General features: G+C 34.0%; 1 long non-coding RNA gene across 1 annotated transcript; it reads left to right on the forward strand.

Annotated features, from left to right (window-relative positions):
* The first annotated feature begins 12,773 nt into the window (after nt 1–12,773).
* LOC106105276 lies at nt 12,774–39,905 on the forward strand. Its single transcript, XR_001225723.1, has 4 exons — nt 12,774–13,011; nt 31,264–31,526; nt 38,598–38,674; nt 38,998–39,905. It is a non-coding gene; the product is annotated as an uncharacterized LOC106105276 (long non-coding RNA).
* The last annotated feature ends 32,184 nt before the right edge of the window (nt 39,906–72,089 follow it).

Below are 72,089 nucleotides of genomic sequence, written 5' to 3' on the forward strand. Positions count from 1 at the left end.
TTTCAACCGCGACTCCATCTTGCGTGGATTAAAAAAACAAAAGTAAGTAGTATATGCAGTTGTTCCAGACTATGCTCTACATCTATGCCAAATGTTTCTTATAGGATTTTAAGAAGTTTGTGATACAGGATATTAGAGAATAGTATTCCTGGCTCTTATTTGTACATATTAGTTTACAAAATAAATATTAAACATTACTAGTTCCACGAAATAACGTATTCGCGATACAAGAAAGTGAAAATTGAATCTCGATATTGTTCCATACAATGCAAAAGTGTGCGTCCTTAGTGTGTAGCCACCTTTATAATTAAATGTTTCGGTTATGTTTGATATTTGATCTACTATAGTAGATATATAAGTTTTAATTAAGAGTTGTTTCTAAGTTGTAATGTTGATTTAATTTGTAATACTTATGGATGAAGGTAAATTTCGTCCATGGTTTAATCATTTTTTTTTGTTATTAGCCTAATATTGGCCATATTATTGTAAGAACATTTGATTAAATTTCTTGATGTTTGTTTTTATTGTTTTATTCCCAATTGCAAGAAATTCATTTACAAAGACCAGATTGAATAATGCGTATTTTGGCGAAAACCTATTTCTATAGGGATCCTTATATCTTTCGGATTTCAGATAAATAAAAAAGTTATCTCAATTATTTTAACATCGTAAGTGAAATTAAATTAACGTTTCTAACATATTCTGTTATAACAATTTTATTAAGTTCGTTGATTGCGACATGTTGCCTTCAATTTCAACATCAAAGCAGTTTTAATATGTTTAAAACTGCAATATCGGTCTAGACATGTGCGTTTAATTAAACGCTTGTTAGTAAATTGTCATCGACCTAGATTAAAATAAAATGTTTCGCCTTTGAATAAATTAAAACAGCCAAAAAAAAAAAATAATTTTGCAGAATTAAAGTCAAATTTACATTCCTTCTTCGATTTATATTTATGCTTGGAATTTCCTCTCAAAATGATAGATGGTATTGACTAAATAGTCGCACAAGTGTTTAGTCGCGCTTTGATTTATATGAACTTATATGGAGGTGCGCTCACTGTCGATTTTTAGCTGCGCAACTAAACAATTGGCTGCGAAATAATAGACAATCGCACAAGTTCTGCGATTTTGTTTTTATGTAATATATTCAATAAAAAAAAAAGTTTAGTCAAAGGTGTGCGGTGCACCCAGCGATCAATTTAAAATTATTTGCCCCAATAACACGGAATAGAGTTCCCTGGAGGCGTTTGTTTGACAGGAAGCAGGCTGATCATGCGTTCAGAACTATCTGAATAATACCAAGAAACTTTCGTATGAAAATGTGTAACAAAATGTATTATCGAAGTACATTGCTTCTTTATTTCTCAAGATTTCATTCTACTGTAGTAAACACGGCGATGGATCAATTTTACATAACTTAACGTTATAGTAAAGGGTTATAATATAGGGCGAAGAGATCTTGAGGTGCGGTGTCGTAATTTGAAGTCTGTGGGAAATTGTGTTAATTTAAATGGTTACTTGAAGATCAGACGTTTACTTTAATTTATTAACAGATAATGTAACTTTAAAATAATCCGTATTAATATGATGAAGAGGAATCATTTGTATTTTGGTATGTACTGAAATAACTCCAAAACTACTCGACCGATTTCAAAAATAAAATTACAATAAAATTCTACGTTGGCACCGAGTAACATAGGCTATGTTTTTTACTTTCTTTTCAATTTTAGGCATGCAAAATCGCGAACAACAGATAGTAACTGGTAAAATCAATCATGATAGATTTCATAATAAGCAGTAGATAAGGAAGATCAAGAAAATTTCACTAAAATTGCTTATCTTTACCTAAAGCCATTATTTACTTTATTTTACACCTTATATATCAAAACGATAGCCAATAAGTGTCCATATCAGGCACATAGATTGAAAGATATAAAAGATTTTTATCAGCGGTCTAATTATCACCAAAACTTTAACGCAAACATTAATTTCCCTCCAACGTATTTGAAAATGACTCTTAAAACGTAGCATTAAGCTCTAAAATAATTTATTCAATTGATAAAGTAAGTTTGTTGGTCTATACAAATATTCGTCACGGTCGCAGGCGAGCGGATGTTTAAAAAAAAAACGGAATCGATGAGCGCCCTGTGAGGGCTAATTAAGATATGTAACCGATATGAGACAACCCACTGTTGTTTCGATCGCTATTGTCCCTTTTGTGGTCCCGGGATCAAGCCATTTAGACGTGAGGTACAGAATAAGGACGCAGTTGTATTTCCAGATGAAATTTAAAACAGGTTCTAATTCTTCGTAAATAATTAAGCATACAATAGCAAATGGTATATACTGATTACAGCATAATTGTTAATGAAAAGTTTGAATAGCAAATAAAAATGATGTCACTGTCAGATAAGGGAACAAAATTCGATATTTCCGCCACATATTTTACACGTTGAATTGTTTTCAAACAATTAACAATTTAGTAAGAGAGACCATTAGATTGATATCGAATTAATTGAATCTCTTGCGCATTATTAATATAATTTTAAAATTGATGTGTCCGAGGTTTATAGGCTTATATCTCGTCCCACGAAATCCTCAAGCATTGGCAACTACCAGAAAAATTTCCGAACCGGGCATGGGCGGAGGCTATCGTATAAATATTTAGTTACTTTTTTCTCTAATTGAAAGTGTCGAACACCGTACGCGTGGGTTGACGATACGAATTATAGACCATTGTTACCAATTGGACGGGTTGTGTGGAATTCGTTTTTTGTTTTAATTTGACCGGCAAAGTAATGCGGATATTAATAATAATATCAAAATAAGTTTTATCTTAATTTATTATGAGTCCTCGAACCGTTGCATTCAATGTTAGTGATGCAAAGAAGTTACGAATATCGTAACTTCCTCCGTACCTTTAATATAGGAGTGTTCGGAACCGTTGAACATTTTTAAACAATGTCTCATTTCGTAACATTCGTCATCCGAAAGTTCCGAGTACAGTCAATAAGTTAATTTAAACATGTATTCAGCAAAGGCGAGCGATATGCGGGCTCGAGCAATAACATGCTTATTATTAAATCATGAAGAGTTTTTACAATATACCGACTAGGCGTGTGCCTGAGCGACTCCGTAAATACCGCATTTGCATCCCGGGCCGAGGCCGCCGCAGAAACCAACTCAATCGATCGCTAAAAAAAATTCATCGCATTATACTCGCCGCGTACCTACAAAGGTCACAATAGAAAACGTTCCAACTCCCTTAAAACCGCAAGGGAACATCAACTTTAACTTAAAGCGTTAAGGACCTATCTTGCGTTTGTTGTGTATCGTATAAGCTCTCATAAATTGTTAAGATGTGACTACAATAATACGTGCACTGGGCCGGCGCGCGCGCAGTCTGATCTGACCACTACTGTGCATTTCCCACGGGCTGCGTGCTCCTCTGTCTCTGTCTGTCGGCATAGCTGCGTCTCGCTCGCACTTGATGGACTGGCTCTTGCGTTAAACGAAGCACACCCACACACGGTGTGTTTGGATGGTCGCGGGCACACCGGCATAGATTAGGCACGTCGGCCGCCAGATCGCTTGTACCAACTTTGTTCTCGATGTTACGATAAAGTCATGAGCCAAATCCAACATGAACATTTGAATAGTGAACTGTGTTATGGATTTTCGCATAACATAAAGGCGTTTAAAAATATGAAAATACTTCTAAAAATATAGATTGGGAAACAAATTGACGTAGACGTTGATCTTAGCTTAGTATCGACCACAAGTAAAGGTTACATTCAAAGTAACGTATATAGATTTTTTCGAAATACTTCAACTTAAGGAAGCAATCGGGCGCAATATTCAAAGCATAGCGATCATAGAAATTTACATTCATAAGTGTAAATTATAAAGCCCGTAAAACTTTAATATTAACTGTACAGTGCGACTGTTCCGTTAAAACTGTTGCGTGTAGACTAAACTTCTGCAGTTTAATTAAGTTGGAAAACAAAATTCTTTATTCAGCCTAAAACTAAAGGGAAATTTCATTTGTAGATGCGCCGAACATACAAAAAAAAATTTTATCTGTTTGGGAACAATATGTTCATGAAACTATAGGTATCTAATTTGAACACTGATTTATTATTATCTAGTTGTGTCTCTGATTAATGTTTTAATGAACTGTTCTTTAGTGAAAGTGAAGTATTAATAAGAAATGATTGATGTATAAAAGTGGTTGCTTGTTTGAAGCTGGTTTAAATTGGCAGCCGCTTAATTAGATTAATGAATGTTTAACCGATCTTTACTAGACATGCTGCCGTTCGTTTAGTGTTCACTAAGGAGTGCCTTAGTTTAAATTTAATATGATAAATACTACACTACACTCTGCGAATGTTTATATCGCAAATGAACTGTTCTAAGTACGCCAGTCATTAGGTACAAATACTAATTAAGAGATTTGAAAAAATATTTTGCTGATAGAAACCTCTGATGACCTGGTAAAAGAATTTTGACGCGTTTGATAAACTATTTACTTGCATACGGCTTTGTAATATAAAATAAATATATACAGAAAAATTGGGTACATCCTTCTTTTGGAAAGTCGGTCAAAAATAACTTCACTACACATTTAATACAAGATCTGATTGTTAATCGGGTGCTAATGGATAAGGACATTTTGTGAAAATAATTGTATTTATATTTTGAATTGAATTTCTTGAAATATACAATGTTATTAAAAATACGTGTAGCATTATGATTATTCAATTTGTTACAAGTTATGAACGCCGAGTTCAGTACAGTACAAAACAACACAAACAATATCAATGGCACAGATGGTTATTTAAGAGTCATTCGATGTTACTTAATAAACACCTTAATTCAATTAGATAGGATTACACGGTTAACACAGCACTCTTATTACAATGAACTAGAGTCTATATTCGTGGTGTTAGTTTTTCAGGACGTGTTAGTCTAGCAATAAAGTTTAACGCGTGAGGAGCCCTGCGGAGTCCGTATAAACAAGGTGCCCCTGCGCATATCTTTATTTGCATAGTTATTCCTTTGTTTTATTGCAACAAAATTGCTCGGATGCCCGTCGAGTGGCGGACGAAACGATCATTTTTATTCACATATTTTTTATTGTGACATTCTTGTTTTTATAGACATTCGATTTATGACGAAATCTGAAAAAAAGATACTGTGAATAATCACAAAATAAATACAGGTGAAGTGAAACAACGAAGAATTATAGCATCTCTTTACTAACATATTTTTAAACAACTTATAAGTAATAATTGTTACTAGCGATATTAATTTAACATTGCACTAGAGAAGAGATCTAAGTCAGGAATGCGCGCGAATATTCCAATCCTTCTCATGACATTGACAGCTGTCAGCTAGGGACGTGACGTTTATGCCGACAATCTAGTGTTGCATCAATTCTAGAGCACGGTACTAATTTTCTTCTTAACACTATGAAATTCGTTGTTTACATGTTCGAAGTTCTCATTCTGTAAATAGAACAGCATTACCGAGACCTTGAGGCAGTGGAACCTGACGGTTATAGTACAAGTTAACATTGATTACTATTATTGGGACTACTATATCGCAAGAATTACCTACATGTGATCTTTGCAACATGACGCTTTTTACTCGTTTGTAACAGAAAGTTTGTAGATTTATTTATAAAAGTTGTTTCAAAATTTGTTATAACAATAAGTGGTCGAGCGCCTGTTTCCTACACTAGGCTCTAGGCCCGTTTTGTAGGAGCCAGGGTGCTTCTGTCTTAGTGCCAGTTGTTTAGGATATACAGTAATATAAATCTAAAATAGTTTACAATAAAAAAAGATAAGTTATAGATAAAGTTATATCATAAATCATTTTAAAAGTTTAGATGGATGAGTGTTTGAGTTTGTAGCTTAAGTGGCTGAACAGATCTCCATGAAATTTGACATAGACGTAGAGGATAGCCTAGAAGAACACATAGGCTACTCAATTTTTTAATCACACGCGGATGGAATCGCTGGCAACAGCTAGTACGTTATATTTTCGAATAAACCATTAACCAACCCGATACCAATTTTATTTGATAGTAACATTATTTAATACAAATTGGTATTGGTTACATTGCAGATCTTGCAGCTTAAATTTAAAGGTTCCAATTAGTGTGAGGCGAGGGGTACGGGGTGCGGACTTAGGGGACTGGTAGGGGGTGAGAGGGGAGGGGTAAGTTCCCACGTCGCGCAACGGCGCCCGCGGCTATAGCCTCGTGAGGTCTGAAACCACCGTCAGATCGCCTTAATGCCTTATTCGGCTCAATGGAGAGACAACTTTGGACAATTAATAATGTTTTAATTATCTATTTATATAGTGGAAATAAAAATATGAATGGTAGATACAGTGACTGACCGGTGATACACGATGTAACATAATGTTAACACATTATGTTACATCGTGTATCCACTGCTAGCATATCAGTAGGTAATGTTACGTTATGATTGTAGAGTTACACTCTTAAGTGAGAATTATAATTTATTAATTTAAAGAAACACTCAGCACAAGTACCGTTCTTCCGTACAGGTTGTTATTACATAAAAAAAACTTAGGTACTAAGTTAACTTAAATAATATTTTATTACTGAGTTTCATGAACATGATAGGATATGAATGTTTAATGAAAGATTACAGAACGAGGATCAATAAAACTTAAATGCAAACGTGTGTTTTCTTTAGGAAATGTCTAGTCTTTTTATAAATTTCCTAAGTTCATGACCAGTCGGTGACATAAAAAAAAGTTAAAGAACTTGTAGTAAATAGTTATTTCTCTGGTCCTTAGTGTTCGTAATTACAGGTAACTTACCAGCGCCATTTCGCTTTACATCAAAAGCTCGGTGAAATTTTATAGTTGTACTTAGTATGGGAATTATTAGTACTATGGGGGCATTACCCCTTAGTTTCTGAGGCATCGGCACCGCGAGATGAATGGCCATGGTTCTATACATGTTACGGCTTGTACAATACTCTGCCTGTCCTCCTATTGTGCCGGCGGCGGCTTTTATGCGCGTACGTCACACGATACGAGACGAAACTGCGCTGGGGTATCACTTGCGACTGTCTTTCCACAATCATTTTTATATCTCCTTTTTAAAAATCTTTTATTCGGAAGTTCCAAGGTTTGCATAGAAGCACAGAAATCACCAGCTAATGATATAAGCTAGATCTAGACGGGCAAATACCTTCATTATCATCATCAAGTTCAATGTTGAGGTGATTAGGCCATAGTAAATCACGCTGGCCCAGTGCAGGTTGGTTTACTTCACACATATCTATGAATTTCTCACCATATATGTGTAGTTTGCATCATGATGTTTTTCTTCACGGTTTCTACTATTATCATGGTCTTTGCCATAGCTTTTTGCATTACATTTTGAAGATTGCGATGTTATTTTTCTACACTTTGCATCATTAGTAAGTATTGTATTTGTAAAGAAGTCGCTAGTGTGTACAAGGACTACGGTTGGAATAAATGAGCGCGTTCGCGTCATGTATCGTCGGAGGCAAGAGATGACCAACGTCAATGGCGGCCGCTACGGCCCTATATTACAAGCGGCTCGCTGTTAGTTCGCTCGCGGTTTAATATTCATGGGCATATGTTAACTAGGATGACACATTTTTAATACACAATCATACGAATATTAAAGTTTTTAAAAGTATACCGCATTTACAAAATTTACCTACTGTGAAATAAAATCTGTTTTTCAAACAAAGTTAGGTTGCCAATAGTTATAAGGTAACTTAGCCTAAATTCCATTATGAGATAAAAATCTGAGTGAAATCTTTTTTACATTTATAAAATTAATAACTTATTTTGTATTTATTACAAACAACAGCTACAACAACAGTACGGATATTGTCTGTTAGTTTTTCGTCAACGAACTCTATCTAAAAGTAAGTTAATTATGAATGAATAAAAAGGAAAAATCTATAGCAAACACTATAGTAGTTACTAAAAACAATTAAACTGCTGTTAATTGAACAAAAACATCAAATTAACAAAAATTATTCAGCTTTAAACATAATTAATCCTAAAATTGAATATCATAAATAATTCAGTTTTATAAAAAAATATTTTACAATACTGATATATAGAACAGTTCCATTTTTAAACAGCTTATCTTACTATAATATTTTATGTAAATATCTGAATCTAGGCGTTATTTTATATTTCCTCGTGTGAATGAAAATCAAAATGCCAGTATTTAAATTAACCAATAATATTTTAACACATAAATTAACATTCATTTAAACATTTCCTTGTTAATTAAATCAAGTAAACATTGATTAGTTTTCATATTTGTTTCGATTTAATTTAAAAAAAAAAGCATAGAAAAGCTTGTAAATATTTATAAGTTGATCGGAAAAGATCAATCTATTTTAAAAGAAAAAAATTCCGAGAGCTAATTTTCTAACCTCAAAGTTTATTATGGTTGGGAAAATGTATTTTTGTTTACACTGATCGGCATTTGTTTGAAGGATTATTCACTTAAAATAGTGACGAAACAGGCCTCCCAAGGCGGTTAGCGAAGGCATCGCGGAGTCAAAGCACCGACCCTGTCGGCGGTCCGGGACCTCCGCAACATTATTTGCGACACGTCACCACCGACGACCACAATAACCGAACCCAATCCGTCCAACTACAATTAAAGCCAACCCATACACCTTTAAAACGTCCACATAAGGTTCACAAAATACAAAGTATTTGCAATTTAAATTCAGTCGGTTTTACTCTTTACGGTCATAAAGACACCCTATCGGTTTTCCGCAGTTCTAAGAATTTGTATTGATTGTTCGTATTTCGGTGACAGACGAACGGATATGTATCTGTACTCAAACGCTTCGTAACTACACAAATATAGACTTCCCGTGTCGCCGAGTCAATAGTCTTGCTCGAACATCCGTTGGCACGGAAAAACTTTGTTAGCAAATGGGAAAATTAAAAGTATGCCGTGACTAAGATTTGTTTTACTATACAAAGTTGTATGTGATATAACATCTAGTTACTAAGTGTAAATTTAAATTATGGATCTTATGTTCTTTTGTTTTACGCATATTTGAATTTGGAATTCGCATTAATTAGGATATGAAAATGGCAGTTATAGTAAATTTTTAAAAATAAATCTAGTTTTTTTTTTAAATTGGTGAATTGAAATAATCGCCACACCTGCACCTAAACATCTGTCTTTAAATAACATTTATTTACACTGGCAAAGCAATCAACAGGTCGTAAAAAAGCTTAGTGTTGCAGCCCAATTGTTGTCTAATAGCGTTGAAAATTAAGCGATCAATTTTGTATTTACGACTAGCTCACACTTCGACGTCGTAACATTTGTGTTTATGCATAATTTTATTAGATACCTACCACACGGTCGCCTGCAGTTTTATTTGCGCATATCGATATCTGATTTTTATGTTAAAATTCAGTTATTTTGCATTTTATATTTATAATATTGTTGCATTTTATCGACCATTCCGAATATAGAGGTGATTCATAATACGAGTAATGTGCATTAAATATTGTACAAAAACTTACTGTATAACAATAATTAAATATTATTAGATCAGTTTTTATTAATAGTTTACTCTTTACTTTACTCTACTTTCTTACGATCAACGACTACATACAATTCATAAAGGCCTTTCCACATTAATAGTAGAAAGTTGATTTCAAATACGTCTAAGAACTAAAAACAAATTAATATTAGAAATGTGTTCAAACAAGGTTTTATGTAGTAAAAATGTTAAACAAACATTTGATTATGTACTAAAATTAAGACAGAAATTAAACATTGGCTCTCTTTTTTAACTAGCTGTTCCCGGGCGACTTTATCCGCATAAAATTATAAAAATTCCATTTTATTGTTTACATTTGTCAAATGACCAATTGCAAATGTCAAAATGACATGACATATGACAAACCTTGGCAACCTAAGTATGTTGGCAGCTTATAGTTTATGGTCCCTTACCCACATGAAGGTTTTTTCCAATTTACTTATCCCTCAAGTTTAGTAGCGTAAAAACATATAGCTTAATGTAAGTCGTAACTGCAGGACTTTTTATTAAAGAACTAATTTTTCAAAAATATGCTGTAATTGCTGACGTCTTACGCCACAAAGTAGTGTGTGATTACGCTTTATTATATTAGTATATAGTATAGATAAATGGAAAATAAAATTGTTATCAAATCAGACATGAAGGTAATAATGTGATAAATGCTTAGACAAATCGGAGATATTTCCTCTAATATGAATGAAAACTTTTAAGAACGTTGTCAAGAATAATATAAGTTTAAATGTTAAAGAAATAACAATAAAATAGCTTTAGGTATCGATAATGATTGAATGCGTTTTGTTCGAATGTTGTAACATAATACAAGACACATTTACCTCTAATGGTGTTAAAAAGACGTGTTAAATACGATATTTATTGTCGATGAATATGAAAATACATCGTGAATTATGTGTTCTCAAGATAAAAGATAGTGGCCTCGAGTGTTTCGCACCGACCTTGCTAAAGTGTCAACGTATTTTAGGAGACAAAAGATTTATCCTTGTAATTATTATGATAACTTTCCGTACTTGGATCGATGTGAGAATGGAGATGTTAATATAAGATAAAAAAAAAAAACATTTTAGAAGAATCTTTAACATTTAGTGTTCACATAGTTGTTGGTTGTTAAGTGGTTTTTGAAATATGGAAACCTGTTACATAACAAAAAAAGAAAACTCATTACTTGTTTTATTAAGCACATGTAAGTAATGGAAATATCTTAATATTGACATAAAACAACTTAAACTTTTCCCCTCATTAAAACACTGAATGTTAATCTTAAAGTACTAAGTGTTAACTTAACTTATACTTAAAGGGCCTCACTTAAAGCGAAAGTTTAAATGGATGAATGTTTGTTAAAGTTTGTAGCTTAAACTGCTAAACGGATCTTGGTAAATTTAGCTTAGATGTGAACAATGAATTGCTTATACCGAACGCAGTGCAGTGATAGATATATCTAATGAAACATATAAAAACGTTGACGCCCACATTATAAATCAGAATGAAAACACGTATTTCACTAAACATTGTCTAACTAAATTATTTGGGATAACACAGAAAGTTACGAACCAGAGTTAAATAATTTAGTTCAGATTGACATTGAAATAATAATATAGAACTGGTTTACGAAGACGGTCAACTAAGATGTTGCCTTTTTACTTATTAATATGTCTATATGTGTGAATTAAGAAAAAAAATAACTCAGTTTCGACCTGATTCACGAATATTACACCTATCTCGCTTGGATAGATTTATTAATATCTAGAATTTAATCAATTTAAATCTGCATAAACTTATTAATATAACATGTAAATTGATTATTGAATTGTGACATATGAAGTTAATATTCGACAATAGAAAACATATGTTTGAAAACAAACAAGGAAGGAAATAACAAAAAAAAATGACATTAAATGATCCCAGTGACATTTTAGTTATAATTTATTTTGTATAAAAGAACTCGGTTACCTAAACCAATTATCTAATAAAATATCCAACACAAATATATCGAGTCATAAATTTTATGCTAATAAATAAATTAGCTTGCATCCGGGTTTTTATAAATATTTATTATGATTATTTGTATATTAAGCCACCTGTGTGTTAAGCCAATATTATAGACCTAAGAATAATTAAAATAAATGTAACAAACATAATGTAAAATTTTATCCACAACACGTTTGCTTTGATACTCTGTCTTATTAACCGAGGACTTTTATATGTATTAATATTGAAAAACCTTGAATATTTATATCCAAGGAGTAATTGAATATTTAATACAAAATGCACTAGTAGTATACATGTAAAATCACAAAAGAACAAACAATTTATATGACGTTAAATTACATAAGTTGTATTCATTATTTTTATAAGTACTGTTTAGTAACAAAATAACAAAACATTAATTTGAATCTACTGACCAAAGGTTGAGAAAAAGAGCTGCGAATTTTTTTTGATCGGGACACTTCAGTAACCGTAAGAAGAAAATTCTTTCGTAAATAAGTAAATTATATTTTACCTTTATCCCTCATAACTTCCTGCAAAGTAAACATTTAATAGGTTTATTATTTTATTGAGTCATGTGATATTTATCTTTTTGTAGATATCTTATCAATTGAATTGTATTACCTTCAATATATACCAATAGGAATAAAAGCAAAGTTTAGGTAGTGTTAATGATAACACGGCCCACCTTATTGTACCGTCTTATCAAACACTTAAGACGCTTTTATCGACCTTATCTACAGAACTATGTGAATTTAAAACAAATATTAACTCAAGGTGCAGAATACATGTCAAGTCGGTGGATTTTTCCTTCTTTTTATTCACTTATCTAAATTACAATACTTACAAATCAAGGTGCGGCGTACGTGGAAGCGGTAATGAGGCGGAACTTTAACGAATAGGTGTGTTTACCTTATAACGATTTAAGTAGCAAAAAATTGTGAATCCCCATCGAAAGGTTGCCATGTCGAGTGTTGTGCAGGCGCGATTGTTTTAAAACAGCAACGTAAATTATAACATAGTCGGGGCCGCCATTTGCATTTTTATTGTCCCCTGCATCACACCGAATGGATTAAGTCCGTAATATAACCGAGCGGTGGAGCGCAAAATTGAATTATTTATTATATCTTATAGTTTGTAAAGCGCAATTATTCGGCGGCCGTGTGGCCAAATGTCGATGTTTTTTTTTCGTATCAGTTTGATTCGGTGCGGTCCTGTAAAGTCGCACATTTGCGCTCGAAAAAATCCACTTTAATATTGTCACTATTTCCTTGTCAAACGGTCGTATCGGAGCATTTCTCGAATACGCTCCGACTTTAATAAAAGTTTTTATTATTTTCTTTAATTTCTTTTTCGGGCTAATTCAATTTTTTTTTTGTGAAAATGGTGCTCAACGGAATAGGTAAGTTTTTTTACGTTTTGTTTGTTTAAATATTTTTCTCGAATTATTTTTTAGATGTTTAGTGGGAATTTGATAAAATATAATTCGTCTTCGAATAAAATCGATGTTGATTTTAAAAGGGGTCGTTTGTGCATGATTTAATGGGGACTGTTGAAGGCTATACAAAGAATTCTCCGAGGAATCCGGTGGCAGATTGCAGATTAGTAGCATTAATCAAACGAGTTATTTGCATTGAAATTCCTTTTATGTATATTTTTTAATTGATTTTAATTCCTTTGGGATTTCATACGAAAAAGTTTTTAGACCTTTTTATATTAAATAATCGATAACTAAAATCGATAAATGAAACGCTGACAATGTTTTTTGTTTCGGTGAAATATATGCGTAGGCGAAAACCGCCGGCGGCGAGCGACGCGGCCTGGAGTGGTTTTCTTTTTAATTTAACAAGGGCGTAACGGTTAACTGATTAACTTTACTGAGGCATTGACTGGACTGTGACAGACACAGCGAATAGACATGTGATCTCGCTGCTATCTGCAGAGCGGAATACAATCGCCGTGGACGGGCACCGGGCAGCTACGGGCACGATCACTGACAGGCTTACGTGTAACAGACACAAAGAACACTCGTTCAATAGGCTAAAGAATTTAAGCTCCGCACTGCACGAAAGTTCTCACAGCATCATGAGAATGCTTTTTACAATCGATATTCAAAAAAAGAATAGCATCGATGTCTCCGTTGTCAACGGACAATTCTTTCGAAGATCGACTACTACGAAGAAAGGAATTCAAACTCTAATTTTTGTTTGGCAAGATTTACATTTGTTCGATGGGTTTTTAACATTTTATTGTTCCGTTTCAGTATTGCGTCACCGACTAAAAAGACAAAGCATGGAGCGATCGGCTCGCATTGTCCGACTAATGATGAGCCAAAACACTATTTTTAGATGTCTAGTTTTGCTGTATAAGGGCAACACTCGATCTTTGTAAAGATATTTGCTTTTATGGCGCCGGTAGCATACTAAGATTGTCGATACGAGTCTTACGGGTACATCCCTAGGGAATGTGTCGATATATCGATACTATTATCATTTTTTGTTGATCTCTAACTAATTACACACGACGACATCTACTTAGTTGTTTCGATCGATTAAAATCTTAATTCAATATGTAAGCTATAAACAACTGGAACGTTCGATTCCGCCGTGTTACCAGATGCCAGATAACTGATTTATTTCAATTAGAACGAATTGAAAAATCGTTAACAAGTTTATAATCTTATTTTTATATATTTAATATCGATTAGTTGCTTTAAATCTTAAATTTAAATAATATTTTCCTTTTTTTCATCGAATTTAAGATGACATAAAACGATACTCTGTTCCTTTAAGTTTCTGAGAAAGACCGGTTGCAAATCGATTATCTTTGAATAATGTTAACTGAATTGAAATATACGAGTAGTAGGTATAATCAATTTGTGTGACAGAAACACTTTCATTGACCACAGTGACCTTATGGTGTGTTAATTTTATTTTATAGCACAAGCAGACTAGTTTGTAAATGACCCAATATGTTAGATAAACTATGCCCGATATAACACTGTAGAAAATAATGAAATAAATTAGTTTACTAAACAATATACGAAATATTTTTTTTTTAATTCAACTCGTAAACTTTTATTTCCTAAAAGATATGAATAAATCAAGATGTTATAATACACACGTAATTGTTTTTATTAGGAAAATGTGCACAGAAGAATAAGAATTGCGTTTTTACTTAACTGTCACTTAAACATAACTTAACTGTGATTATACTTCATCGTACTTTATCACGGACATTTCATTTCTAGCAATTAATTTCTACAATTTTTCCTAAATATATGTGGAAACTTGCTTTCAGTTTAATGTTTGAACCAAGTAAATGTTTTAATTATTTCGATGGTTTGACGATTAGAATTAGCAACGCCTATCCGAATCGGTGTGGTCGTTGTTCAACAAAAGACAGCCATTGAATCTTTGTTTTTTCTTTGTCCATAAAACTTCAGTATTCGCTACAATGTCTGCCAACATACGGTTTTAGGGCCCCATTGTTGTTACGTGACACTTCTCAGTCCATAACATAGAACAATGTCTCAATAAGCTCAATAAGCTTCCCGTAGTTTCGCATAATGCGGTCCAATTTCTTAAACAATATATTTCCTAATATGTTTTGATGTTTTTGACCATTGTCACCTTTCTGCCTGTTGTCTATGTGATTGGTATTTAATATGCGTATCGGGTTTGAATGGAGTTTTGTCGATTTGTATGGCTTATTCAACGTAGTGTAAAAGAACTTTAGGAAACGTTTAACGCGTGTCGTGTCTCTTCGAATTCCGTTACTTTGAGATTATCGAGATTGCTTTTCGAACTGTTCACGTCATTTTATTTTATTCTATTGTAAAATTATTCATTGTTATTTTGTTAGGCGTAAATAACATAACTTAATTCCGTAGCGTCTATTACATTGGACGTTTCCATCTTTACTGTATACATAATTTTCATCTTCACGTGAGGCATTTTGAATCTGAATTATTTCTACATACTTAACATAAACTTAATAGATATTTTGTAGAATGTAATCACTTCTATAATATTTGATACAATTGACATTTTGTATAGATTCGTGAAACTAAAAAATGATCAAAAAAGCAGTATCTTAACGATATATCAGAATGTATTCTGTTTTTACTTTCAGTTTCGTTATGTTTTCATTTTATTAGGTGTTAATATACAGAAAACGTGTTTCTTTCATTGGAGATGTCGCGGCGGGTGAATGCTTGTAGCGACGGCTTCCGAAACTGACGATGTATAGATTAATGTTGACCAAACTATCGCTTTGATCGTCTTAAAGTGATTTCGATAGTGTAACAAAACGAATCTTTTAGAAATCTTGAATACAATTTCTCTTTTTAAACTTAATAAATACAGAATTTTATTTCCAAAATGGCCTTTAAAAATAAATATATCGGACTTGTAATACGTCGAGGAACTTGTCAATTAATGTATTCATTGTTCGCAATTGTTAGAATTTAAAATAAAACGATTATGTTATTGGTATTTAAATTGCTACGACTGCAAATGGTTGTAGGCGTGTAAGTTATATAAAAGGAAAGTAAGGTATCGGTGCGTAGCGCGGCAGCCGCGGGCGGACATAAATAACTGACCGCAACGCAAACAGGCGCCGTGTTTACTGCATTATTATATTTTATACATCGGGCGCACAATGCGCGGGCGCGGGCTCTACCGCGGCCGGCCTACATAATGACGAGCGCGAGGAAGGCGTAACCCGGTGGCAATCGGCCGTCTCGCTCGACGACGCCCCGGGCGCGCGCCTAAGCGAAACGTACGACCACAAATTTATTAAAACGTAAAAAAAAAACGCTGAACTGCTACCGCACTGCGCGTCGCCTCCACAGAACTAGATACATTTTTCCACGTCGGCGCGTGCGAGCGAGAGCCCCGGCGATGACGCCGCGGACGAGCGAGACGATAATATTTCTCAATGCTCGTCGAACGTGCAAACGGCGGGCGATGTGGGCGCTGCCGGTGTTGCGCGCGCGCAGCTACCTCGCGCTCGGGCTCAGCGCCGACCGGCACGCCGCGGCGACCGGCTCGCTTGGCCCGTGTGACCTTTAGTCGGTGAACTTAGGAAGCGTCGTCTGCTGTAAAACGTCCATTAGGCCCCCTTCGAGCGCGCGTCTCCGGTCTTCGCGCCGGGCGGGAGGGAAAAGGATGACGGGCGGTCGTCGGTGCCGCGCCTAAAGGTATTCGTAGAATGCGTGATCTGTATCGTTGTGGCGGGGTGGCGCGGGGGCGCGGCGGGGAGCGCGGCGCGCGGGGTGCGGGGCGCGTTCGGAAGCGGTGGCAGCTCCCATCGACTCCTGGGGTTATTCTTCCTCAGGCCACTGCTGTCGGAGCCGCGCACCAGACGAGCCAGTTTTTTCTATCCGCCGCGCCGCCGCAGCCGCCCGACACGACACGCACTCGTTAATCCCGCGCCAACACGAGAAGTCGACACTAATAAATTACTGTTTTTTACTGCACTCGAACAGTCTCCGCCGCGCAGCCGACTCATTTATACGTACAAATAAACATTAATCAGCAATAAACGCAGTCGTTAGCGCCGAACACAGTGAGTATTCCAAGCATTTACGCTTTTCCCAATCCACGCTCTCTTAATTTGTGCGGTTCTGATTGAACTCTGCGTCCAACCTCCGATGCTGTTCTCTGGTCTCGCTCAGAACATTACGAGATCGGAATAATAAAGATTAAGAGAGCCAGCGATTTCATTTGCAATTTAAGTGTGTATAATTCTTTATATTTCTAATTTATTCACCGTCATGTGCATGTCAAACACTTTATTTTCTATGTTAAAATAGTTTTTAAATTGTTATGTAGAATCTAATTCATATGCAAGTGTACATTTCATTAATTCCTTCTTATTTGGTAAATTATTACATTTTTTTTTTACTATAGAAGTCTCTCAGAATCGAATTTAAATCGTAAATATGATAACTTATCGATAAAAACCTATTTAAGCTATCGTGTCCACGGATATATATTATTCAAATAATCATAGATATTATCATGTAAATTGCCTTTAGCGCCTCGCTTGGCGCTAGAATTGAAAAAAAAGTTAGTCAAAATTATTGTCCTTGTTATGGGATTTTTTGTCAACAAAAACCTTGCACCCGACTTCGATGCACCATTCATTGTCCAATAGTGACCATTTTATAACGATTTATGGTTTATTTAACAATAAAAGAAGAATGAACTGGCAAAAAACGGTCTTTCGAAACGATTAGGAACCAGAGAGCGGACAGTATATTATCGATTCTTGCCTTTGTTGTAAGCGAAAATTACGAATTCCATGCATCATTAGCTCATGAAGCTATTCATAATTTATACAGAAATTCCCATGAGCTCAAACTTGTTGAAAATGCACGTTCATCAACAAAAAAGTATACTGAATTGATTTTAGAAGCTGTCAAAAATTTCGTGGTCAATGTCATGTTACAAATTTTATTTGTAAAATCTATACTTTTTAATTCAGATTACGCAAATTAGTAAAACAATAAAGAAATAGGCCGAACTTTCGAGACAAAACGGCACATTTTAATTGTATTATTCCATTCTAATAAATTTAAAAACAGCAATAAATTGGATGTAGTTTTTAAAACAGTCGTGATTCCTACGAGTACAAACAGAGGTGAAAAATAATTACTAGTATAGACTCTATAATTAAAGTTCAAAGTGCACTTGTAACAAAAAAAGCATATACTCGTAGTAGACTATATATAATTCAACATTTAAATAACGTTGATTTCAAACTTGATTTTAAAGGTAAATTATTGTTTTGAAAAATAATAGATTCCATAAAAATATCGTGATATAGAAGCTGGATGGAATGTTCAAAATGTCTTGATATATAATTGTTATTAATATTTTAATAATCTGTATATCTGTGAATGTTGTAAAGAATCCAACAAATATTACAAACTCAAAGCGAAAACAGTATCTCCCAGAATTCGTACCAGCTTCAAGATATATTTAAAACAAGGCCTTTATTTTCTCGTTTTTGTGTTAGGATGTCAGTGTTAGCGTGTGTTTTAAAACCTTAAAGCCTCAAGCTCCAAACCAATTTGCATCCGTAATTACTGACAAAATAAATTTTGTAGTCTGAGAGTTAAAGAATCTTATAGTTACAAATTCGCTTCCACGAAAACTCAATCGATTAAAGTAAATCAATTCTTTGTTTTTAATCCTTTATCACGATTTAAAAATTATGGCAGCACATTAAAAAAAAATTTAATTAAAAAAAAAACGCTTTAGACGACTTAAATCCATTCAAATGCGTTCATCGTAAGTAAGTACTGTTTACTATTGTACTTATATGGTCTAGATATATTTTATGCCTTAAAACTTCAACTAAAATACAATATAACAAAATTCGTAATATTAAAAAAGCTTGTAATAAAATGTCAGGATCTTAGACTACATGAGTAACACGGTAGCGGGTTGTTACGCGCCTTTTCATTTCCAATTCAGGTAAGAGATCGCAAATAATGCAAATTATGTTCAGATGTGCGGATTCACTTTTAACTTGAATAAAAGTGGGAGTTATAAAATTATTTAGGTATGGTTTTTTAAATAACGAGATCAATACTTTACTAATAGAACATGCGACTTTATTTAATTACAAATTTATGTCTAGATTACCAATTGTTTTTATGATATTTTACCTTTTTATTGCTTTTCACCTTCTGGCGTCTTAAAACGTCTAATTTTTAACTGGACATTTGTAGATAGCTTTCGCAGTTCGCCTTTCATTGCTTCTAAAATAAGGTGTTGATTGTCCTTAAAACTTACTCTTTGCTATTTGTTGCACAAACCTCTAGAGCTAGACCCTATCCACCTTTACCCATTAGTTCAGTCACTTTTTATTTACATAGATCCTTAGAGACTATTTCCTTCTAACCTAGCTTTCGGTCGCAATAAAACAAAAAGTAAGTAGCCAATGTGTTCTTCCAGACTATCATCAACATCTAAGGCAAATTTCATCGGGATCCGTTCAACATTTAGGCTAACAATCATCCATGGGGCCTTTCACATTTATAATATTAGTAAGAAGTAAGACTTTATTCATCATCCATAATGTTCAAAAATAGTTTTGATAGTAAAATTTGCGTTAATCAACATCGATATTCGTCCGATTTAGGGACTCGCCGCGGGGTGCGCGTTTATTTCTTTCAACTCCACCGAACAGACCTTAACGTTGAAATAAAAACCTCCTCTTTGTCACATCCAGCAAGATATTAACACATCGGTGGATGTTTACGAACCGCAGGGTGGAATATGTTTCGAAGACAATCATTATTTATTGTCGAACGATCCTTTGACTCGGCCGCTCGATCGATACTTTCTTTTAATAATTGTTGTTCAAATATTTACACTATATTACATTATTTAAATACTAGCTGTTACTTGCGACTTCGTCCGCAGAAACTGAGAAAAAAAATTAGATAAAGCATTTATTACTTACTGATAACATAGCTTTTTAATGGTGAATGAATTTTTGAAATCAGATTAGTTTTTGAGTTATTTCAATACAAATTGTTTCAATTTTTTAATATTAGAATAGATAATAAAGAACTGTTTAGTAGATTATAAACAGGTCACATTGCTTGCAAACGAAACCGACCAATGCCTTCATTGGTGTTTAAATTGGGTTGGCGCAGCCACAGATTAATCTTATAAGCATATCAACATTTTATTTTTATGTAATTGTATCACAAAGATCTGTGCAAATGTAGATAATAAAGATGTAGTCTTTAAAGAAAAATTACGACTATTAGAAAATCAGTTTTTCAATTTCTCTAGCTTTAAATTCGAAATTAGGTAACTTATTTAGTATATTAACGGCAAAGCTTTAAAATATTCTATTAAAATAATTGACTTAAAACCTTTATTTAAAGTACCGACCTTTGTTATTTGAGACCTCTTTCACCTTGCAACATTACACCTTTAATATGACGTCATAATGAGCGCCTTTGTTACTTAAATAACCTTTTTCTACACCTTTTGTTATTAGCATATTTTATTACAATGTACAAGGAAACAAGTATTTAAACATCCGTACAAGAAGAGTCAATAAGTGTATTCGGTACATAGTATATCTTACACGATTTGTCCCAAGCGACAAACGATGGTAACTAACACAGGAAACTTTTGTTTAAACGAGATAAAAGACAAAGGCTTGGTCGAGTTTCGGCTAAGCTTATCTGTTGGTAACCCCGGTTACGACACCGTAGATAAACGAATTCCTTTCTTGGGATGTGTTAAATATCAACAAATACAGCGCCAACGAGCACCAAGCCGGCCTAACCAACACAACAAATATCGCCTTCAGAACTATGATTTATAAAAACGATGGCTCCTATGCATATAGCTATAACGCAAAAAAAATATTTTTTCAAATTTTCAGTCTTAGCATTTTTGGCAAGAAAGAGTATTATTCTATTATATCTAAGGTTTTATATGGAAATAGGTCAGGATTAAATATTTACTTTTAAATAAATCTTATCCAATACTGAAATAATGAGGTTTGTTTCGTGGTATTTAGCTCCTTACTTAACGAGAATTGCTGAAAAGAGGTCATATAACTTGCTCTTTAAAATAGATCGGTCGTAAAACTAAATACAATAGGTGCTATTATTAACATGCCTAATGCGTTATTAGGTTAACCTTTTCTTCTTATTTCTTTATTCAACAGTTTGTTTAAGAAATGGTTTGTTTTCTTTGTAGGTTTGCCGACAAAATAATTCTTGTGTCTGATAACATTCTTAGGTTTTGACGCACATGAAAGTATTTTTAGGAAGTTACTCTCATTTCTAGTTTAACGAGCTTTGAACTTTTGGGTACTTCAACTAAAAAAAAACATGTTACCTCTTTTGAGTTAATTATTTTTATAAATAAATCTTAAAGAAGGGCTTACAAAGTTTAGTTTCTTATTTAACGACAAAGAAGTACAATTAACAACTATTTGATACATCTAAGTACCTACATGATGTGTCTCGTAAGCACGTTTTAACGATCGTCTCTGATTAGTAGACTTTCTAGCGATCATTGGACGTCGTTTCAAAGAAAATTAATGGGCGAGTTGTGTCTGAGCATTTCATTAGCGCCGCAAAGCACACCCATTCATTCATTTTACACTGCCATTGAGTCAGTTATTTGATGAGGCTATTTCGCACCGACTTGTTTGCTTGACTGTTGGCCCAACATAACCAAATGTTTGCGGCCAAGCGCCACAGGTGATGGTTCTACCTGCTTCAGTTTTTTTGTAATGTGTGCTTAGGAAGTTAGATCTATTTAGACCTGTTATTTGTTTGCGGTCGAATATTTCGAGTGTTTGGATTGTATTCGTCTTTCATTTTGTTATATTTAATAGCTTTATAGATATTTACTGGCGTAAAAAACACTGGCATTCAGGAATTAAAATCGTTCTATTACGTTTATAAGGAAAAAGTATTGATGCAGTTAATACAAAGATACAAAACCTTTGGGATAGGAAAAATGTAACTAGATTTTTAAGTACAGCATTTTTGTTTTAATATCAGACTTAAATTACAAAACAAATAAGAATCTATACATCTTCCGCGTTCGATAGTAATACGGGACCACACTGGATGGAACAAGTCATCCGTCACAGAAGTGACTACGCATAATTGCGCGCTCATGAATTCACCCATAGCGCAGTGTTGCACAGAACCCGCCTATTAGCGTCCACTACGATTTGATACATTGCCGACGTCCCACGAGAGATAACCGCTGGCAATAGAAAGTCCCACCCACGTTCTCACGCTTATCGTAAATTGAAAAACGTAAAAAAGGAATATTCCTTTTATAAACTGGATTCAACGATCGCCTCCGGGTTACGCGCCACGCCTCCGCTTTCTTATTGGTTGAACGGTAGCTTGATTTTTTTAATGCGTGTGCACATGCTACATGCCAGTTATATACAGGCCGAAAGAGTACAAATATCAATTCGAAATTCTGGCAAAGATTAGATATCATTCTTTGCGACTTTAGGATCTATTTTAATAATCGCTATCTGTTGTAACCAACAATTTTTACCTTCGTCCCACTGCCAAAAATTGATAATAACTAGACAATAAATATCCTTAGCGTATGGTGGTTTTCATAATGAGAACAGAATACTTATAATTTAATTCTCTTTCCAATGAATATTAAAGGATTTGGCATTGTTGAATATAATTTCACATTTTTATTATTGAATTTTAGTTCAGTTTACCCCGTTAATGCTATTAATATTGACGAAGTCTTTTAAATAGTTTTTACGTCATTTTATCTATTATTTTAGATAAACCTTTATAGTAGCTGATACAAGTTAATAAACATAGGTATAGACTTCGATATGGGCAATGTAAAAACAACCACCCACTATCATTCGATAAAGCAATTTGTTCTTACCATATAAGAGTTGAATGCATTACTTTTTTACCTACACGTTTGATTGGCTCCCGCGTAAACCGGTAGCCGGAACCCACACATGTATACAAGGATGTCAATGTGTGCGTATTTACCGAGCTACTGTGTCCGCCCATCCCGGAGGGAATTGGGGAGAAATGGGAAGAGGGATTGAGACGTGAAGAGGTGGTTTTAATTTAATATGGGTGAGTTTCGGAGAGGGGAATTTTGGTTTTGGAATACACAATGGGTTTCTAATGCTGAAACTTTATTAAAAATGTTATCGATCTCTTTTACAAAGAGAGATCGAGGAATATTTGTATAAGTGTTCCCGGTACTTAGACAGTTAGTGAATTTAGTGTTTTGTTTTAATCGTTATATAAAAAAAATTCTTTTGTTATAGTTCGTTTCACACTATTATAATCGATTTTATGACTAATTAAATTTCGATTAATTGATTTTAATTAACATATATTAAGATCTCGAATTTGGGTTATCTAAAGAAACTTGTTAGAGCCGTTTGAATAAATGTTCCGGTTCTCTATCTTTATTTCATTGACTTTTAGATTATATCTCACCTATTTATTCGTGTTTTATCGACTTTAAATGCCTTATTTTTAATGTTAACGGTATAAACAGCTGATCAACTTACACTATCACAAGAATTATTGAGGCATTCAACTAAATTGACCCAAAGGTCAGTTAATTGAAACACTTTAGTATTAATTTGTTTTGTATTTATTATCTAATGATATTTATTACACAGTTTTTGCATTGAATTCTTCATTACTACAAACGTTACATGCAAAACGATATTTAAAAAATTTTATATTTACGGGTTACGATAATTTACATAGGATCATACGTGCCATCAAAATATGAGAGAATAGAAACAAAAATTAAAATCGTATTGTTTAGTCTTGATATCTTTTTTAATATCTATGCGTATAATATGATTAATCTCTAAACTAGAAATGTAAAACTCTCAGTATGCCTTTAAAAACGTTCCTACCTGACATAAATTCTCGAGTCCTAATGTTAAATACTTTAGCCGCGAAAACATAGATAATTAAAACAATATGGTTACACTGTTAAAAACGATATGTGTATATAGAATCGTTAAAATATACGATTATGAAAGCTATATAAGATTTTAGTTGGTGCTGTGGGCGCGTTGGCCGCTGCGCCGGAGGCTACGCGCACACGATATATCAGCCGGCACTCCGATACTCTGCGCCTTGGAACTGCGTTTCCATGGAGTCGATATAGACTGAAATTTATCATTAAAAAAATCTTATTTTTTTAAAGAGAGTTTACAAATAGAGGTATCTATAATATTTTAAATGCAAATTAAATAATAGATAGAAATAGATTATGGAAATTATTTGTAAATTACAGTTAAAAGTAAAATATGAAGCATAAGGAACTGTAAAAATGAATACCGTGATTAACAATTTTTGGTTTATTAAAATGTTAAATCTACCGCCTGATTGTAATGACGTATGGGTAAAAAAAACTTATTTCCTAATTGGTTTTAGATATAATGAGAGGATTAATAAATAGTCTGTGGTGGTATGTGGTGATGGTGTCGCTGGTGGTGAGGTGGTGACGGTGGAAGTGTGTATGTGTGTCGTGCGTAAACACTCCACAGAGTGTTCTAGCAAAATGTATAAGGTTCCCTACAAGTGTTAAGCTAAAAATAATAAGTAATCAAGTAATACTTGATCGAAGTTTATGAGGATGTTTGTTAGAATTTGTTCCCGCGGATGAAATCGAGTGCGAATGCTAGTATTAGAATAATCGTACCGACTCTACAGAGTTCTGTGTTCTGATGTGGGCGCATACCGTTCCTGTGGGAACGCGCGGGACATAAACTGTTTCGTTATTTCTGCTCACCCGCTCATTTGTATATTATAATTTGGTCCCTTGCCTCGGCTCCGGCCGGCGAACTTCAATTTAAATTGTTATACATATATTTATATCAACTATGCGACTTTTTTCAACTCGCAACAGATTTATGTCTTATTATAATGTTGTTCTGATATAACAAGAATGATTTTCGCGAAATGTCAAAACAATACCGTGGGAAGAAAACTATTAATGTTGCCATAAAATTGTTATCGTCCGTCAAATGCAAAATATAAGTGATATCAAACATCAAAATTCACTTTTAATTGTTTTTTTGTGCGTAATACCAAAAATTTTGCATAACTTATTTAATGATATACGATTTGACCTCATTCAGACAAAATATTAACACATCTATAAACATTTTAAATGGCTTTTAAAAATAGCGATATCTATAGATATTTGAATATTTAAGACCGCTTTATATTTTTTTTATAACAATGAATAATTTAAAAACAAAATCGAGATTGTAATAGCGTGATTCAGCTCATTACTTCGTATTCTTTGATCAAAAACTAAAGGACGAGTTAACAATTGCATTCCGTCCTGCTCATTACAATGCAGATGGCCATCGATAAGAAGGAGAGAGGATAATGTTCATTGTTCGGTAAAAATGTCAAATAGAATGATAAACAAAATTTGATGTTGAATGCACAAGAGCGGCGCACGCGCCTCGGAATAAGTTCCGATGTTACAACAGAAAAAAAGAAACAATACTTTCAAAGGAAACATTACCTACGTACAATACAAAGTTAGAGGACAAAACAAGAACGAAATATCTTGATAAATTAAAAAAAACTACGATAGCTTAAGTTCATTATAGAATACGCACGATGACTACCGACAACTTTTATTGGTTGACAAAATCTCCAAACCAAACACAAATAATTGGTTATTTCTGTAGAAACCAGATATATCGAAGTCGTAACAAAGATTCTGCACCAAGGAGAAGTAAATCCTTTAACTGCAATTTTTACTTCAATATCTTCACGAAATGCTCAGTAGCCTTTCGATGAAACAAAGATCAAACGATTGTAACAACTAATAGTTGAACTATTAAAAATATTGAAAAATCAAATATTTCGGGTTTGATTTATAGACATTCTTCGAATACATCTCGGCAGGATGCCGTGGAGTCATGCTGGCTGGGTGACTGGCGGAGGCTCTTGTAGCACAATAGCAGAGACGCGGCCATAACGCACAAACACAATCACTTAATAAATATCACTGTTTAGACGTGATTCCGTTCATTGTATCGATATTTTTAGCTTAATTGGTTTTATGAATTTTCAAAATCTATACTAATTTGAAACCCCGTATACACGCTTAGTCTTCAACGCGGCCTAAAGTCCACCTTTATTTTTTCGTGGGATATCGTAATGTGTCCTCATAGAAGTACGTATGAGTTAAAGTTGGTATGAAATCTTTCTAAGTTCAAATAAATAGAATTAAACGCTAAAAAACGAGACCCTATAATTTAAACATCAAGGGAATAACCCCAGCTATTCTCACTTTTAACTTTATTTTATCGTTAAAAGTTGTTATCCTTTATATCAGGAATTAAAAGCTTACTTTACTGCTGCCATTTCATCTCCCTATCAATAGTTCAACATAAAAAATTTTGCAACCGTATTATATAGTTCTGTTTTACAACCAATTCAACTTGAACGTAGACTCCCATTCGCTCGCAGTCCATTGCCGCTTTAAAACAACAGTGTTCCAAACGAGCGCGTGTAATGCGCGAAATGATGAGCGTATAGTTTATTGATAGATAAAAAGTCGCTGCGTTAACAATGTTGCAAACAATCGAATAACAATTTGGTTTTAGTAGTACCATTTGCTTATTCGTTTGTGGAATTTTGCGTAATTAAGTTCGAAGTGGCAAGTTTTTGTGGTCATTAAGAGGTCCCGGCGAGAGAGGCTCTCGAGATTATCAATGTGCGAGATTCACTACAATGTTCTTAATGAGGCGGAATGAACGAATAAACTCTCAGCCCTATGTATGTAACCGATGCAAACAGATTGTTCTTTTAATAAACAAAACCGATATTTAGAGTATTTACATTAAGATGCAATGTGATACGACATTAAGGATGTGCCAAAAATTAGAGTCCTTCATTTTTGTACGGATGTTTTTCGTGAATATTTGGCAACATTATTTCGATGTATCCGACATTCCTTTCACTGGGTGGTTAATTACTGTCACTTGAGTCAGAAGTTTTAAAACACCGTAACCGCAAACATTCTCACCTCCAATGACGCATCATAACTGTTGAATTTTATTGTACGATAAACATTTTGTCGAGTCTCGTAAATGTTTGTCGTAATAACATTATTACGAAAATATGAATACAGAAACATGAATTTAATATCCCCAAACAAGTATGGCTTAGGGTCCTTTAAGAAGCGTATTTCTTAAAGGCAGCAAGGCATCTGTAATTCTGGTGTTACCGATGTCCATGGACCTCGATTGAGTACCTCGATGTTTCCGCCCTTCGTTTGGTTCACGCCCACGTAAAAAGACTTAGGTGTAATTGAATGATCTGTTGGGACATTGAAAAAAAACTTTCACATTGCATAAGAATACTATAAAAGTGTGCCACTGTGACGTCACAGAACTCTTGCTATTATGGCGTGCTCGTAGAATTATTGATAGGATACTTGTCTGAAGACTGTATACGTAATGGTTCAGTCATTTAATTTTACTATAGGATGTTCTGAGATATCTTGTCGTCCTTGACATTATCTCAGGATAGCGGGAAACGTTTTAAACTAAATATAGCTTGGGTCGTAACTTTTTTAACACCTATTAGAACTATATCGAAATTCTTAATGTTCTCAGACGTTTTAAATAATGCAAACAGATAATCAATATTTAAATTAAAAGGCAATTAATAGATTATGCGTTCTTTAAAATTCTTTACACGGAAAAAGATTTTCTATCGAATAATTATGAGTTTGACGCACTATATTTTGTCCCACTAAAGTGACATATGCAAGTTAGTTTTTACATTCCAGTTATTGGAGTATAGGTTGACGCTATAGAATATTAAAATATGAATAAGTTTGACCGATTTGTAGAGTGTAATGTCATTCGATTAGTGTTCCCCAGAATTTCATACGTATTACAAGTGATTGTAATACGTATGAAATTCGAAGTTTTTTTAATGAACAACAGTTTCTCAAAAACTCGGTCTTTTAGGTCATAAGTGAACATGATCCATTGTTCTATGAATTGTCAATAGTTCAAATCACGGTTCAAAATGATTCATGTGTCGCTCGTCACAAAGATCGTGGGATCTGACTCATGTGAAGATCCGCATTTAATTTTTAGACTAATTTTCATAAACCATAGAGCGGAGATATTATCTGTGCAGGAAAGATTGTAAATTATTTATTAATAACGTACGCGTTTATAATAAAAATTATAATTGTTGAATATAAATATTAATTTAATAGATGTGACTTTTTAATAACCTTAATCTTAATTTTCGAAGATATTGTTAAGTTTAATTTGTAATAAAAATTAAATAAAAAAATCAGGAAAGCATTAAAACTATAATACATAAAAATTAGAAATATTATAATTTTATTGTCATCGTTTATTGATTGAACGTAAAATTTTTATTACAACTAAAGTGCTAGTTTTAAATTTTAAACTAGAAAAATAAAATTAAAAAAATAAAGTTTACTCAGTTAACGATTTATTAATTTATTTTTCACAATTAAAAGGTTATAAAATAACCTAAATTAACGACGTTTCTATAATCTATAAAACATATTTGTATTAATATATTTCTCATCTTTAATTATAACAAAAATGCCATAATGTTTTTTATCTTTATTAAATCTCATGCGAAAATATTTTATTGGTATTTATTTATTTACATATTCGAAGGTAATCTTAGATGACTGGTGGGAAGTTTAGCTTTTTTAAACGATTGTGAATTAAGATAATAGCTTTGACAAAAAACTATGATTCTTAATCTTTCCCACAATATTGATTTAAATACGCTAGTTGTCGCACTCTTGTCGTATTGTGTCTGGCCGCGTATTTTTATTGCCAACGCTATTAAAAAAAAAATAAACCTAGTGAATACCTGTTTCACATGAAGGCAACATTGAGGAATTGCAAAATACCACGGTATTGCTATTGTTTGAAAGCGTTCTTACTGTTAAAAAAATACTTTTCTGCCCTCGTGTAAAACAACGACGTCAGAAACTGACATAATTGTGACAGACTTATCGAAATAAAAATAAATTTAATCTTTTTCGGTTTGTGCAAATTCCTTCGCATTGTACTACGTCTTGTAATACCATATGAGGAGTTAATAAAGACCGCCTCATATCAATACATCTCAATACATTCGCTGCCTTTGTTACCATAAAGGTACCCGAAATGTACCACAGATTATAAAAGATTGTGCTTCTTTGACAACCTCTCGGTCAGGTCGTGATGTTTCTTAGTTAATAAATCTTATCGTCGGATAGATTCAGAACAATACCATGTGATATAAATGTTATAAAATTCTGTACTTTAAAAAAAATTTTACATACATTTTAAGGAACAGATTTTTTTTACAAGAGTTTTAACTTATAGGGTTGATTTATATTAAATCTTGGTTGTCCACGCGAGAGTGTAAAGGAATGTTTTTATCGTTGTAAATATGCACAAAGTAAACCATCATTTTTTTATAGAATTGTTACCACTAATTAGTGGCTAATCACTAATACAGGATATTTTCTTTCAATTCAATTATTTTTTCTTTATTTTTTAATTTCATTTATCGTAATAACGGCATATATAAAATGTGAAATTTAATCATTCGCCTCAGGGTATGTGGTAACAGAAGCCGCAAAACAATGACCAAATTACCGCTCGCCTGTGCCCAAATCACCGAGGGTCGGGAGATCGTGAGTGAAATTTGCCGCCGGCGCCGCGAGCAACCGGGACCTTTCCCATCGGTACTCAATACTGTATCATATGCAGGATAATTTCTATAAGTACTTTTTAAACGGTATTGCGAATTATTCAACGCATTCGGTCATAATAGCTTATGTCAGCTACTTAGTTACGAGATTTTTTCTTTTGGTTATGGTGATTATTTAAATTTTAATATACTACATAGATTGTACGCATGTAACGTACTGAAGTGGTTCCGTTTATAGGAAAGAAAATTAACGAGTACTGTCGATGATTTTGCTTGTTCTAATTAAATGTAATTAACAATTTCGAAGTATTAAAACATTGCAGTGGTTAACTAAATTAAACTATTAATTAATGTAACGGTATTTCGTAACAAATTTATATTAGAATAGTCGATGTCTATTCGATGGCGATTAATTTGCTTCGTCGGTGCAGTTTAGTGATCAGTGACGTCACTACATGAACGTATTTCGCATTTTCCCAGCGCGGTCGCTGGCGCAGACGCGGGCCTACCGTCCGCTACCTGTTCATTCACTCGTGCAGGTGGTGGGGGCTACGCGCCTTCCGCGTAACGTTATCAGTAGTTTCACCACCCTCTCGCCGGCGCAGTTGCCAAACGCACCCGCTCCCGATCGCACGTGCACTGACACATCTAGTCGCTCTAATTCCATACTCCTTTTTATACCATCAAAGTGACACTTCCAAAATCTTTAACTCTGTAGTTTTAGGTACGCCTTTCAAATGTCAGTGTTAGTAATAAATTAAAGTGAAAGTGTCTTAGGTAGGTGTGACCGCCGCTTTAGGGTCGATTATATCTGTGGTAATCGACGCGTCGAAGGTGCGTATTTGATAATGATATTAAATAACTCGCTACATGTTAATTATGCGTCAAAGAGCTTCTATAATCGTGAAATTATCGATGGAAATTTACATAAACACTCGGTGCAACTACGTTATTAAGCAGCTTTATAGTAATTGATGTAATAATGTCTATTTACACGCATCTTAGTTTGTTACTTTTTTAATATGTTAAAATTTATTACGCAAACAATAGTAGCGTTAGTTATTTAGTGTGAAATTACAATATAAATTTATATGCCTACAACATAGATTAACATAAATGGAATTTACCCCAGTTTGGCAACTTTCGTATACGAATTTAAGAGCTTAGAAGTCTTAAGTCGTCTAACTGGCTAATCTTACGAGACAATCTAAGACTTATTAGTACATCCTATTAAGTTATTTCCAACAATGTCTTAAATCAAATTAAGTACAAATGTATTAAAATCTTTCATTATTGTTCCACGAACCCACATTTGATTTCCTACCTTAACTCGTTGTGATAGAGTACAAAATTGATTAAGCAATTAACATGTGTTTCTTTCCACAGGCTTCCAAGCCCTGCACGTCGCGCAAGCACCATAGACCATACAAAATGTTCGCCGTGATGCAAATCGACGAGGATCATACACGGGACTTTAGGCGTAAACTGCGCCCCAAGTGCGAATTCGTTTGCAAGTACTGCCAGCGCAGATTCACCAAGTCTTACAACTTGATGATACACGAGCGCACCCATAAGAGCCCGGAGCTGAACTTCAGCTGCGAGGTCTGTGGGAAAAGTTTCAAGCGGCAGGATAACTTGCGTCAACACAGGTGAGACTACACTTCACATGTATAAAGGTTGTCAAATATCTTGGTGGCTCAGATCAACCTATGATCACAATGATAGGTGTAATGTGGTGATTGAGCCGCAAAGGTATTTGAAAAGACCTATACTTAACGTAATGTAACCTACATTACATAAGGGCAAAGTCGTCTTGGGTGTGTATTCCGTTATTATGATTTTATGAATGAATTTGTCGACATTGAAGTTTTCAAACGAGATGTCTTTCTGATAGGCAATATTGATTTCTGGTTTTAACATTAAGAAATCTTTGCATAGGACGAGAACTTTCATGATGTTCAGATATTTCGCGTTCTACTGTTTAAGTGTTTAAGCGATTCGCCAATAAAACTATTGTAAAGGTGACCTTAGACGGAACTTTTTTATTTTTAATTGTTTGAATGTTTGCGGTATTCGACTGCATCGTGAATAAGTAATTTTTGGCCATAAAGTTTTTTTACGATGAACACGATTGTAAAAATACTTTCAAGATGTTGATGTTTGCAATTCAAAATAATCTTTAATCAACAAAGCAATTAAGGTCTTTATAAATCTTTTTCTCGTGATTACTCAGTACAGTCGAGTGTAAATGAATTGAGTATACAATGTACCACATGATGTAGCGCGCATGAAGATTGAATTCGACTCGAATTCTGATCGTTTTAACTTTGTCATTCCCTTATTCATCTAACACACTGTTTTATTTCAATTGATGAACTATGTTTCTGCTTCGTTGACCCCTTTATACTTTCCTTGGTAGTGCAATAGTTTCCAGTCAGTTTATTTTTTAAATTGCTAGTTTATATTATTACTGAAATATAAATAGACTACCTAAATACCATATTAATTAGCTAGTTGATAGCAGTAGAGCAATAAGGCGACCTATATTGCGGTTAGTGTAACAGCCGATATTGACAAGGCCGCGGCGAGCTGACAGCTTGCATTAGGGTCTCGCCGATCTCGGGAGCACTCGGCTGTGACGCTCCGAGGCAGTTAATCATCAGCTCCTACTGTTACAGTGTTGCGACCGCAAGGGATACGCAATAAACTAGCTCTATATCGGTTCAATGTACATTGTTATATGATAAGAAAACAATGTTAGATTTTTCGTCTGAAATCTATGAAATAGAATTTTGTGACGGCTGTTTTAATCAAACATAGTTATTTTACGTACAAGAAAGAAGGAAAAGCAACAAGCAATAGCAATTAAATTGAATTAACTCATTAGACTCCTAAGTAACTACTTCGTATTCAGGAGGTCCAGAATAGTTTACATTCAATTTTTTATCTTTAAGCTTTATAATGATCAAAAATCGTATTCTGAGGGGTTTTAAGGTCATTTTGTGTGGAGTAAATGTACATTAAGGGCCCCTCTCAGAGACTGGATCTATTCTAATTTTTTTAAATGTGGTATTGAAATTCTCTGTTGATAATGCGGGAGTTATATTATGTTGTGTGCTTATGTCTCAGACATCAAATCCCAGCGATATTTAATAATTGAGCTGTTATTAAGCGATGTGTGTAATAAAATCCGACCACGTTCATTCTCTTATCTATATTGAGGTCTTAGATCGCGCAATTTATTGTCAAACACATCTCCTCGATTACCGTCGACGTTAAAAATTGCCCGTAAAAACTGCAAGCTTAATTGCTCCACGGTTTAATTACATACTTTAACTTTTTTAACTTACCTGATTTAAATAAATAAATTAAATAAATTAATAAATGTCAAATCGTTTATTGTAAATGGACTTTTATAGTTAATGATAAATAAAAAAATAAACAAAGCTACTGATATTTTGGTTGTGAATACTAGAAACGCATTTTTATTGAGTACTAACGAGATAATCCATAATACCTTTAATCATGAGAAAACATGGTCTAATTAAAAAGTTAACGAAAACAACATCTTCCTTTTCTCACATTCCTGCATCAATTTATTTTAACCTAATTACCATACAATGTATTAGTAGCGACGTGTCTCCTTGTCACTCATGCAAATATCATCTGAGTAATGCTAGTTTCACACGAGGGTAGTACAGTGAGGCTACTAGATAATGCAGTATTGCTACCATTCGAACACAGTACTTTTTTGACAATAATCCTACTCTGTGCTGTCGTGTTAAACTAGCATAATAAATTACGAAACTTTCTATAATATGGGCGACTTGGAGTATAGATGTCGCGGATGTCGCGTCGTGAACATGAAGTCAACACGAACCATATTTGTACATCTTCAATGCTTTTTTGCTCGGTCTGTTTACGGCAAGCAATAGAGACTTCACAATTGTACGGGTCACGAACTTAACTGCAGTATACATTTAATTATTTACGTGTGTGTTTTTGAGTATTTAAATATTAAAAAATCTACCACATCAGGAAAATAACGTTATTCATCTTTAGAATGTCTTAAGATATAAATAAATCCTTTAATGTTTGCGATAATACTTGCAGTAAAGAAGTTGCCTAATAATCTAAAACCCCTAGAATGACAATTTGATATATCAGTATTAAGCAAATTTTATTTTAGCAAATGTTAAATAAGATATAAGTACAATGTAGCTATGATAAATTATAAGTTCAGCTTTAAGCACTAAGTGAACATCACTTCAATTTAAAGTCACGACTTAGTCATAATGAACAGTAAAACAACCTAAGCAGGAGCTGATATAAACTAAATGCTTATTAGTTAGTGTAAACATAATTTTATATAACGTTGGTAATGCTTAAAGTTATTTTAAAACTAAGATTAATAAATCATAAGACTTAAAGGTTGTCTTGTTATTGCAACAGGATCTATTATGTAGTTGCATCACAAAGCCAGTCCTCCTTTCCTTGGAGGACTTAAGAGTATCATGGAACAGAGAGTCAGGGGAATGAGGGGATGGGTAGGTTACACGCGTAACATGTTCCGACAAAAGGTTCCGTGTGAAAGACCGCATCCGGGCTACCGAGAGATGGGCGATAGATCGCTCACGCGCGAGTCGTGCGCTCGTGACGCGGCCCCGTGTTAACGGTGCCTAATGGGCCCTAATGCTTCCGAAACTGTGCGAACGTGGACGGTAGCCCGCGAGACCGCGAGGCTGCGGGACTGAACCACACGTGACCGCCGCGGTATAATTTGCAGGTTATGATCCCGACCACTTAGGGTTGTTAGGCCACTTTTCATTCCGTACTAGTTAATATAAATATTTTAATAACTCATGAAAGGACGAGTATTAACATGTAGACGTCAAATTACAATCAGTTTTCATGTCAGGTCAAGATGATATTAGATAACCTCAACCCGGTGGTGTTGTAAATGCCTCTTCTAGGCAAACAGAGACAAAATTGAACATAAGTAACATAACGTTAAGGTAATTTTTACAAAGAGAAATAAAATCACAATATGGGGTTAACTTGCTTGTTGACAACCCTAGCACGTATGCGGAAAAACAGTGTGCACTACACTTAACCTCTCCAGATATTGCAATGTGTAAGAAAGTTTTCAGAGGTGACTTAAAAATTTTTGAAACAACTTTTTATAGAAAATTACTTATACGAAAAAAATATAAAATAAAACAATCTCATTGGCTGCTGGTAAGATTTAATTAAATAAAAAACGACAGAGTGTACCTTTTCTAATGAAATCTTCTTAAAATCTTGCTATTGATAATCTCATAAAATAATATCCGATTCTAAATCCATTTGAAGATGCAAATGTTCGTAGCATTTAAAAGATGATCGATTGGTGGATCAAATGATGTGTTCGTTAGTTTTATTTGTCGTTTTACGAGATGCAAGAAGATTTGAATTTAAATGCAAATTTAATATTATCATAAAACTATCAAGGAAAATACTCTGTGCAAAAAATGTTCAGAGATAAGTAAAGTGAACATCAAACGATCATGTCAACTTTGAAATTTAAAGGTCCATCATTTTAATGAGATATCTTTGTATGAACGTTTATTTTTAGGGTTTTTGATTTAGTCCCAAAAGCTAATATAAAAATTATCTTTACGAGTTCAAAGTCAGTTCGTTAGTAAACTTTATTAGGTAGTTAATAATTAAAATTGAAGATAAGAAATGAGCATTGGTAATTTAAAAATTGAAATAAGATTTTATCCAAAAAAAGTTTATACTAGTAGATTTGTAAGTCATTGTAAACGGTGAACGACCACATATGTGTACTTAACAAAATGATCGGTAGCGGTATCTGCCGCCAGGGGCGCTCACGTCGCGACTGGTGACGTGCGATTCACACGAAGTTTTACACTACCCCTTATTTTGCATCGTGTTCCGTAAGAGATTTTATTACTTTTCCATGACAGCGACTACTGTAAATATATGTTCATTCGACGAAAAATCCGCTTGTATGTTATACTGAATATTGGTCTAATTAAAAGACATAAATCGTTCTAACGACTTGTGAAGATTTTGTTTTTGGACTCGCATCGGAATGCAATTGTATTCCACCGTTTTAGGTGAACAACGAACTTGAGTTTATCTAAATCGATTACGGTTTTCCCACTGTCTAAATACGTACAACAAAAGCGGGAAGCGAAGTTAATGAATCAAAACGGAATCGAGAGTGCGATGTACCATTAAGTTAGCGCAGTGGGTCATCGGCGCAGGCCGCGGTGCCCTATCGCTTGCACATCGCCGTGTCGCCGATAGGTCGATCCTTTCGATTCACGATTCGCGCGAGAATCGACTCGTAGATATCGATTTTATTCCTCCAATTGTTTTATGTGAGAACAAAACCAAGTCTGCCAGTGTAACTGTTTGTGGCGTTCAGAAACTGTTACACCGAAGTTTACTTTATGGAATTTTGCCGTGTTATATTTGTAAGTTATCGAGTTTTCAAAACGATAAGAAATATTCAATTCAAGTTGTAGATTTTTTGTTAAATAAAAGTATGTGTAGGAAAGGTATCGGGGAAGCGAGGTGTTTTTAAATAGACTAAGGACTTTGCGAATCGATATAATAGCGCATTAGAACACTCCTCGTACACAATTGTTCGCGCATCGCGACCGAGGTGGCGAACGCCGTTAATTAGGCTTGAGAAATCTTGTTCCATGTACAGTATGTTTAGAGATTACGAAAATGTTGATACCACACCTTTATTTTTAGATTTATCAATTACTTCGATAAAGCATTAAGTGACGACTAAGCTTACGTCCTATGTGGTAATAGTGTTTTATAAAAAAAATAAGATGAAGACGATATTGACAACAAGCTAAAAGATGTTCTATATTTTCTTTTTTTTTAACATATGTAAAAATAAATTATTTTGAACCTTTAAATGTATAGGTTCGTTGTTGTGTATGTGACGTAGGCTTAGGTAAAGGTAGTTTTAGTCGTTAATCGATATTATGCTATGTAAAATAGAACATCCTGTATACAGAAACAAAGAGTTCTGTTCCCACAGTCGCACATACGGGGTGTGTGCTCACGAAGTAACCCAGTCTTGTTCCACGGAAGTGGATAAATGCCGCCGCTGTCACCTACAACCTTTAAACTGCATCGCCGTGGCAAAATCTTCTTGCGCACGAACCAGATCGAAATGCTATCGAAATTTGTATAACGGCGGGGAGTTTTAAAAGTAAAAAGTTTCTTTCATAAAGGTGCATACATTATTGCGTACATTGGTTTTGTTTTGAATTTGGTAATCAGGTATTGACTTTATAACATTTATACTTTGACAAACAATTGTTTTTAAAAGACTGATATAGAGTATCTTGGAAGATTTTTCACTTACACGCTAAAATACATTCAATTTAAATTCCACTAATATTTGTTGATTAACTATTAATTTTAGTAATTTTAGGAACACAGGACTCTAAATATAAACACAACCATTTTTTTTTAATTTTTTTTGTCGCGTATGTCTTAGTGAAATACAAAGTGACTTTAATTCATTATTACAATGCAAATATTAGATGCCAAAGTTGACTATAAGTTGTGCGCTCTAAACTCGCATTGTAAGCAACATCATTATTTAGCAAAGATATTTCTAAATGCCGTTTGTACATCTTTGCCATTTAAAAGGCACCTTTCCCTATTATGCAGTGCGACACATCGAACATTTTCCTAATTAATACGACATCATTAATGTATTAACACTGCCAACCGTCCTTTATCAATGACATGATTAAAAAAAATACAAGCATATAACCAAGTTAATATGTTCATCACGATTGTGAATAATTTTGACAATTGAGACATTTAAAATTGAAATTTAAAAATAATATTGAGATGTTCCATTTGACACTTTAACTTTTTAATTTTTTTCTTGGAGGTAAAGGCAAAGGATTACTATTCTTACAGCCAAGTTTCGTTTCTAAGTCCAAGATTTAAGATTTTAATCTGTTGAATTTTTAAAGAAAATTAATAAGTTGTTTGTATACTAGCAGATGATTTGGTAACTTTTAGACCGTGTTAATCCTTTTAAAAGTAATTTTTAATAAATAAGGGATTTTTGAAGATCACACTGTTATGTTGCTTTACCTTTGTCGGGGTTTATCTCGTTGTTGGCATTCTAACGGACGTTTTAACTGTAATCTCTAAGAAAATTAATAGCATTGTGTTTCGTTTACGGGTTCTAGCGTGACAGTACCATATGTCTTATAACGGTTGTCTTAAAAAAAATTTTGTTGTTCTTTTGTTTGTGGTTGGTTGTTTTACTAATTTCTAATATTTTTTTTTAGAATCAATGCAAACCTTAATCAAAAGCAATTATAATTAAAGTGTGTGATTTATTTAAGGAAATAAAATGAAATCGCTTTAAGCAAATTATGCAGTTTATTCTCTGTTAAATGTTCGAAGCTACCGTGAACTCACTGTGTTGTAACAAATTGGCTCGTGAGTTATTTGTGTCAGAATCCGGAATCTCTTTAATACGAAGAGAATACTCACGATTGTTATGTGCTCCTTGCATTATGTTTAATTTTCTTTATATGGTTATTGTTCCAGAATGATATTGTTTATTGTTTTTTTATGTACTCATATGTAATTAGGGATACATTTAAGATAAGGTTTATTATGACTTGATGGTAATATGTGTTTCTCAATTGTTATAGATGTAGTCAATGCTTGTGGCGGTGAAGGTGATGAAGTTTGCACGATCCAACAACAGCGGTCTCTCTAACATCATGCAGTAAGAATCCTTTTATAAATTTACTCTATAAAAATATCGATATGTAGTCAGGGTCAACACTACAACGCAAAAAATAGATCGTGCAATTCAAGGAACGATTTCACGCGATGCGGCAAACGGTTAAACGCTGGACGATATCGGAATCATACAAATTAAAACAAATTAATGCAGTCTGTCGTTGCGGTACATGTAGATGACACCTAGAGCTGCCATTTGCCATCTGCAACGTCTCGAGAAATCGCGCCTTTAAACGCCCTACAAGCAATGTAAAACCAATGACATATTTTTTTTATTTGATATTAATTAACAATTCTTCTTTGCAGAGAAACACATCAATCCAACAAATGAGACTACGTGTAGGTGGTGATGACATCACTAAAGCTATGACGTCACACATCACTTAATTCAACATTTTACACTACAGTATTCGTGCCTTCATTAACACCGCCAGAATGGGAAATTGCAATTATTGTAACACCAACACTTCACTATCAAAGATGTTATACTTTCAGATACCAAATTCGAGCTATAAATAACCAAGACACCAATTTTTAAATCAAAACAAATAAAGAACATTTTAACGGTTTTTAAATATGCACATGACTGTACTTTGGTGTGCTTTAGCATGTTAGAAACACTTTAATATTCTAAAACTATAAAGAACAATAAATTTCTTTATATTAAGTTAGTTGAAAAAAAAAAACGGTATCTGGAAATATATGAAATCAAACATCGAGATTTGTAATCGGTACTTATCCATTTCAATGTAAAACACATTCTGGTGATTTTGTAAATAGTATTTATTAGAGTAAGCGACGGTAGCATTTAAACATTTAACCGCTTAGCTATTTTATAATGTAATATAATATTTATAAAATATTTAAAATATTGTTATAATTATTATAAGCTTTGATACGTGCAACGTACATACAATATTGCATTAATACTTTTTATTCTCATTCCATGTTTAAAATATTATTTTTTAAACATATGTTCATTGAAATTATCTTTTTAATTTTGTAATTAATAGTTTAAAATGTCATTTAATTTTCAATGTTTTGGAATTCAATAGACCGTTACATAATTTATGTTTGTCAATTTTAAATAGAAAAACAATTGACGGTTATACAATGTTCGAAATTGCTGATAATATATGGAGCGGGCGCACACTTTTGAATAAACTATCGCACAATTGTTGTGCGATTGTCGATTGTTTAACGCCAATTCAACTGTTTAGTTACACAAATAAAAATACTCTGCGCACCTCCATATAACCTCATAGGAATCAAAGCGTGACTAAACAGTATTGAGATAGTATAGATTCAGTTGCGCGCGCTCTTAGAAAGAGAATTTCGATAAGCATGTTTTGTCGTTTATGAAATATATTTTAAACTAAAAATTCGTAACTTAAATTAAATTCAGACTTTTGCATTTTAAATTCCACATTTTGAACATCAAATCGCTAGCTTCCATAAGAATTTGATGTGTTACATTCTGAATTTCATCTGTAAAACTCTGAATTCGAATACTAAGATATCATAATTTTTAACAGTACGCATATACACTTGTATGTATACACCAAAATAAGACATTCCACAATACAGTTTAGTATATACTTTCAATGATTTATTTTAGATTAAATTAATAAAATATGATAAGAAAATATGCTTTATTATTTCGTTTTGTTTGCGAAATACGGTAAAGTATTACTTATGTGTCTTTATACATGATATATAAACATATTTATATATGAATTGTCATATAAGACTCGATATACGTAACTTGCTTAATATTATATGCTTTAATAATTATTCATTTAAAATTTAGAGTCGAAGGAAGAAAACATTCCAAGTGCCAATAATGGACAGAATAATCTGTCGTGTAGCCATATTTTTTTAATATAATGTTTTAGTTGTATAAAATTTCATATTTTTTTTCATTGTTACAATTATGTACGTATGTATCCATTTACATTCTAGACGAAGTATATTAAATATTGAATAATGATTATTTGTTTCATTTGAAATAATTCAAACCCCCTTGTTGATGTCAGTGGACCGCCAGTTAGAATGAATTTGAGTTAAACCCAAGTCTCAAGTTTTTACACATCGACAGTATAGAAATATTTGTCAAATAACAAAAAGCTGCACTATACGCCATTTAAAATTGAGTTATTGATGAAAAACAAAGACTGGAACCTTGAATTAAAAATCCCGATCGCGTATGACAATAAATTAAAAGGTATAAATACATTTCGGAACAAGTGTATCGATGTTGAGAACCGGTCCGAGTGTAACGCGGTGGCAGACGGCGCGGCGTTAGTCATCGCCAGACCGGCTTCGTCTATAAACAATCGAAAACAAATCGTGATACATCGCAAAACATTACTCGATCGATTCTTGATACTTACTACTAATATACAATTGAATAAAGTAAATTAAATCGTTCCAGACAAGAATACTATAGACAGTTGATCAATCAAAAATCAAAAACAAAAATAGAAAAAGAAATAAAAAAAGTAAAATCAGTTCACTGTACAGAGATTTTATTCAAAATTTAATTGTAAGTTTTGCAACAGTAAAGAACATTTAAATTTTCATAGTTTTGATTCTTATTATGTACTATTTATTTCCCTTGTTATTTTGACCCTAATTGTGACGTGGTGTATGTAGAGAGTAAGTTCTATTTTGTCCTAAAAGAAGATCTAAACGCACTTACTATAGCGGAATTGCTTGAAGTATCTATTCTTAACCAAAAGGCTTCAATAACCATTTTCCAAAAACAATTGAGCTACAAATTGTTGTTTTAATAACAGTTAAGGCAAAGTCGTTCAGGGGACTATACGTCGCACATTGATGTCAGCATCTTAATCAGATTCGTGTTTGTATAACGGTGTCTCTGTGAGATGGCATTGTCCAAAGCGGCTTAAAGGAGTCGTTAAGATGTTTAACGACTACGTACATTAAAGGCTGTAACAATTACGACATAGTACCTCCGACCTTCGGATGAGGCGTGAGTCAGTCGCTCGTTTCGCGGACCCTATCGTCCATCTGTGATCATATCTACGACCCGATTCCTCCAACGGAAGCCTCCTCCGGCGAGAAAGCTGGATTTTTATGCTGTAACTCACATCCGAGCTGTGTTCCCACGGCTCTGCTCTAATATTGCACCGAGTTTAGCTTTTGCAAGTCACTCGTTAGTCACGGCTTTGGTTCCGTGGTGTATCATCGCCTTTAAATTGTACGTCCTACTTACGTAAGTTAAGGAAATTTTTAATGAAGCGTCAAGGTTTTAGAGATGAATGTGTGTATGTCAATTGAATTGCAATGTCTTTTTCAGAGTGAGGTGTCATTCTATTCATGTTCATCTACAGTATGTTAAAGTTAATGGTACTGTGGTACAGATTTACAGGCGTCTTAAGGTAACATCATGTATCATTCATAGACATGGAACAGTTTTGCGATTCTTTAATTTTAATTGATGACTATGGTAGGTACAATCGTATAGTAAAGTAGTCGTTCCTCAAGACTTCGGTCGCGACAAATTAAAAATAATAAAAAGTGTAGACACTTTTATTTACGTTTTCATTGAGTAACATCTACGTTTTCATTGAGTAACATAGATGTTACTCAATGAAAACGTAGCTTTTTAATGGTGAAAGAATTTTTTAAATCTACCTAGTAGTTTTGACGTCATTTCAATACATATAAAAATAAAATTTTTTCTTCTTTATAATGTTTGTTATAGATATAGATTGTTTGTTACAATTTGAATATTGCTATTGTTCCAGATTGGCCAATGTTTAATTCGTGCCTAAAGTGAAAATCCGTTTGGAGGTTATAATCGTATTTGAGTAAGTGTTTCGGGGGTTGAATTAACCATGATTATGGCTGGTTATAATTGATCACAACGATTTCTTAGCGCAATAATATATAGATTATCATTTCAATGATAACTGATCTAGAATTAAGAGTTCTCTGATTCCTATTTAATCCTGTATTGTTATTTAAAACATGTGTGGAACTTCGTTATACAATACACGAACGCCCACGTTCGCCTACGCGGCCGCTCGGCGACGCGTGTTCGCCTTATTACCCGACTGATTAGAACAACTTTATGTCCCAATTATACGGCGTCGTCTAACAGCTACATACAAGTGTACTTTCACTACTTTGTAAACACTGGCATATGTATAGATTTAGAAACACGACACCCTAACTCATTACGTTATACAACAAGTCAGTTTTGTCGCAGTTTTGTTATTAATCTTGCAGACGACTGGAGAGTTTAAATTCACTTCTGTTATAATTAAAACGAAATATACGTGACTGGTCCAAGTTTGTTAAAACAATCCTTCATAATAACTAGAATTTAGTCTGAAATTAAGTAGTATCGCATACTAAACTTTTCTTAAGTCGTTTATGATCTTAAATAGATTTTTTCGTCGTGGATTGTGTGTTGGAACAGCCCTATTTTTGCTTACTTGAAAATAATTACAAAGTGAGAAATCATATGTTATAACTAAATAAAATTGAGTTTATTACAAATACAATACGCGGTTGCCTTCCGCGTATTGTGCTTGAATCGCCAAAGGGAATTAGCACTAAGCCGGTGAATCGTGGCAGAGTTTGTTTGTTTTGTAACGCCTTAACGTCTTGGGAAGTCCAACACATATCTATTGAAATAGTACTACAGATGTATAAATGATCAAAAGTTTAACCTTAGTCTACTGCCATTATTCAGACGTTAACGTCATGACAATAGTCGAATGGAATGAACTCCAACTACGTAATAATATGTCCTTACTTTGATCATTAGGTTATTGGCGCATCAATTAAAATATGAATGTCCAACACCTGGGTTTTACTACCCCACTATAGATTTCAAAAATGTGAAAAAGATGTAAAATCTACAAAAAATAAGACCATGTAACATATTGTTGGCTCTCCCTAGACCTTACCTCATCGCCTGCCTTCCAAGCGTGTAAACGTTCTTTAGTTAATGAATACTTACTTAAAAGTATGAATATTTGGTTTACAATCCAATTCAATCTTTTGAATCCTGTACGTGTCGATAATCAAACGGCATTTAACATCGAAATGGAAATATTTACTAAAACGAATGCTTCCTTTGATGTTTTAATTTTTTTTTTGTACGGTAACTTTTATAATCGATTATTTTGGTTCCAACGATTTTCTATAAACGGATCCTTTAATAAAACTTTTATTATAATTACACATAATAGTTTTACTGCCAACATTTGACTAAAATGGTTTCCTCGGTCAATAGAATATCTGTGAATTGTCCATATGGATTGAAACAATCAAAATCGCTATTTAGATGAAGCGGAAATACACAGAGTTTTTCAATCACATGCCATTAGAGTGACTAAGATTTCAGCTTAGTGCGGGTCATTGATTCGATGTGCAACGACTGTAAATGGTTAAATCAGCCGAGAATATCGGATGATGCAATAAGAACTATTACGAGTATGTAATCATTTTTAGTCCCCCGGAGGCTTAATTTTAGTCCCTTTCTCTTTCCACCCTTTTCTTAAGAGGCAAGAATGGGAAGGAAAAGTCGATTCTACGGTGGAGGAGGTGCACAAGAAGGGAAAATATCGTCTTTTTGTGCGCCTACTCCTGCGTCGATTAAGCGTAGTCAACGCAACTGCAATTGCGGATGTCTATGGGCATCGGTCGCTGCGCCATTTCGGCGGATCCAGGTGGCCGCTTGCTCGTTTTCCACCTTTTAGTATAAAATGTAGATGCACATTATATCGAAGATTATTCGTGAAAGGTTGCTTTACTTTTATCGTATCAAAATTATAAACGTTGTTTCATTTTGTCCTTTTCCAGTAGCAATATGAACGTAGGTGTATTATGATGGTGCTCTATTCCAACTTATTTCTTGTGAACAGTTCTTTTATAAATCTTTTGTATCATCGAGAACAATCAGAATAAACTCTTTATTAATTTAAATAGATGTGCTATGTTAGGTAAATACACACGCAATATATATCAAAGGTCTGTTGCGTGTGAAACGATTTATGTGTGAAGCCGACGCTGGTTCATTCATGGTTATTAGATCCCAAGCTCAATGAACACCAACCTTTTTGGTATAAATACGCTACTAGAATGAAAAAAACAATAAAACTCTCAATATTATAAAAGCAATATTAAATACAGAACGTTTTATGGTCAAAAATAATTTAAGTTAAACGCACTGTAAAAATATAGAACTACACTATTTCTTTTTCGCAAGGTTCAAGTTTTTCTTAGAATTTCGTCAAATTAAAGACACAAATAATAATGTTTTAGGAATAATTTGTTTAGAATTTCCTTCTATTTAAAAAAAAAAAAACAAAGGTAAGAATTACCCATGGCACAAGCAGTGGAAACTCAAATGCAATACAAACAATTTAAAAAATGTTCATAATACTCTACGGCTATTTTAATATGCCCCCTTATATATGCGGTATTTCATTATTGAGTCATCGATTTGTATATTGTTCATTCACATTCGAAGATAATCTATGTGTAACATTTGATTTGAACCACAAAGCAATCAATACACTTAAAGAGTTACAAAGATCAATGCGGTTGCTTTTGTCGCGTCACTGATGCGTTGCGGTTGCGACAATCCGCTAAATCCATGAAATTGACTTTCGAGAAACAGAGCTATATAAGAGCAGTCGAGATATCTCTCGGCCTACGAAGTTGTAGGTTCTTTTTTGATTTGATTAAGAACGCTGATTGTTCGATATCAAAAATACCTCCGTTGGTTTTGTTCTAGACCAGTGATAATGCGAAATCATTGTTACTTAGTAATTAGAAAACAATTGGCGTATTAAAACTGCAGCGTCCATGAAACATCTTTATTCGCATCACAATCCAATGTTACTGTCATAGAAAATTTTTGTACTTTTAATTTAGTGTTTCACGCAACAACTATTCCTTTATTGTAAACTAGCTGTTCCCGTGCGGCTTCATCCGCATGAAATTATGAAAACTTTATTTTATTGTTTACATTTTTCAAATTATCAATTGCAAATGTCAAAATGTCTTGACATGACAAACCTTGGCGATCTTGCTTCCTTGATGTTGGCAGCATCTTATTGTCTCTTTCCCACATTAAGGTTTTTATCCAAAATCTTTACCCCCTAAGTTTAATGGCGTGAAAATATGTAACCTAAAGCGTGACGCAAGTGAAGGGCTTTTACTAAAAAAATAATTATTCAAAAATATACTGTAATTGCTAACATCTTAGGCAACAAAGAGGTGTGTGTTTACGCTTTATTATAATAGTACGAGCTGTTGCCCGCGACTTCGTCCGCGTAGTATTAGAAAACATACAAACTATATTAATTACAAAAAGTTACGTATCCCTCGGGAACCGGACATTTCTCGGGGATGAAGCTTCTCCCATGTGTACTCCAGACTTTGTTTTATATATGTGCCAAATTTCAATAAGATATGTTGAACCGTTGCAGAATGATCGAGTAAACATTAGAAAACTAAATTAATGAATCCCACGGGAACCGTAACTATTCCCACGATAAAAAGTAGCCTATGTGTTCTTCCAGACTATGCTCTAAACCTGTGCCAAATTTCATAGAGATCCGTTCAGCCGTTTAGGCTACAAACGCTAACAAACATCTATCCATCCATCCATCCATCTAAACTTTCGGATTTATAATATTAGTAAGAAGTAAGATAGTAAGATAGATGATGTATCAATTTATTCTAAAGTAAAAAACTATGTCTTTGCATTAGCAGGCACCATAAATACTACGAACTTAAAAAGACTGTCATCTGTAGATAGGACAATGAATCGTAGAAACAAAAGCGTGGCATCAAAATAAATTGGAGCATTGCGAGCGCGGCCGCGGTCTGGGGCATGTCTCGCATAAATAACTACGAGACGCCGCCGCACCCGCGACACACGCCGTGTGCCGACACCGTGTCCGACACGCCGCTCTTTACTGGACCACATTCACTATGGATAAAGGAATTCGTATTATCTGAAGGGCTGTGCAAAAGAACTCATCTAACTGCCTCAAGGGAGTTTGCCATACTAATTCCGGACTTCCTGCCACAGCCAATGTAATTAATTAGGCAATATGGGAGTCCGTTATGAGAAAGCTTCAATAAGAGACTGCTTAAGTAACGCAGTTTGAGTGCGGCGGAAAGTCCCTTAGTTCTTATAATTATTATTCTACATTGAAGATGTAGTTTTAAAAACTTGAATCAAAATTTTGTGTTTGTCCAATTTTCAAAAACAAATTCAAATTTTTCTATGTTTTAATGTGATTTTTTTTTTCAAATTTGTTTAATTATTTTTTTTGTTTACATAATTAACACGGGAACATTAAAAGTAACTTTAGTTTTAGAAGTGTCTGCAGAAAACTTCTAACTTGCCCTTTTCTGCAACGTAAAAGGACATCAGAACTTGAATATCCGGCCTAAGATAAGTTTCCCTTTCGTTTACATGTGCTTAATGACATTAGAGTTTTACATAGGTACATTATTTTACATTACACAACTACATTACATTTACATTACTGTTGTTCATATATTTTACAGACAGAGTGATTAGAAAAATCCGCATTGAAAAAACCTTTTTGTGAATATTACAAAATTGAAATATTTGTGAGAACCCTAAGTTGAAAGGAATATGTTAATACCGATCGATACATGTCTGCGTTACCTCCATTGAATAAATGTGAGCGCTTCACTTAGGCGGTTTGCTAGCAAGTCGTGCGCATGTCGTCGACTAGTCGTTACGCATCGTATAAAGGGGTTTTGCAGAAGTTGGAAACCGAGTGAAAAATGGAATTTATTGATCAATAATTATCTTTTACGATCGGTCGCATCGTTTTGTTCTTGATTTATTTACAACTATTCTGTCGTTTATATCATGCTTCGATTTTTTGTTTTTGATGGCATTATTAATGATATAAATTATTAATTAAAACGTTATTTTGATTGCGTGGGCGTATGAAATATAGAGACAAGAATTAAATCGTATTCGTGTGTTAAATGAAAACGATTGATGGCCGGATGTAGTTGTACTTTACATATCTAGGTAAACAAAAGATTAAATTCCAACATGGAAAGTATAAACTCCATTATTTTAGAGGCGCAACAATCAATTGTATGTCATGGGCCACGATACACGGTATACAAAATTTAACGCACGTGTTAACAATTAAAAACTTTTAGTCCAACAAATCACCGATCTCGGCAACAATTACACGCGGTCACGGCTATTACCAGACGTATATAACGGACCGTCGGACAGATCTCAAATTATAGTTTAGATACGGTGGTTTCGCACCCACACATTTCCGTGTATAAGTGCCTTAATGATCTGATATTATATTACAATATTGTGACTGGACGGTCCCGTTGTGAAGCAGTCAATGGTTTTGTTTAATTGGATCTTGAATGAAGTTAACATTATGTGGCGGCGTAAATAATCATTTGTCGATGTTTGTGGTGGGTGTGATGATGAGATATCGATTGTAAAAGCCAATTTGGACGTGTTGATTTTTCTGGCCGTAAATTTTGGTTTGGAAAGAGTTATTTGGTGTAGTTTGCGGTTGATGTAAAAGGTTGCGAACATGAGAGGGCTTTCGAAAGGTATAGAACGACCCGATGTTGTCACGGAGCGGGGCGGTGCGCGCCGCGCGACCTGCGTGGGCGGCGACTCTAGTGATGTAAACTATCGATAGTTCACAAGTGTTTTTTGGAATTATCTGTACATTTATTTAAAATATAAGCTGCCGCAGCAGTTACATTTACGTTTGCGCACACCAAACACATTGCTAATAATTTCTTACATATTTATCGCTATTCGCTATGTATTACTTACAGGTAGAATATTTTTCTTTGGGAAATTTATTCGTTACAGATCGAGTATCGTCGATACTCAGTATTTTTTTTATTACAAAATTGCTTTAATAAAGCATTGATTTGGCTAATATTTTTTACTTTACACTTATTTGTTAGTCTTTTAATTATCACTCTATTCCGTATATAATTATCGATAGTATCAATAGCTCATCGAAGCACATCACTAGTAAATTGAAGCGCGTGCAATCTTTTGCTCTAAGCGTGCGACAACATAAGGTCACAAGCCGTCCCAGAGGAATAGACCTTTAAATATATAGACTTGCAAGTGAAATGTCGAATGCTATATCATTTTCAGTCGACCATTGTAAGGATCTTTTAAACCTATTCATTCAATACATAAGATTTAAGAGCGCGACGGTAACAAAAACAATAACATACTAACTAAATAAAGTTTAACACGTCTATGAGTTATATTTATTCAAAGGTTTAACAAGTCCTCAGTTGACTTAAATGTGTCGTAACCGGATATTGTCATAAGTAAATAAAAAATCAGCTAAGTTAATGTTTTACTCAAACGGAAACACAAACTTAACAAAGTTTACTTATTTCCTAATTTTGTTGTAAATGAATTTTCCTAAAAAATATCATATAGATGGTAAGTTAAAATAAAGTAGTCTAAAAGGATGAATTAGAGGTTTTTCAAGTACAAGAGAGTAAATATCAATAATTACGAATGTACTCAATAAAATAATTGTCACAATTTTGTTTGTTACTTTCATGGTCGGTTTCCCAGCTACTTCTAACCATTCGTTACTGTTTTTGCTTCGGTAAAATTATAAAATGCGTTTCCGAACTACATAACTTGAGTTTTACTGCGTTAAAACATACTTCAACCTATCACTAACAATAAAAATCTCAGAAACCCAGCATAAATGTTTTAAATTGAATTTAAATCGGCACATTTTACTTCAACATTAATTAACTTTAAAAACTTAAAGTAACTTGAACGTATCATTTACCTTTTCCACATTTATAGCTTACTAGCTTTTGCCCGCGACTCCGTCCGCGTGGTGTTGAAAAAAACAAAAGTGAATAGCCTATGTGTTCTTCCAGACTATCCTCTACATCTATGCCAAATTTTATCGAAATCCGTTCAGCCGTTTAGGCTACAAACTCTAACAAACATCCATCTATCCATCCATCCATCCATGTAAACTTTCACATTTATAATATCAGTATGATTATCGTAAGTTAAGGATAAAGGTGTTTTATCAGAGTGAAATTTTGTCTTCCTCAAATGTCCACGACGGCGTCAGGTTGCACGCTTGTCACCGCACGGCGCTGTCTGTACGTGCCCGGTGCCCGCCTTGTCTCCGCCCTCCATTGTCTACACAGATTATTATAATTTTACACAAAATCCAGTGCATTTGAGTATCGAGCGATTCGTCTCGATTATATTAAATCGATATAATAACGCATCTGTGATGTTTTGATTTATTTATTATTTGAAAGTTGAATGTAAAAGGAATTACAAGTTTTCAATTGGATAACGTAGACTTATGCTAAATTCAGTTAGACATTCCAAAAACTTCGGCAATCGATTAATTTTTGCAGTAACGTTCTCTAATGAACTTTTTCTAACTTACTTAATTTAAATTATTATAAATGCTACTTTTAATGTTCAAATTACGAAATTAATGGATAAATCTTTCCAAAATCGATTAAATATCGACTAATTTAATATTTACGAGTTCTAACCTAACATTACAACTTATTTACAATCACGTATCAAGACTATGAAGTTATACTTAAGCAACTAACCACGTCAGAATGTTGAATATTATCTGATGTTGGGATGCGGCTATTCGTATGAACAATGCATTATAATAGTATGGTAATACAACGATATAAACCATTAAATTATAATTTCAATTCAAACCTTTAATAAAAAATTCATTGAAATCTAATCTTTAATACAAACAGCTTACGTGTCTTATTCCATTAAATCATTCACGTGTAACACCGGTAGCCGGATTTAATGCATTCATGCGTTGAATATAGCAAATGCCGAGTTGTGTGAATTTATTCTTCAGTCTTTAGCAATAAGGTTCTATTTCATTTGTACGATGTGTTCCAGTTGTGACGTTGTTATACGCGTAAGACCGGTAGCCGGCGGACAATAAGCGATCCGTCATCGGGTTAGATAGCGGGCGGCATGATTGCAGCGCTGCCGAGCATAATGCCTCGAGACAAATTTAAATAATACCACTTTACACATCTTTTTTTTAAGTTAAACACAACAAAGGATAAATATGTAACAAGGAAATTTTACTACAGGAGAATAAAGTAATTAGGCATTTTTATACACTTTCTGTATTTAATACTAGCTGTTCCCGTGCGACTTCATCCGCAAGAAATTATGAAAATTTTATTCCATTGTTCACATTTGTCAAATTATCAATTACAAATGTCAAAATGACATGACGACGACAACCTTGCTTACTTGAAGTTGGCAGCAACTTATGGTCTCTTTCCCACATTAGGGTTTTCATCCAAAATATTTACCCCCTAAGTTTAATGGCGTTAAAATATATAGCTTCAAGCGTAACGTAATTTTTGTCATCGAATATTAAAGTAACATCTTTATCAATATTCAAATCTCCAATTAGTCAATAGTTGCTGAGGTAACCGTTAACTCGCTAAATATGGCGGCGACAAATAGCAAAACCTTGTAAACGATTTGTTAATGTCCCAATCCATTTGCGTGATTAATAATGGTTTTGTAATGAAATAATAAAGCGCCTTGGTATGATGTGTTGCATTATATCATACAAATTACAAGCATGATATAGGCATATCACGAAAAAAAAAACTTAGAATATGTGCCCATAATGGGTGTCGTTAGTCGATCCACCCCCAGGCCTAGTACCCTTTCTGGAGATGCCAAACGTGTCAAGATACATAAGTGTGTTGTTTTTTTTTATATTTCGTGGTAGATATTTAAATTAAAGGCGTGGAAACGTCTTTGTACGACAGTGAGCGTTTCATCTAATATTGTAGATTTAAAATTATCACTTTATCGGGCATTTTCCAAATAAACCAATACAAGGTGAAGTATTCGGACAAATGCACGCAAAAAGATTGTCTTCACAATCGTATGTTTTTTCACACATCGGACACATTTGGGTAGCCGTATATCAAGGGAATGTTATCGGTCGGCCCCTGTCTCCGTGATACATTGCGCCTGCGCAGACCTTGATTAACGAAATTAATTTGTCGCTCACGGTATTGGGAATGCATTTTGTTTTTTTGGAGTGGTCCAGTCCCTATGTTACGTACTGATTACATTGATATCGGTGTAATGGTTGTTTTTACAAGCTGTTTTTAAATTTTATAACAAATCTTCATTGCAAGGAATGCAGCAAATAGGCCACCTAACATCAAAACATTGCTATTCAGCATAGATACGGAAATTCTTTGCCGCAATATTAAATAAGATAGGTAAAAAACTAAGAGGCATCAATTCAAGAAAATAACGAAATGACGCTTATAGTATCGGAACATTTTTGTCTGAAACGTCTTTCAATAAACGTGCTTACAACATCAATGTAAATAAAATGTAATGACGTATTCTCTAACACAGCCACCATTAACTACGGTCATTACATTATCAAACGATTGTATCAACTTTACTTCATTTATTACAGCACTGTACCAATACACGTATCGAAGCATGCGTTTGTAATTTTCCTTTTATCGTTCGAAATATTGTCTATAATGTCGTGTTGTCGTATAAAAAGGGGTCGTGACCCGACGATGGCTTCGTAATAATGAAGTGATGTCCATAATAAACAAAAGAAGAATTTATATAACATAAATGTCACGAAATAAAGTCGTCCGTTAAAGCGAAACGGCTCTCTTAATTGACTCGGGATCTCGGATAGATATGTCCGGGGCTTCCAATGACGTAATTTAGATAAGGCCCATGTCCCAATACTGCATAAATACATGTCAAAACACGCTTATCGGCCCTGACCACCTCGGTGTTAGTGAAATTAATGGAATCCACTAAAGGACAGATTTGTTTCTTTTCTTACTTTAATATATGTTTTCGCGTGTAAGGTCATCGAGACACGTGTTTCACTTACGTAAGTTATGAATTGCAGGCGATGCTCCTTTGTATTGTAATGTGATTAGTAACGCGAGACAAAGTGGCCTTTAGACAAATACTAGCCATTAGCTTGAATCACGTTCTCTGACATTCGTTTGTATTGTTTTCGTCATCTTAGATACGTATGTTCGGAACGGAGAGGTGAACATATACAATAAATTGAAATTATTTAACTTTTTTGTATATAGTATAACTTTTAAAAAGGTCAAATAGGCTATATTTAATACTCTGTAATTGACACTGTACATTTATGTATTTACTAGCTTTCGCCCGCGATTCCGTCCGCGCGGAATTAAAAAATTCAAAAGCAAGTATCCTATGAGTTCTTCTACTTCTACATCTATGCCTAATTTCATCGAGATCCCTTCAGCCGTTTAGGCTACAAACTCTTACAAACATCCATACATCCATCTAAACTTTCTCATTTCTAATATTAGTAAGATTATTCTTTGTAACTTGTGGAAATACAAAAATGATTTTTTTTCGTCACTTCACACAGTTGATTTTTTAATCGTGAAATATCACGTTTTGTGTTGGCTAAATTACATGATTCTTTGAAATTGAAAGCTGTAAAAGTTTTAGCAAATTTAATTTATCCGTTACTTATGATTTAAGAAACATAATGCTTAAAACTTAAACTTTAGTAAGCTTTAAGCGTAGCTATAATAAACTCGTTTCAAATATAATATTCAATTATTCCTATGTTAACCTTATCTAATTCTCCTACCGTAAAATCGTTATAAAAGTAACCCTTTAGGGCTGTTAGTATTATAGCGCCTTTCGAACCCTTCGGTGATTCTAGTTAATTATATGATCAGGGTTAATAATTATTGACCTTGTAAAATCATCAATAGAACCGAAATCGACAAAGGCGGCCGGTACTTGCTCTTTTACGAGAAATGAAAAAAACAAAGCCAATTTACTTTAATAAAGTATAATTAAAAAACAAATTTTATTGTGCGCCCCCTTCACGCGTCGGGTTATTTATTTTTTCAATTTTAATTAATCGAATAACAGTCGGTGTGAGCGCTATCAACATGTAAATCGGCTTTCATTGTAACATTTGTTCCACACGTGGATATTTGAAATCGGGTGCTTTTATGGTATTTTATAACGACTTTCGTGTATTGGATCTGTTATTGTTTGCCTATTTCCTTTAACAATTAAATGTTCAATCGATACTTGGATAATGGGGCGGGATCTTTTCATTGTAGTTACTAAGAAATATAAAATAATTATAAAACTATTTTTTGTTTATTTGGTGGCAAATAAGCAAGCCACCTGAATTCGAAGTTATAGCAAAACAATCACTGCAATTTTCTCTTCTATGGGTCTCCTCCTCCGTCAAATTTACTTCGATATTTTATGCTAATGTTTAGACAAGGTAAACACATGATATATATACGCAACATTAAGGGCCCGTCCAACAACTGGCTGATAGAGGCTCAGATAGCTTAAAAATGACATCCCTGTCATGTTAGGTAATTAAATCCGATATTTCCATCATGTATTTTACACGTTCGATTGTTATCAAACAATTTAAAATTTGGTAGGACAGGCCCTAAAATTTTGTAATTCAATTCAAAATCAGGACATGATTATAAAGTTTTATTTAACTATGACACGTTTTTACAATATTAATTTAATAACTACATATTTCGAATATTTTACAAATTATTATACACAATCTTACCCTACATTTATCGGCTACGGTTCGTAAAATCGACTAACATATAATTAAAATTTCTGTCGGTCCGTCAAAACGTCTTTCAGTGGCGTTAGATACAAATCTGACGGACTCCGTCCCATAGAACCTATTATTACAACTTCACTACGATGCCAACTGTATACAAAAAATACAATGCCACTATAAACGGTTATTAAGTGTCAAGATATTGTTTTTGTTATGTAAAATAAAATAACTACACTAGTTTAGTTACCTTTCTCATATGCATATTAGATACTTGGCTAAAACAGTTGTAAACAGCCTTGTCCAAAACAACTATACAATCAGAAGTAACGAATTTTACAAGATGTTGGTAAGTTTAAAATACGATCAAAAAATCGTAATGTTTATTTTATTTACTTGACAGCAAAAGCTTAAGTTATCTAACTCAATGAAACGTTTATTTTAAAATAAATCCGAAACAGTTCATAATAGACCGTTCACATCATACAAGTAAAACCCATTAGGGTAAAACTGCAATAATTGGCGATAGCCTTATTTTTTGTTTGCCCTTTGTGAGTCGACCAGTTGATTGACGCGGCCACTACGTCGTTTTGACAAGCCTTACGCATTTTATTCCCTAGTCTGTATATGGGATGTTTATTTTATTGAATAAGAAAATTTACGTTGTGTTTTTATTTGAATTTTATTAACGTGTAAATTATACCTTTATTGTGTTATAATATAATATGTTGAAAAATCTGACAGAAATTAAAAATGTTCATATTTTTTTTTCCATGCCCTGTAATCGCGTCCGAAATCTTTAAAGCTTTTATCAAACACACACGTTAGTTATTTCTAAATGCAATACGTATTTGAATGTGTATGTAAGTTAAGTAAATCTGTTTTTTAATTTAAATTTGGCAATATTCTGCAACATATTTGGCAATTTTTTTTAAATCTGGGGATAGGTTTTTGTATCACGCTGTATCATAACATTTGTATCTAAAGATGCGTAACGTACGATACATTATCGTCGGGTAATCGAGCGCTGGCCACAAAAAGGTGTAACAGAAGCCCTCGCAAATGGACGGCGCCTAATGACCGCTCCTTAGCTTGCATTTAAAACGATCATCCCACTTTAACATCGCGCGGGATTGCTAATTTAAATCGGTTTACTTTTATTTAAACTGCACTTTAAGTGCTGTTGTTAAATGCTTAATTAACGTGGTCTTTTACTTATTTTGCAGCAGATTTACATATTTATTGCATTAAATTCAAAAGGTGTTATAACAATAATGTTAAATTTTGTCACGTAGTTTTTTACATAATTTTATAAAACGCCTTTATTTTGCTACATGTTGAAATTTTGTTTGTAGATAAACGTACAGCTTCCATTTTAATCATAGGATCCATTATTATAATTTAAAATTCTCAACCCTTGGCACCCTCGGTGAAAAGTGACTATCACTCATACCCTTACGTATAATTATTACATCTAAAACCTTTTAGCCGTTTTAAGAAGTGACTTCTGAGAAGCGTATCGGCGTTGTATCGTGGGAGCAAGACTTAGGAGTTTAATCAACCACTAATTACAAGTTTTGGCTATCAGCGTGGATAGACAGTGCATTAGGCAAAGGTTAAAAGACGAGTTACGTTGCGATGTCTCGCAGGCATTGTTCGGGCGCGCCCGTTCACACGACCTTGTGTCGCAACTCACCACGTACTCGCCAGGATCATACTCTTAATGAATGTGAATGCATCGTCTATTGGGCGTGGCACCTGTCTAAACTAACATAATCGTGACTTACTTTCAACCAGAAAAATGTAAAGTCTAATCCAAGTGTTATATTTTATATCAAGAATATTTTTTTCGTAATCTGGACAACTATTTGAACGTCACGTTGATCCAGTCAGTGAATTTCTATACTCTACTTTTACTACTTTTGCACACATTATTTTTTTCTAAAAGAATTTTTATAATTAGTGTAGTAGTTTCAGATTGCTACAATAGAGTAAACGAGCAGGCTGTCTTTTTTTAAGTAAACTGTCTTACTTTTAAAGGATTTTATTCTAACTATTAAGTTATAACTGGCATAAAAATGTGGCGAGCGTTTGTCGATATAATTTCAGCATACAACAGAACGATTGTTCAGTTCAAATGATTGATGGGGCATAGCTCGGTGCAAGTTAATTAGACGTTTGGTATAATTAGGGCAAAGGCGAGGTCAGGGCGCACGCCAAAATATTTTGAACACACGAAGTCGTGATAGTGAAAGCCTATTATTAATTAAAATGAATCTTTAAAACAAAACTTCGGTTATAAAAACGAATTATTAATTATATTTGCAACTATTTTGACTTCATTCGCTGGTTTTCACTCATTTATTTTATAGTACAACCTTTTAAATTAACTCATCAGATAAAATCGACTCATGATATCCAAATAGGCAGAGAAAACAATTTATTAAACCTATAAATACAGGCCCTATCATGTTTTGATTCTACTCTTGATGATAATCGAAAAATATTAAACGTAAACTAAGATATCACATCTACTTGCAACAAGATTGCACCTCATCTCAGATAAAGCTGTTTCACACGTACTGCAAACAACAAAATAAATGTACGTACATAAATAATATTGACGAGGTCAAGAAACATAATCTGCGTTATTCACACAGTCGTAAAACTGCCCTTACTCCATAAGAATCAATCGTCAGTACAGAGAGGCGTCCCCATTGCCTGACCATTCTGACTGATATGTTACAATATTCGGATTACATTTACATTGTAACTGCACTTTACAGTCGTACATAAAAGTTGTTCTTTTAACGCATTATAGATTTTACAGATATATATTTTTATAAGAGAGTCAGTGGCTCAGGGGTTGAAGCACTTGACTTGTAATCTACAGGTCTTGGATTTGAATTCCACATGTACTAAAGAGATTTTCGATTTTCATTATTTAAATGACATGATAGATGCGTTCAGGATGACAAATTCAAGAAGGGTGTGATGAGAGAATTTACAAATTTGATTTTGAAGACGAAAATCTTACGCCGACCCCACTAAGAGTGGGGTAAGTATCGGATCTCGATGTAATTTGCCATAGACGTAGAGGATAGTCTGCAAGAACACATGGGTTACTTGTAGTTTTTTTAATTCGCAGACGAAGTCGCGGGCGAAAGCTAGTAATAACTAAATGTGAAAGGTGGTGAGTGGTGAAGTGACAACGACATGTTTCGATCATTGAATGGCCATCGATGCGTCGTCGTCCGATTACACGCGAGCGGCCGCGCGATGTTCCCGAGTCGCCGCCGCAGCGCACAAGAGACAAACACGGTCTTGCTACATTGCACTTTTTACTCTTAAAGAACAGCGTTATGCTGAAGTGATATATTTTGATTTTTACTTTTAACTCTGCTCCAAATTAGGATGATCTTGTTTAGAAACGGTTCTTCGCGAAGTATACTAAAACTAAAGAAGATCTACTTAAAAAATAGGATATTATTGTTAAATCGAAGATTTATGGAAATCTAAGCTTTTCTTAGAAAGTGAATAATTGCTGGAAAGTCCAGCTATTTATACTGTAAATATCAAGTGAAGTAATCGCATCATTGCTGCAAAATTGTCGCGCATATTATAGCTATCATAGTCATTGCCATTCTTCCTATATCTTGAAAGGTGTTATTTCTGTAGAATTAATATACATAAATTTATTATTGCATAAAGCCGTCCGCTGTAGTTATACCGGCTGACGCTAGTTGGCCGCGCGTCCCCTATCGCGGCGAGATCGCGGCGACAAATCGCAAGATGGGCTCGTTCCGCGCCGCTGCGCGCCCCCGTCTGTTCCTATCCGTTAACGTATTAGTATTGTAACCGATCGCTTGCTCTTGCAACGACATAAAAAAACGGCGTATCCACCGCAATGAATATTCAAATACAGCCATCGAAATGACAGAGTAAAGTACGAGTTTGTTTGAGCCATATTTTTCTTAACGTTTTATTGTCGCGTCCGAAGGGTTAAGGACATCCTACATTAAAAATGTTCGCCATTGAACTGTACTTTTACGTGTAACCTTTTTGAAATATATTATTGTTATATCTTCAATGTAAACTGGATTTAAATCCCTTGCAGTAAATCCGAAGCACCTATATCGGATGTCTAAGTAAAAAGTCAGAAAGATGACTTTTTAACGGTGAGTAATAAAATTTTGTATTATATGAATATCATATAAATTTTAGGTGCAATCGGCTAAATGCGTCATATGGCAAATATTTAATATAGAATCGTAAAAAAATCTTATTCAACCATAAATCCGAGCACAATCAATTACGGAGTCGTTGTCAACAATAAAGCACGCAAGAATTTACATTACACAAACGATGCACGTGACAGCGAATCCTAAACCAACGATATAAAAGAGGTAACATTTCCTCGCACCTTAATACAACGAATGTGCTTTAAACACGGCCAGAGTTGTCTGATCCTTAATAAAATCAAACTGACCCTTATAACAATGGTGAATCTGCGAATGTTGAACAAGGAGAAGTCTCCTTAGTGCAGCGGCGATGTGTACATGAGTGGTTTTGAACGTGTTATCGCGGCATTACATTAGTGGCGAGTTGACACGACCAGTCTTCTGTAAGGGCACGGCTTGTATTAGTGGCTTCTAATTTATTAGGAACGATAGGACGACGGACGCCGGCCACCCCGGCCACGGGCCCATTCACATCGTTGGGGGGTATCGGCTAGAATTGTCCTTACATTTTTTTTACCTTCCACTTCTGCATCACTTTTACATCTTAGATAAATCGTAGTCTTTTGTTTAGCTGTCAATTACTGTGACAATTGGAGAGATTTCAAATTTTGTTATTGCACTAAGTAAAATTTAGTCTTACATTATACTTTTTGTAAAAAAATATTGTATTGTACATTTTCAAAAATAATTGCGTTTATATCGCGTATTGCAGCGAGATTAAGACAGAAGTATGAACAAATAAACGGGACCAATTGTCCCCATGCTCCCCTACATTTTTATTAACACCCCAAACCCGATAAACAGGATACGGGAAATATATTTATTTGTCCAATCATCAAATATAAGGGGCGTTCTCGGGTTACACGAAATGATTCGGGGACGGAGTGATTTGTTGCGATAATCTACACTAATAAATAACCCACTCCATTCAACGATTGAGCTGCCTTCCTCGAGATATTTTTTAAATTACGTCACTTACTGTTCGTTTTGTAGAACGAGCAATTGTTCACTCATCTTCGATATTGTTTCTTCTATAATACAAATAGATAACTTAACTTCATATAGTGTAGTTCCTGTTAACGTCATCATCATCTCCCCTGCCTTATCCTACTCCCGTAGGGTCGGCGCACCGAGTTTTCGTCCTCCAAAGCACTCTATCATCCGTCAACATCCAATCCTCATTTTATTTCGAGTATCGAAAACCCTTACCTCGTTGTTTTGGCGTACTTACTCGTATTTTGTTTTTAACTTCTGTTAACGTAACAAGAGTTAAAAAATTCAATCATGTTTTAGGAGACTATTAAATATTGAATGTGGTTAAAGCGAGCGTTGTAAACTTGCTTACAGGCTAAGGGTCATATTTCGTTAATAATATTTGACTACCGGATGCAAAAATAAGTCGGTAATTTTCGACGCACCTTACTTGAGGATCATAAAACGGAATCCTTACGATGCGAATTATTTTTAAGGCAAACATAAAGATTTCGGTGTTACGTATCTAATGCATATCATTGACAGTTTTGATGTTATTGAAATTATTGTAAAGTTTATTTTAGTGCAGCTAAATGTATCTGTAACTTACGGAGTACTTCGATAAACAAATATATTATATGTCTCTCGACACGTTATGGCTCCGAGTTAATATAAAAACGTTATAAACATAAAACAAAGACGATACTCAGAACACCCACATTGGGCTACTTTTATTGTGCTTTCTAGTTTGTCGTTAAACTCCGGCGGTGTTTCATCGCAGAAGCTCTCCGGTTGCTAAAACTCTAAACCCAGCTTTAATATGTGGACATTTAGATAGATAATATTGTTTTGCTGACGTATTTTCTTTATCTTTATTAGTAAACGCACGTAAAAGTTTTATGTCACCTTAGAAGGTTTGATTCGTTGCCCAACATCTTGCATAAGAAGGCAATGGTTTGTGTTAGAGCTTCGATAAAAAAAAGTATATTCTAAATCGATTTGATGTGGTGATTGATGTATTGACATTTATTTACTTTATTGGTCAAGATTGAATATTCGACAATGTGGCAGATATCAGTATTTGGTCTTGTAAGAAAATACATTTTAATTTTTGAAAAACAATTACGCTACATTTCTTCAATCATCAGGCAATAGATAAATAGAATGACCACATTCTACACGAAAGAGAAAGCTGTAAACACGTTCAAAATACCATTCGAATGAAAGTGAGATCCTCTGGCGGTGTTGAATATCTTATAAGCGAAAACCTAGTATTCATAAAGTGAAGTTAGGGGTTAAATATGGGATACATCGGTCCCAGACTTTGTAAACAAAGAGAGCACTTCCACTTTTGCTACAAACTATGTGTTGTCTAAAATGATGGCTATGAATTACTAGACATGGTGTAACGTATCTGAATAACATAACAAGACGTACTTAAAGCATAAAATTGAGTATTTAAGATTCCTGATTTTAGATTTGTCATACTATCCATTGATTGTACATCATTGTGAATCTGTGGTAATTGGACAGCAAGTGTTAGACTCATCGGAATCTTTACAATTTATGTTAACACGAGCGACGTCCGACGGCCGTATGTTATCGGTTTAACGGGTGTCAATTGAATTTTATAGGCTTTTTACACGGCTCGCGGCTTTACGACCCCGTCGGCGAAATTGAGGTCGGCAGGAATGCCCGCCGCTGCGTTTGTGAGGACCGGTTAACGATAATGCAATTTTTTATGTAGCCAACACCCACTCTGTTATCTATGAAATAATCTTTTCAAAGATCAAGATTACCTCAGTGACAAGGCAGAAGATTTTGTACGCAATATCCGATAAAACCCAATCTGTACTATAAATTATCTCTTTCTCTTTCAAGGTCGTTAACTCTTTTTTAATAATCCTAACGATGATTGTTATCTAAGAATTACAAAAGCAATATTTGTTTCATTTATAATTTTAGACAACTAAAAATAGATGTAAATGTCAAGAATGAATGTTTTGATTATTATTTTAAGTAGTTACACTCGTAAAAAAGCTATAAAAGTAAAATTTTGCATAAATAATAAGCATCGAATTAATGCAAAATATACAATCACTTATTCGGCCATGTTGTCCTTGATTTGACATTGAACGTCTTAATAAAATTGCTGATGTGATTTAGTGTGATCTATCTATGAGGGTTACGCCATAAACATTTTATTTGAGATAAAATTTATATAATAAACTCTATGTTATAGCTTCTATATCATTACATGATTTCATTTTACGAAGATGAATTAACATGATTTATACTTTCCTTGTATTAAAGTAATATAGCGCTGAGATTCTTTGGCTGAAATTGGAGAATCTGAAACTATAGTAAACCAACTAACTTCCTTAGTAAGAAGTCCAATAATTGACCTAGGGCTTTAAAAGTAAAATGTAATTTTTCTCAACAAAGCACTTTTAACACAAAAAAGATGGACGATGTATTTAACTTTCAGTAACAATAAAATTCAAATATTTGACCTGATTATCACGATGTTGGTCAAAATACTTAAGCCAACATCACAATAAACTCCTCAAATAGGCTCAACGTGCATAAGAATGAAATATTCATGTTTATCTTAACACACTCGACCAAAATGTTTCGACAAATCTCTAATAGGTATTGTAAATAAAATATCCACCCGGTTAAGAAGCCTTTTGAGACTGAGAAATATAAACCATTACAACAGACCTTCTACTAGTTCCTTTTTGAGTCTCCAATTGGGTTCAACTGTGAGTGGTCATTTGACAACTGTATCAGGATATTCCGTCTATCCACAAATTCTTGGGTTCCGGACAGGTAGGAGATTTTAAAAAAAAATAAGTAATAATCCGACCACAAGTCTATGATAATCTGATCGTAACGCCATCTTGTCCTGTGTGGCTTGGGGTAAAAAACGTGTGACATGATTATCGGTACCTATAGAACAAAAAATATAAAGGTCGGCTTACATACCACTAATATTTAATTCAATTTTATATCATGTGTCAGCTTTTATGCCAATAAAAACTATGTTAAATGAAATAAATATGTGAGATGTATTGCCATATTTAAATACATCTGGGTTTTAGATGAAAGGTGAAAAAAAAATGATAGAGATATTGAAATTATTACTAAATTGACTCAAACAGAAACAATAAATTAGGTGGAAATTGTTTCAAAATCAATCAAAAGCAATCAAACCGAAATATGAAAAGGTCATTTAAAAGAATAACACATATCTGAGAAATGGCTTAAGAAATGAATTTATGTGATATTCGATTTCTATTAGCCATTTCAATAAATTAACAAGTTTATATTGTGATTATGAAGATAAAATTGAGATAATTCGATGAATTACAATATTAACGTTCGTAGGTTCACAAAATATGAATTCATAAAACATTTATGCAGTTATATAAAGTTATATAAATACAAAGTTAAAGATTTTGCTACGAAAAAATTTTTCGAAACGATAAAATCTTCGATACCATGTAAACCTAGCAGGAACCAATTATAAGGGCGCGGTTCTCGATAAGGGATGAAAGTAATACGGCCGATAACATCAGGGTCGCTTGTTAGTCGCAATAAAATCGTTTTTGTCGAAACTGGAGCGAATTTTTTGTCGCCCCCCGATTGTCTCGACGCCGGCAATTTGTCCTAAGTGTATGTTATGGTCATATTTTGATTAATTTTGACGTTGTATCGACATGCCTAGATAATCAGACTTGACTATTATTATTTGTCATGCTTCGTTGAAACATTTAATTATAAAGCTATTGTATCAATAGGCATGTGCTTTCGTCAATCAGAAGTGTTATCTTACTTAGGAATGAGAAAAAAACACGTAAGTATTTGTTGAGAAACATCTTCCCGTCGACTTTGTATGAGGTCACGCAAAAGGAAATTTAAAATTCCGTATACATTTTTGCAGCAATTGATTTGTTCATACAAGAGATACCATCAATATTCGAACTGCAAAATTCCCTCGTTGTATTTGAAATGAGTTGGGAAGTAGATTAGTTGGGACCTCGCGTCTGATGATAAGCGCGCGTGTGGGCGCTGGGCGGACAGGGGACAAGACGCGTTCGCGGTAAATCACGACCCGAGCGTGGTCCGGTCATCACTGACGCCTCAACTGACCTATTGCTTAGATTACAATAAAAGATAAAAAAGATAAACTTCACGCTCATGATCGTGGGTATATACATATACAAGTTCTAGTTGCATATATCCTTGTATGCGATAGATTTTACACACGTCTGACAAATATTTGTTCCTTACATGCCTAATTATAAGCTATACTAGGCATGATATGACACGTCTGTTAACTGAAATAACCCGTATTGGGATACAATTCGTATTTATTTAGTAAGGTAAGTTTAGTTATCGACGGGGGAGGCCTTCGTTCAGCAGTAGACGAACCCAGGCTGACAATGATGATGATGATGATGATGATGATGGTGATGATGACGATAAATGATTAGATAATACAGAAAGAATGTATAAAACATCAACATATTAAAATATCAGTGATGATGTTGGATTGAGTTTAAACAAGCTAATATTTGAAACGCAAATCAAGGAAGTATTAAACTGTTATCTCAGATTTAGTCCTAGACATAAACTAAATTAAAAAAAATGAAAACAACATGCGTCAGAGATGACAGGTTTGAATTGAAATGTTTTTGCTCCAACTAATTATATGTTAGGAGAACAATTAATATTATTTAGTCTCGCCGTTTTAGTTGAAGCAAAGGTGTGGTAAATTTTATGTGTAATAACTAATGTGCAATAAATTTATACGGATCGTTTCATACAATCGGATTACTCAATAAATCCCCCAGCCTTGTTTCGGTATTCCTCGCGATGCAATAAATTTATATTTGCCCATTTTAAATGTTAGATTGGTAAACCCATTCAAGACAAAGTTGAATTTGAAATAAAAAAGTAGTTTGAAAATCCGACACTAGTGGATGGTTAAAAATAGTACTACTTGAGAAGATTGAAATTCTCCCTAAACTTTTCGAGTTGAATAAGGTGTTAGGTTGTAACTATATGATTTTTCTTTTTCAGAATTAGTGTAAAAGTTATAAGAAGTCAATTTTCGTAGTCTATATCTATTCTATCTATACTAATATCATAAAAAGTAAAATTTGTATTTTTTTTTTGTTTTAAAATAACTCAAGAGCTACAGGGCCGATTTCTAAAATTCTTTCACCATCAAAAAGGCACGTTATCAGTGAGTAACATGAACTGTCTATTTTTTATTATTTTTTTCGTTTCAGGCGGCCGAAATCGCGATCAACAACTAGTTTTCTATAAATGTAGAGTCGTGCAAACAGGAAACCCAGGATAAATAAAGGTAGTAGCTTCAAAGATGCAGTTAGACGATATTGTATGGACTGAACAGTACGCGCTTGTCCTTTGTGCAAGATCATGTACTATTTTACATGTATGGTCAGCAAAAATCATTATGTGCAATTTTCAAAACCGTTTACGATTACTAAACTATTTGCTACAAAATCTCTATAAGAATATCAAAAACTGTTTTATGAAATTCTTCGTATGATTCCTGGAGTATTCATCTAACTACTTTTTTTATTTTCATCTTACAGTGGATTTAAAAGATTTCGACGTCTCTAATTGTATTTCAAGCAAATCTGGTTACCTGGTAGCAAGAGTTTTTATAATCCATTTAAAAATTAGACAAATGAATACGGATTTTAGTTATCAGGGATTAAAAGTAGCTAGAGAATTGTAAAAAACCGAGTCAAAAACAAACAAACTAGTATTTGAGTAGATTGGCCATAAGTATGTATTCCTTATGTATGGCTTACTCACCCCTTACTTAGGGTAGTCTCCGAGCCCCACGATGGGGACTTATAGCTGGTGATGATGATGAAGTATTCCTTAAAGCTAGAAACTATCCACATGATGATTCCTGTATGTAATTTGGATTTGTTTTGTTGACCGTACTTTTTGACGTCTTTATACCAACGTATGAAAGCAATAATATGCGCATATTTTAGCTTGCATTTATGCAATTTGATTCCGAAAGGTTTTATTTACATCGTGCTATTCATACTGAAGTAGCTGAGCATTGAGAGCGGTGCGAAAAATTATCCTTAACAAGTTATGGAATTACTCCGACAAAGATATTACTCTCTGTTTCAAGTTTACTGTGGCAGTTAGTGTCTTGATATAAGATTATCTTTGTGATAATGAAGTGATACTGTACCAGGTTCAGGACTTCGCATATTTTAACAAAATATTTTAATATCTCATGAAGTATCCCAGTACACACTTGTTTACGATTATTCAAATGGAAAGTTATTTTTATTACTTTGATTACACTTACTTGGTTCAGATTTTATGTAAATAACTAATGATTTCATAACAAATCAATAAGAAATAAAATGAGATGAAAGTCTACACAACATTACGCAGTTGAAAGTTCTTTATTCATTAATCAACAAGAGTATTAAAAATAGGGCAAGGTGTAACTTAATAATATTTGTCAAAGTAATTGAAAAGTAAAGAAAATTAACAGGAAACAAGCAATTTAAACACCACACCTCCAAAGCGCCACTAAATTACAACAAAACTGGCCCAAGTCAACAAAATCTACCGGAAGACAATAGATCGGACCTGATAAAATTACCTAATCGATAATTGTATCTCTGACACATCGACTCACACGTTACCTCGTAAAAAAGTGAGAAAGTAGACGAAGATAAAACTATGGGCGACACAAATTCAAACCCATGTTCCATTACGTGCTGCTTTTGCAATTTCATTCCTACACACTTACAATAGAAGCTATCTACATCGAATAGAACAGTAAAATCATGTTGGTTGTATTGTAAAGTCGCGAAGAGCGTGGTAATAAAAAAGGTGAAATGTCTCAGTAGAGGCGACGGAGGACGTACAGTCGATAAGAGGACCACCGAAGTAGACGCTGGACCTATTTTTAGGGTTGTTTTCCGGTCTTAACAAATTACTGCGATACTGTAATATGTTTGCTGTGAGGTGATAAATAAATTATTTAAGGACCAAGTCAAGTATTATGAATGAAATTTCCTAATTAATAATTTCTGGAATGTATTGATTATAGGATGAAGTCATTTACAGCTATATAATTTTGAAATGTGTTTAATAGTAAATTGTTTCTACACAGAATGCGTAGCTATAGCGATATATTAGAGATGTAACGGCTGATCACATCGCATGTTGATTGTATCTGTGCTGCAGGAAGAATCGTTTTCATTACAAATTTATTTCTTTTGTAAATTGAGCGATAACTTGTGGTAAGAGTCTGGGACCGCCGGGCGCTGGCCCATAATAATGACGTTCACGAAATATATACGATTACAGAGCGATAGGGCGGCGAGCCACAGTCGGCTATTACTTTATTTTGTGTCAACGGCCTACGACATCGAGGTAAAGTTCGAAAACCAAATGTGTGTTGCAACACGATACTCATTCTTTGCTGTTTTTATTTATTTTTAATCTATGTTCGCCACTTGTGTTGATGTATACGTTCAGATTAAAAAAAAATCAATGTTACTGGCTGCAATTTTTCAAAATTGTATGTTTTTTTTGTATTATTTTTTAAAGAAGCGTGCCATTTCAATACGCGTTCGGATTTCGTAGTTTATTCAGAGATGTAGGATAAGCAGACGGTCCCGCTAACCTTAATCTCATTACTAACACGTCAAGCAGTTATCTATACAAAGCAAGATTCCCTCAATCCTTTGTTTACCGTACAACCGCAAACAAACTGACATATTATGATTTCATTATCCCACGGGATAAAAAAAATGGACGGATCAGGCGTACGGTCATTCTCCCACCTTGTATGGGAGATTAAAAGATTCATCCGACCAAACGAAAGTTAATCGGATTTTCTATGTAAATATATTGTTTGAGAAAAAATACTTAATCCCATACAGTTGCGGGCGAAAAGTCGTTTCGTGAGATTTTTTTAAGGAAACATACATAAATAAAACAAAACGTATTGTGACTGTTGTTTGCTCATGATGGATTTACAACTGTGTGACTCTTTTTTTAGATTCCCTTTGTTTTATTTAATACTCTTAACGCGTTGGAATAAGACGTAAATTCCCTTGGCAAGTTCATTCAACGTGTGCCAGATTTGATTTGATTGATTTATTATTTAAAAAGGAAAGGAAAGGTTGCTACTGTCTTCATTGTTGTCGCTTTCTTAAAGTTAAGATAACTCTGACAAAGCGGCCGTTTTGTTTTTTTAATCTTTAAGTTAATGGTGTCTGTTTTTGAAACGATTAACGACAAAACACTGTTTATCTTTACAATGTGAAAATATATGCAGATATTAAAAAACTTTAAATAATAAATTAAATTTTACTGTGAACTCTAAGAACCGTTATAGTTACTTTGTGAGACAAATAAATATTTAAGCCCTATATCAAGTTTACGAAACTGACAACATTTTTTTCTTTTTTTATTGTAACTTAACAAATCCATTAAGATGACGTTTAGTAACCAAAATTGTCCGTAACACAATCTTAACCTATCGATGTATAGTCGGAGAGATAAGAGCACCTTGAAAGGCGCCGGACAGGTACGGAGGACGCTGCGCAGGCGCCGGCGAGCTCTCTCATGCAGAAACCTACTTCGTTGATGTAACGAACCTTTAATACGCGATGACGGTCACCGCAGACGCTAATTAAGACTCGGCTGCCCATCAATTCTGTCCAATTAACTACGACCTGTAAAACCAACAAGCCACGTACTAACGTCATTGTATGCAACGCTACATGAAGATCTGTGATACTGGTCGTGTAATATTGGTCGGAGCCCTCTTATCTTATCGACAGGCATTGATTGTCGAGATTCCGAATGCTCGGTGTGCGGTTTCAACGTGTTAAGATTTCTTTTACTTATATTTTTTGTGATTGTTGTCTATTATTAGTATGCTGAAGAGAAAGCGGGGCATGTGTTTTTCATTAGTTACGTTTTAATGAGGTATTTGGTTTAAATACATAGTCTTATTAATTAACAGAGATGAAAATAAAAACAGTAAAAATCGACCCATCGTCAATGTTAAACATATCGTTTTTCATGCATTTTCCAAAAAAAAAAATTAATGGAATTGTTAAGAAAATGTTTCATAAAAATGTACATAAAGATGTCCCTTTAAAATTCAATTATAATAACAATCAAAATTCTCAACCGTTCAGCTATCGGCAACAATTTGATATTATTTATGTGTGCAGTGACATTCAGTATTGAATTAAATCGGCCGATAAGTAATATTTAGTTGATAAATGATTAGTGTTGTGATTTTAATTCAGCATGCGAGCCCGCGCGGCGCATATTGTGGCGGGACGTGGGGCATGGGCGACACTGCGATGTCAAGGCACCGCAATCAGAGTGCGTGGGCCCAGCGTAAGGTATAACATGGATGTGACATTTTTATGATTAAAAAACATATGTAACATACTTTTGGACCAACCTTATTTAAACATTTTATTAACAGTAAGACTTAAGTCGACAGTAAAAAGATGATGCAAGGAATTGTTTAATTGGTTACGATATGTTTTAGAAGTTGCTGCTGAACGTATTTTCGGTGCATGCTCTTAGTTAGATATTTTGACATGACGTAAAGTGTACAAGTAAGTTAAATTTTGTAAATAATATTTTCTTTTCTTTTTCAATTCACCTAAACGAAACATATTTCATAAAAAGTACGTTTAAAAACTGCAAGTACATTATGGTCTACTTTTACAGAAAATAATGCAATATTGTATCGTCTTATCCATAACATTCCAACATCCACTGCAGTCGCATCTCGGTAATTGAACGGCGATGTAAAAGGTATCTACGGTGGAGAAAATAAAAAAGCTGCCATAATCGCAGGTCGCTGGGCCCCGCCCCGGCCCGTCGCGTACACTTGCCACGTACGGCTATTGTGTGCCCAAATAAATGGGGCCCATTCAATGCATTGCAATTCAAAGGGAGCGATTTATTTTAACTCATGTTCTTCGAATTTAAAATTCGCATTAGAGGCATAATTGTTTTATGTACTAAATTCACATCTAAAGACAACATTAAGCACTACAGTCGACAGTATTTTTTTTGAAATAAAGGCCTTTTTATCTTATTGTCAAAAGTCCTGGGATTCATGGCGCAACTGCGGAGTGAGGACGTATAAAAATTGCGCTGACAGGCTACAAGGTGGCGCCCTCTGAGCTGGCCTTATGTTTTTCGATTTGTCAAACGGAATCTTTTTTATTGTTTTTTTTTCGATCTCGGACAAAGGCTTGAATAAGTGCGGCATTGACTGGGATAAGACAATGGAATTTTACTGTCTTGGATAAAATGGAGTTGTCAATTTAAGATGCAATTGATGTAATATTTTAGTTTTACCTACATTATCACTATATAACTTTTATTAACATTTTTTTTGTAAGTTATTAAAAAAATTTCGTTATTATTTTAAAGATAAAAAATGGTTAGACATTGTTATGATATTTTGTTGATCATAAACAACAATTTTAACATGTATGTGTAAAATTAACTTTGCTTCAGGTTTTTAATTTATTAATTGGACATCAACAATTATTTAACCTTACACCTCCTCCATACTTCGAATTTTACCAACATTACTTACTTCAAAAAGAGACAGACGCTCTACAAAATTTCTTAAAGGCTATAAAATATGTTGTCTCAATTTGTGAGCAAGTAAATCGAAACAAATTCATCGAATTATAACAACTATGAATCACCTGTAATCCCTAGTAAAAATCCCACGACATTCTCAGCTACCCGTACCGTTCCTATCAAATACTAGCATCTCGAACGTCAATAGTATCACCATAAAGTTTTTATAAAAAGGGACTGCTTTTAATTAACTTAAAAATTCAACTGTTTCATGTGTTTATTAGCTTTTTTTTAATAATTTGTTAATATTTTATGACATCATTTAAACACCAACAACATAACCAAATTGGTACAAAGTATGATTTTTCATATCATTTTCTGCACTTGTCCTAATCTATATAAGGTCTGAATCTATTAGGTGTACCTCTACATTATTCTTTATTGTACCTTTTAAATGTAAATTGTTTTTTTTAATTAGAGATGACTTAAACAGGAGTTATTTTTACTATTTCATAGTCACCCTAACCAAAGTCGATCGAAAGTCTTACAAATATTCATTGTTAACACTTTAACACGGATCTACGAGCAAGATATCAGATTATATGTGTTTAATTTTGTTTGGAATCCTACTGAGCCTTTGTTGAGTTTTTTTTTGTCTAAAACAATCTTTATATTATACTCCTATAAAATAGTTTTGATGACGGTACATTTTATCAAGATCGATAACTACGACCAAAATTTTTCCAATCCGGATGATAATATAGAGATGTTCTTAAGGCCAGGGGAATATGTGTCTCTGCGTTTTGTGATAGAACAAGCGTAAACCTAATGTAGAGATGAAAGTTACTTATGTAAAAGTTTTTTATTTTATAAGGTGACAAACGAGCAAGCGGCCACCTGAAACCGCCGAAATGGCGATACGACCGCTGCCCATTGGCATCTGCAATTGCAGATGCGTTACCTACCGACGGAAGAGACGTACATAAAAAGGGGAAATCCCTTCATATGCGTCTCCTCCACCATCAAATCCACTTGTCCTTCTCGTCCCTTTCTCTTAAGAAAAGAATGGAAAGGGAAAGGGACTAAAAGTTCACCTAATCGAAGAAATAGGTAGATGAAATAGTGAATTTAAGATAACTTTTTTTAGTCTCATCATAAATCAATAACTAAAACCAATCGTTAAGTAAACTATAAATATTATATCGTTTGTAAAAGGTCAACGTATATTTGAACGAATTTTCTTTTGAATAGAAGAAAAAACATTCAAAAAATAATAGCGGAGGTCACAAGCTATAAAAAAGGCCACCTCTTTTATTGGAGACATAAATAAAAAACGCGAAAGAGTATAAAAAAAGGTTTTAAGAGAAAAGGCACACGCGGTTACACAGTCCTATCAAAAAATAAACAAACACAAGTTTCTACTTAGGCGCGTTGTTCGCGGTTCCGTGGAACACGGGCCGTAAAATTTATGATTCGGTGAAATATTGTCTGTTTCAATATAAATATGTAGACCCGACGTAATCCACTGTTTATCATGCGGCACCGAATATTTACAAAAAGGAAAAAGGTCTTTTCTTTTGTCGTCTCTCTCATCGGTAGACTTTGACCCGATTCTTATAGTAAAATTGTAGGAAAAAGCTAAATGTGTTTTTCTACAGTAGAAACAAACAAGTGATCTTAATTCCTATTATAGCAAAGATTCCACTACACATTAGTTTTTTTTATATAATATAAGGTGGCAAACGAGCAAGCGGCCACCTGAATCCACCGAAATGGAAAGCGACCTTTGCCCATAAACATCCGCAATTGCAGAAGCGTTGCTTAC

Source organism: Papilio polytes, unplaced genomic scaffold (genome assembly GCF_000836215.1).
Source record: "Papilio polytes unplaced genomic scaffold, Ppol_1.0 DF823177.1, whole genome shotgun sequence".
Taxonomy (NCBI): Eukaryota; Metazoa; Arthropoda; class Insecta; order Lepidoptera; family Papilionidae; genus Papilio; species Papilio polytes.